The 72,089-nt window shown below is 43.1% G+C and overlaps 1 protein-coding gene across 1 annotated transcript; it reads right to left on the bottom strand.

Moving 5' to 3' along the window:
• Positions 1-15,047: 15,047 nt before the first annotated feature.
• On the bottom strand, positions 15,048-52,140 carry cskl (c-src tyrosine kinase-like). Its single transcript, XM_080729784.1, has 12 exons — positions 52,050-52,140; positions 46,654-46,767; positions 45,680-45,792; positions 33,973-34,192; positions 24,071-24,164; positions 22,680-22,745; positions 22,033-22,132; positions 21,351-21,441; positions 20,496-20,569; positions 19,973-20,168; positions 18,000-18,086; positions 15,048-16,777 (listed from the first exon to the last, which is right to left on the bottom strand). Exons 1-12 carry the CDS (start codon positions 52,062-52,064, stop codon positions 16,595-16,597), a joined length of 1,353 nt encoding a protein of 450 aa, XP_080585910.1. The 5' UTR covers positions 52,065-52,140; the 3' UTR covers positions 15,048-16,594.
• Between the last annotated feature and the right edge of the window lie 19,949 nt (positions 52,141-72,089).

The following is a 72,089-nucleotide window of genomic DNA, read 5'->3' as shown; positions in this document are numbered from 1 at the left end:
CTGCAATCTCAGAAGCCACTCATGGCCCAAGATATCTTTTCGAATATTCTAGTAATCCAGGAAATACAGGCCTAGTGACTTGACATATGGTTGCATGTTGGGGTTTGGAGGATTAGACCATGCAAAGCCCTATGCATGTTTTATCATGTACTGTAGGCTATATTTTATGTTGAGCTATATTGCTGCAGCAGGATGCAGCATCCTCAAGAGTAGAACCATATGTCAAACTGTACTGTCATCTCCGTATGCAGGAAATGGTTTACTAATGACGTGAGTGGTTCCTAAACCCTGATTCAAGATGTCTCTGACATATGGGAGTCGCAAAATAATTCTCTCAGTCCTTATATGCATGGCAACGTCAAATAGATCTACTTTGACACGTAAAGTAAGTATTATGGGCTGTGGGAATGAATGATAGACATTTACTGACGACAGATCGGGCTCTAACTAGATAGGATTTAGGAGGGTCACCTCTATTGCAATGGTTCTCACCACATATTGTTGGGGGTCCCCAGATGAAAGTACGAGTAAAGAGGCAATTTAAGACCTTTTTGATACAAGAAAAAAGAAAAAAGAAATGAAATGGAAAAAAGACTACACTGAATCAAAGGTAATAATATAATATAAGAGGAAAACATTCTGAAAATAGCTGATCTGCAAGCTCTCAATGCCTCGCAACGAGGCGTTATGAGCTTGTAGATCTGCTATTTTCACATTATTTATCTGTGGAACCGAGTCAAATTAAAATGTCATGCCTCATGCATAATCAAGGAAGGACATTACTTTTACAACCAGCTAAGCAGCCGAGCAGAACAGAAATGTTTAGTATAAAGGACGTCTTCACACATGTTCAACTTGTCTTCATATAATTGGTCCTCCTCACTAATGCAAATGCTAAATATGGTACCAGTTTTGCCTACTCAGGCTGTGGGCAGTTCATGAACCTGCCTACCAGTGACTTCATTGATAGGCGGGTATGGTCATTTCAAACACTTTTTGTTTGTATTAATGCAAGAACAATGGCTTCTATTATAGCATGCTAACTTTCCAGGAATAGAAAGCCTGTGGTTTCTATTACTGGTGTGCAGGTTTGTGAACTGTCCATAGCCCTCCTCTGAGGCACGGACTAAGTAGACAAAAATGGAAACATACTATAATGATCATTAGTGACAGTGAGGACCAATTACAGGAAGACGGGGGAAAATGGTTAAGTTTCTTTTAAGTTAGAGAAACATTGCATCAGTGTTGTTAGACCTCTCAGCATTGGTAACATGTTCCACATTGTCCCACACAATAGCTGACTCTTTGTCCTACACTTGGTTTGTTCTGCATCTGATGTGATCCAGAAGATGTGACTGGTGATTTTCGAAAGAACAACAATGTAGGAGTGAGTAGTGACACACATCTGCATGGTGCAACACACTGAACACACTTTTTAAAATGAAATAATACTTTAAAATCCCCATGGATCCGATAAGAATTCTGAAGGGGTTTTCCCCCCTAAGAGGTGATGGGCATTTGAGAGCAGCTCTAATTGAACATGCATAGCCAATGGCCACAAGAGCCAAACAGATCTCCCGAGAAAAATATGTACTTTTGTGTCTCAGAAGTATAGCTACAAAAAACTAAAAAACAAAAAGAAAAACTAGAAAAGGGCGCACCTCAGATCTCCACCAGGCCGGGTTGTCTACCCAGGGCTGTGTCAGTCATAATAGTTTGTGCGACACGGTGGTACAACTGTTCGTGTTTAATTGTGAAGCTGACTATGGGCAGAAGTGAAAGCACTTTTGGAGGTGCACTCTATAGAGGCCCCCAGATATGCAAATCCAATTTGTGTGTCACACAGATCATGTGTGCAGAGCGGAGTGGGAGCGAAGTGGCGAGATTGGGTTTTAAAATGGGTCAGAGCGGCTTCTGAGTGAGGACCACCTGGTGATTAATCATCAACCCACAGGATTTAATATTGTCAGCCTTATAAAAAAAAGACTTGGATGGCGTCTTTTGCAACATAGCATGCCTAGCTGTCCATGGCTCATGGAAACGCATGTGTGCCAAAATAGTAAGTGTTTCGGACACGCAGGTATTTTATTTTTTTGCTGCTGAGCGATGGGTCTGAGGAGCGGAGCACAGAGCTACCGGTGCGCGAACCAAGGTGAGCGACGGAGCGGGGGTGAGCGGAGTTGGGGGGATCAACATGAGCAAATAGTGAGCGTGACAACGGCCCCCTGGAGCGAGGAGTGGCATTTCCACCCACTCCTCCCCGCTCACATGCTTTGGTGTCACATAAATCACAAGATCATTTGAGTCTAATTTGGTGGGGGAAAGATTATGATTATCACAAGGACTCCACAGATAATCAATACCGGATTTGTGATTTTGTCTTTTTGTGAGTAGTAGTGTATACTGTAGTAGTAGTAACAAAATGTGTTCAGATGAAACCACAAAAGGGTGGAAGGGGCAAAAATATAATCCTGGACAGAGAGAGAGGGCACTCGCTATCTGCTTGCTGACCTCCCGTGACAGTCTGGAACCACTACACGGAGTACACGCCCCCCCCCTCTCCCAGTGGCGACGGCAATGCATAGCAGGCTGAGGGTGCTGAGGGGGTCCTCTCCTCTACGGCAGGCCGAGCTTGTGTTTGTTTAGCAGGATGGTAAATTGGACTTGGAGTGATGATGGGTCCTGACAGTGGCACAGTCCTGTGGCCATGAGCACAAGACTGCCTGGCTTACATAACCATCCCATTGTTACGTGCCTGTCACCGCCATAAAAAAATCATAGGAACTGCATGAAGTCATGCACCGCAGCAACCGCCGGCTCTGGCGGTGGATGCATGGGTGTCTTTGCCAGGGACCGAAGCGAGAGTTTGACACATGAGGAGACAAAAATAGTTCAAAATATACAAATAATCCAGTGAAAATGGACATTTCAAGCACCAAACGGTGACACGATGGTGAACAGAGAAAGAAAGCCCTCTGTGTACAGTAGTTAACAAATGCAGCAAGTCAGCCGTGCAGTTAGAACATCACTGAAGGCCCCACCAGGGCCAGGGGTGAGGGAGAAGATGCACGGCAGCGATTCACACCTTGAAGAATGTGCTATAGCACCTCGGCTAAATCTGTACGCCAACACAGTGACATTACTGAAAGTTTTAGACCATGTTACATCATGTGACTGTGAGGATTTAAATACAGCTATAAAATCCTGTCTTGAATTAACTCTCGGGAAGACTAAAATGGAAGCTTGTCGAAATTTCGACATAATTTGTTCTACGTCCCAGTATTTCGACACGGGTGAATGATAACCTGGTGAAATGATAACCTGCCGACGCTGGTGAATGTTAACCTCTATGCCGAAACCTAACCCAAAACCCTAACCCTAACCTCAGTAACCCTGAAGCTGGTGAGTAGCTAACCTGCCGACGCCCGTAGTCTAAATAATGGGACGTAGAAATAGCAAGATTTCCCAGACTAAAATGACTATAAACTGGTCAAACCACTGGGCTACTGGTAACCTGCTTCTTAGAGCTTTATAGATTAACAACCCTTGAATGTTGATCTGTAAACTCTTAAGTAATCTACTGTACTTAACATGGTACAGAGTCTGATTATAGAATCCTATTGTACATACCAATGTCTCACAACACAAAACAAATGTATTTTAGCTCATGAGTGATGTTTGAGGATCTCGCAGTCTTGAATAGACAGATGATTGGATAGCTCCTACAATAGCCCAGCAGCATCTAAATTCATTTTTTGGGCTTGGACGGCCGGCGAAGGTGACCGGTGTCGTTGATAAAGTTAAACCCACTGTTTTTATTTTCTAAAGGACATGCCTTTCACCACACTGACTGAATGCCCCTGCCCAGATTAGGAAGGACAACCACAACCCTCCTAATTGCATTGGTTCTGCAATGCCGTTTTTTTTTTCTTCTTTTTTTTTATCTCTCAATTGTTGCCACCAACCTCTAGTCTGGCTACGTGAACCTACAAAGTGAGCAGCTAAAAAGCAACACTATTGTTTTTTGCCCGAATAGCTTGAGAACTTCTAGTGAGGGAAAGTTAGCCGAGTGTTGGACCAATCTGGGAACTAAATGCTTTCCAAAAGCTTTCTTCACAGTTGTGTTCATAAAGGTGTCTACTATCACCTCTGAACTTTGTCAAACCCAATGGACGACTACCGGCTCCGCCCCCTCCAAAAGCTGCCTCCGCCACTATCACAGCGCGCCGCTATTGGCTTCATTCACTTCAATGGGAAATACGGCGGATTGTACACACATTTTACACATTAAATATTAATTCCGTTTTGGACCCAGAGCTTCGAAATCTCTTCCAATCCATCAACAAGGCCTGGATCTGCATTGGAAAAAATATTTAGACCTTTACACTTTTAAAACAATACGACATAGGAATATATAAGGTCGCAGCAGAGGAATAAGGAACATGCCCATGGTTGCTGGACCACAGAAAGCCGTTTCAAACCAATTTAAATATGAATGGACTGTATTGGCCTAAATGACAATAACCCATGACTACAAACACCTTATTTGTTATGTTAAATAGCAACTGATATGTAATGTACGTCTGTGAATGTCTGAATGAACAGGGGTAGCGACGCGAAGTGTTGTATTTCAACTCTGCTTTCGACTGCAGGCTGTGGGTAGGGGCGTCACAAGGGGGGGAAAAGTGGGACTGACTTACCAGGGCCCACGGTGGAAGGGCCTTAATTATTTTAGACTTTATCGATTGAAAAATAGCAGATATACAAGCTCATAGCGCGGCACTGAGTGCCACGCTGCGAGCTTGTAGATTTGCTATTTTTGAAATCCCACGATGAAGAACATTCATGTGGGCCCACACCGAATCCTTGTACCCAGGGCCCAGAATTTGATGCGACACCCTCTCCCTCTGCGGCTCGGCAGCTAAACTTGTCAGGAATCGCGAACATTTCACGCCAGAGATATCAAATGTTATAGATAAGATTTATAAGCAATCGGCATGATAAGAAACATGTAGCCTACATTTGAAGCAGTTTATTCTGGTTGGTTGTTTGTGTAATGGAGAGTAATAGCCTCTAAACTAATCAGTGAAAAGTGAAAACGGCTCTGTATAGGTCCAGCAGACAGGCGATTTCCTCATTCTGCTGTTGCGTCCTTATATATTCCTTTGTCGTATTGTTTTAAAAGTTTAAAGGTCTATATATTTTTCCAGTGCATATCCAGGCCTTTGTTGACGGATTGGACGAGATTTCGAAGCTCTGGGTCCAAAACGGAATTAATATTTAATGTGTAAAATCCGCTGTATATCCATTCAAGTGAATGGTGCGGCTGTGATTCTCGTCGGAGGTCTCGGCGGAGAGGTGGGGGCGGAGCTCCCGGTAGTCATGAATTAACTCCCTTGACAAACTTTGTGGAAGCCAATCCAAGTTGGGGGTATCCCTTGATCAGTTAAAATGACTCCTTGGCCATAAAATAGGCCTAATTGGCTAAGGCTTAGCCAATCATGTCATTCGAGTTCACCTGTGTCCTGTTAGTCCCTATGATTATGGGTCCTAATGTTGTGCAGAGTCAAGGCATCACTTGTTGGCGGCAATGTATCAGTATTGGCTTTCAGTTTTCAAAACTGCATGAATTGATTTGCTGGTTAATTTTGAGTGTGCATACAAACTGCCAATGAGAGAGTAGCGGTACTTCATCCTCACCAAAGTTGTGGAAAAGTTGAGGGCTGGAACAATTTCCAGGCTCTCTTTTTTCCTATAGTGAACTGGCAATGAGAGCATTAAATGCTGACAGATCATTTAGTATCTCACTTGACATTTTGATATCTTGAACTTTTTCATGTATCCACATTTCTTGTCTATAGTGTAAGAATTAACACCAGCACATCTGTGTCTCTGCAGAGAATGATGAGCCTCTGATAGCCTTGGTTGTTGCATCAGCTGAATGTAGAAGTACAGTATGCGAGTAACAGCTTTTTTTGAGTGGTGGTCACAACGCTCCTATACGTGGCCGTGTGTGTGGGTCTGTCTGTCTGTCTGTTTGTCTGTCTGTCTGTCTGTCTCCGTGTCCGTAGCCTGCCCTGCAGTAACCTTTTCTGACCACACATGTTAAGGGAGGGGCGCTGTTGCACACACACACACACACACACACACACACACACACACACACACACACACACACATGTTTGTTAACATCGATTATGGGGACCTGCGCGGGTTTGCATCGATTATGGGGACACCACTTTCCTGTGGTCCCACAGGCCTGAAAAACTGACTTGAAGCCAACGTCATTGTATGCAAATATCGGACCTGTGATTGGCTAGTAGTGTGTGAATCTCTCATTCTCCCATTCTCTCACACACTCACACAAAAACTGCAGGAAAAAAAAATATTTTTGGGGGGGGTCCCCACTGTGTTAACACACCTGTCATATGACATGAAAACGTGAATTGAGGGACTTGCTTAAAAAAAGCACCAGACACTCAGCAACACTGCCCCCTATCTCCGTGAATGATAATAATTATGGGGACCTACGATTTTGTCCCCACTGTGTCAGACGTCCCCAGCATGTGAGTGTGTGAACATGCGTATGGTCCCCATAAGTATAGCTAGACAAACGCACACACACACACACACACACACACACACACACCACCGCTCAGTTCACACGAGTGTGATTTTTTATAATAGCTGCATATGTCTCAATATCAGTTTCGGCCCCCAGACTAACTTCTACTCCACTACATTTGTTAAATAGTGAGCTACCCCAATCATCAATGAATTATTTTATTACCTTACGGGTAACTAACTAACCATTACTCTTAAGTAGTTAAAGGTGCTGTAATTTATATTATTTGATTAAAACAAATACATGTATTTATTAAAAGTTAAAGCTCTTCTGATCATTCCTATATGTTTGTTCAATAACAGTATCCCCTGTTTAATAAACAATTTCATCCGATCAGGAAAGAAAACCCATTCATCAGCTTCGATGTTACTGTTCAAATTCTAGCACTTCCAATTCCACTTGTTTGTCCTTTATCCGGCGGGTATTCAACAGGGGTCTGCAACCCCTAGGGGGTCCTCAGTCATTGCAGGGGGGCCGCCAAGTTATTGTTTGATGGTAACAATTTCTTATTTTTTATGAGACAGTTTTGAAGAGCTAGGTAGGGAAGCTGAGAGGGATGGCATATTGGAGGAGCACTTATAAGTTATAACCAAGTATTATTATCTTCAATGCCAGCTCTGTGCCTTTTGTCATCTTTCTTTTTCAAGTGCCCTCTAAAGGCTTTGAACCTTCCAAAGCAATCATGAAAACCAGAGGTAGAGAGATGCTTTTAAACATTTCCATAAAACACACCAAAAAACAGGCCCTCCTCATCTTTGCTCTTTATAAATTACCCTTTCTTGATGTTGAACTTTTCCTTGGTACGGACCAACAGTGTACTCGCCCACCGTCCAAATGTGCCAGTGTTAAATTGTATTTTTTTTATTTTGGGGAGCCTACCACCTATGCCTAAAAACACTCCTGCACACTATTCTCTATAAAATTGTGCAGAGGTGGCTGAAGTTTTTTGTTTTCTCTTGGAGAGCCTGTATTCTCTTGGAGAGGCTTCATTGTGACCAGTTGGTTCCCAACAAATTCAGTGATCATTTTCAGAGACACTAGATCATAAACATCCTCCTATTGGAAGATGTGATATCTATGGAACTGTTCAACAAAGATGCATGGCATCAGTATGATCTCTTTTGATTCTTCATCATCATGTGTGCATAAAATGATCAGGTATCCTCTGCCAAGGTTGCACATTCATTGTAGGTGATGGACCAACGGTTTATAGCTGTCTCATGTCTGTGATCATAAGCCGCAAACCAGGTCATCATGCTCTTGAAATAATAATATTCATCATTACTCTTGCCAGCATCTTCTAATGTTAGCTTTGCTACCTGCATGTTCATTACATTACCACATTAGTAGTACATTTAATTATGCAACATTGCTCAACATTATTGCAGCAAATTAAAAATAACTTGTCATTACTGATTTGTGAGATTACAACCAGGTGTGAATGCCGACACAGAATCAGCCATATCCTCCATCCCACCCCCCAAAAAAGATATTAAACACTTTAGCCAGCATCAACAAATATTAACTTTGCTACCTGTATTTTCATTACATTACCACATTAGCAGTATAATTACATTTGCAAATCTGCTCAATATTATAGCAGCAAAATCCGATTTTACCACTTTTAAGTATTTAGTGATAAAATGACCTAAAAATTATTTTCAGAGATGCCAACCAGGCTAGAACCCATCACGAGGGGTTAAAGATTAGTTCTGAATAGGTTGGCAACTTCTACCCCGAGATAGCTGCCCCCAGACTACAGTAATACCCCCAACTTTGCTCCCACAAAGTTTGTCAAGGGAGTTGGGTTTGACAAAGTTCAGAGGTGATAGTAGACACCTTTATGAACACATTTGTGAAGAAAGCTATTGGAAAGCATTTAGTTCCCAGATTGGTCCACCACTCGGCTAAGTTTCCCTCACTATTCTGAGAAGAGGATATTGCTTGTTTTTGTTAAATGAACAAGGCAGACTGCAAGTGACCGCACCGAGCAGCCGGTGGCATTGAGTTGGCAAGCCGTGGTGGATGGAATTGTTTATTACGTGAAGTAAAAGTAGAGCTCCCTTATTACAGGCCGGTTGTAGCACGGCTAAAGCCGAAATCAAAGGTGTCAAAAACTCCATGATGGTGAAGAATTTTACCTAATCAATGTCTACGTACTAGAGTGTCTGAGCAAATATCGTTGCTTTCTGTTGTCTGTTCTTAATTATGTGTGTGTGTGTGTGTGTGTGTGTGTGTGTGTGTGTGTGTGTGTGTGTGTGTGTGTGTGTATGTGTGTGTGTGTGTGTGTGTGTGTGTGTGTGTGTGCGTGCGCGCTCGCGCGCGCGCGCGCGCGTGTGTGTGTGTGTGTGTGTGTGTGTGTGTGTGTGTGTGTGTGTGTGTGTGTGCGCGCGCTGTGTAGTTGTATTGATTTTACAGGGGTCGGCTGCTTCAAATCACCTATCTATGAAGAAGTGGGGCCTGACAGACAGCGCAGCATGCGAGTGTGGGGAGCTTGAGCAGACTGCCGACCACATAATCAACGCCTGTCCCCTGTACCTTCTTCAGAGGAGGGCCTCTAGTGGAACCAGAGACGAGGGCATGGCTGCACCACAACACTTGAGTTGGACATTTGATGATGATACATGAAAGAAGAAGGAGAAGTGTTTATGTTGTATTGGTGTTGTGTAGAAGGTGTTATTTAGAACCAGACAATTCTGCTTCTTGTAAACTGTAAACTTGCTATTACTGATTTAAAAAAAGAAATGACTTGCAGTGCATCACTGTACAAACATCCAAACTCTACAGAGATGAAGGATGTCTTCTGAAGACAGGAGACGTCCTCTGAAGTAAAATCATGTGACAATAAGGACAATAAGAACCAAAGAATAACAATTTTCCTGCAACTGAATATTTGTAATCAAGTATTTGCAATTCACATTTAAATTCACACTACAACGTGCCGTTGCAACACCGCCATTAGATCTCTGTCTGCATATTCTCCAGTGGATGCTGAGTTGCATCCGGACACCACCGATGTCCAGAAATACTTGACATCTAGTGTCACTCACCGGTGCCACCAACATTGTTGTGGATGAAGCAGATCTTATGACACTGGAATAGTTGATGGTATCTATCTACTCCTCATCAAACTACTCAGCAACATTCTGCGACTCAGCATCCACGGAACAAAATGCAGACTGAGATCTGATGGCAGTTTTGCATATACTGTACTACATGCCTCAACGGTAGAAAGCCCCCCGTCTTCTGCCAGGCTAACCTTAATCCTTTTTACACCTCAAAAGTACAAGCAACAATATGTTTCAATATCCTAAACTACAGTACATGCACTCTTCTAGTGCATGTTAATTTGTTTTCAGACGTTTTGCTGAATCTCTGATCCAACAACTACTACGTCAAAGCCCAAAACCTCTAGCTTGAACTTAAAAGGAAATAGCGAACTCACACATAAGATAATTGAAGAGCCACATATAGCCGGTATACTGTACCATGTCACAACTCAATACCTTCAACAGCAGAACAACACCACATACACACTGTAGATTCACATCAGCAGTTCCAGAGCCAGAAACATACAGTCGCTGAACATGTTAGTTTAACCACATTAGTGCCAGTAAGACTCCCTAATCGGGAGATAAGCGACCGTCAGGTCGCAGCGTGATTTTAGGTCCAAAAATGTGTTAAAGAGGGGCATGTGAGAAAAGAGGAGATCCATGTTGATGAGATGTGTGTGTGTAGACATCTCTTTGTCTGTGGAATGGTGGAGGTTGTGGATTGGCAGACAAGGATTGTGTGTGGAAAATTTCACATGGATAGGGGCAACGATGTCATTTCTTAGTTTTTTAGCTTTTTGGCGGGGGTCCCTGGAGCTGCGGGGGTCGCTGGAAGGGTGGAGGTTGTGGATTCACTGGATTGGCAGAAAATGAGTATGTGTGGAAAGTTTCACATGGATAGGGGCAACGATGGCGGAGATATGAGTAGGGTAAAAGTGTGACGTGAAGTGACGTGACAGACAGACTGACTGACTGACTGACGGACAGACAGACAGGCGGTGGAGGTTTTGATAGTAACTGCGACCTGACGGTTGCAATAAACACAGCATACAACACAAGCAGCAGCAACAAAGAAAAGGTTCCTACCTTGAGCTGTCTTCTTCTTGACTTGACTGTTAGTGTAAGTGATGTCCAGGGTCAAACTTTGGAACTCGTCATAGCCTCCCTCTATCTAGTTCGTCCTCGGACAAGACCTCCAGCGGCATCTCCAGTCATCTCCTTATCTGTCTAGCTTCACCAGTACTTTCCTCCCCTGTTGGAAGCTCCCAGTCTCAATGGCAGTGACCGACCTGCCTTTTTGGACAAAATCTGTAGGAGTACTGTACAAAAATGTGTTTTGCACAAATTGTCTTCCTTCCTGGTGGCATTTGGGGCAGAGGTTCTGCTCTGGCACCAGGGGAGTGTGTGTGCACAGTTTCGCTGCCATTGTGCCATGCCAACGGTGCCAGAGATTAGCTGTCCACAGACGGAAGGCCAGACTTGGCCATGCCTTTTGGCCTGTAGGAGTAAACTCCCTGACTCTGAAGTGCGTCAGAGACGTGGACAGGAACGAGCTGTCTGCTCTACAACATGTTAATTTAACTCTAGAGTGTGAAAAGGGACAAGGCGAGAGAAAGTCATTAATTTCCAATGAGCGCTGCATGGGAGAAGAGGAGAGACAGAGAACGCAACTAGAAGCAGTGCTCTTCCGAGCACAGGTCTCTGCCGCGTTATTGGAAATGACACCCGAGCTCCAGGGAAACCCCGCCCACCGAAGCTTTTGATTGGCTGAAGCGGAGCTAGGGAGCGCTCAATTGTAGTCGCTTGTACAGGGCGTTTATCGTGCGCTTGCCCAGGCCTTACGGCCTGGGCATAAATATAACGATTGCATTCACCACGGCTTCGTAACTCGCGCGCGGCCCTGGCCCGCTCTTCGCAGCCACTCGCGCCTGCGGCGCTCGGGGGCGAAGAGCAGGACCAAGGTCCGCTGGCCTTCGCGCCGCTTGCAGTGTCGTGGACAATCGAGTGGCTCCGCCCTGGAGCTCGGGTGTCATTTCCAATAACGCGTCTCTGCCAGGTCAGGCAGGTTATTGTGGCCTCCTGGTAGCGCTATCCGCTATAATAGGCCAATGAGAAAACGGTGCCATGTCTTCTTCTGCCTTTCACGGCAATCGGACGCTGTTAATGATTGCGTTTTGCAAAGGTCGACCTGCTGGTGATGCCAGGCCAATGTGAAAAGGCCAAAGGGTGACATTTGTTCCTCGACCGAGTGGGAATGCACATGCAAAATGTCTCGGAAATCGCATGCTGTATATGATTTGAGGAATTTTGATAAAAACTGACCAATCCTGCAAACCCCTGCAAATATTAGCCAATTACGATGGAATATGAAATAGGTATCGGACAGATCCGTCTTGATCACATGACAAATGTACCGATTTGCGTGATTTTTGTATGAAATCTGAAGGAGTAAACTTCTTATTTTATTTTTGTTACATCGTCGGCCTCCTGGTGGTGCTATAAAAGGCAGATGTGCAGGGCAAAGGTCTTTCTTTGGTCACTAGGGAGTGCACATACAAAGTCTTACACTGATAAGGGTTTAAGTTGTAGGTAAAAACATGAATCTGCCTGTTATAGTGCCACCATGAGAGGCTGATTTGAACAAATGTAAGCGGCATTTCTTCCTCCCTAGTCCCTAGTGGGAATGTGCGTGCACAATTTCACCAAAATTGCACGCTGCGTTCATGATTTGAGGCATTTTGTTCAAAACAGACCAATCCTCCAAATTTTGGAAGCCAATATTTGCCAATCAGGCAATCAGGATGGAATATGGAAAATCGGACAGATCCACGTTGGTCACATGACTAAAGATATACCGTCTACCGATTTGCATAATTTTTGGACAAAATCTGTAGGAGTAGGCTACTGTAAAAAAAGTGCTTAGCTAAAATCTGCCACATGGTGGCGCTAGAACGGGCTCGAACGACACACACACACACACACACACACACACAGCTTAACTATGTTAGCATCAAACAGCTCAATTCAACATACACACATTCACTTCATCTCATACAAAAATGTATCCTTTTATCTTTAATAGTTTATACCAAGTAAAATATTAAAAGTGAAATTACACATATTCAGCTCTATATTTCATGTAAATGTTAATGCTAAGTAGGCAAGCAGCAAACTGTAGATAGCTAACTCACCTGGAGAATCCAATTAGTTGGTTGGAAAGAAATCTCCCTGCAGTTGGCCATGATGATAATTAACCTCTGTTTCATCTGTAACAGATGTCTTTTAACAGTTTTAAGTCCCTGGCAATACTGACAACTCAAATCAACTTCCATGTGGTGGAATGTTGCATAACAGAACAGGTTGTTTCTTTCCACTCCTTTTCTCTGTTTGTGTCAAACACCTGACCTGGAAACGTGTCTAAAAAGTAGCCTGCACTCATGGAGTGTCTATACGCCTAGGGTCTTTTTTTAATGCTATATTTATAATAAATAACAACTAGAAAGATACTTTGTTTTAACTCAACAAGATTTCCCATAGTAAATACTCCATTCATGACAACTACATACTACAGAGGGTTTTCAGTAGGCCTACTTGGGTGTCAAGATTACCCCCGATGTTGGAGAAATAATTCCAGGCAAATTATAGGCCTTTGCTGGATAAAACAACTGGAACACTCTTATCAACACTTGAGAATTATGTTAAACTCAGAGGGGAGAGGTTGCAATTGCATATATCTGTATGTTACAATCTGTTAGTTGAATATAGTGTTGAGTTGACAACAAATTAAATGCTTGGAAATCCAAGAAGATATTGATGACAAATTGGAAACAGACATGTTTAAAAGCATAAAAACAGACAATAAACACAAGATTTAAATTACTCCAATATAAATGGTTAATGAGAATGTACATAACTCCTGTCAAACTACATCATATGTCCGCTAATATTCCAGATGTCTGCACTAAATGTTTAATCGAGATAGGTACTCTTTTCTGTCAGAAATCTTTAAAATTACAGTTCCTCTAAGTGCTAAACTTTGTATAGCCTACTTGGAATATATCCAAAGAACTTTACCCAGAGAGTAAACCAAACTAAAAAGGTAAGGACTAAAATGTATAACAATTTTTGAAGTGTAGGCCTATGTTCTTCTTGTATTTGGGTTGTAACAAACTGGTTTTGAGAGCCACTGTTGCAGACTAAGCAGGACTAATAGGCTCTAGTATAAAGTCTGTGCATTTAGGTTTTATTGACGAGCAATGGTTACTTGGATGACATTGCATACTTTTGAACTAAACTACCTACCACAGTTTCTTTTGAATCATTTACTGAGTACAATCAATCCATGATATTTGTAAAACAGCACCGCCCTCTGGATTCAACGCAGAAGTGCACTTGATAAACTGTACATAAATTGATAAGCCTGTACACATTCACTTCGGAGACTCAGGGTTTAGTTCTCGACCTCAGATGTGTTCACAGTTCACACAGGAGGCGAAGATACTATACTTCTCGTCTCTGGGTCTATTCGTGTTCACCTACTTGCCTATTCACACATGCTGACAATCACTGTACACATAATTTCAACTTGTGATGATTCTAAATTAGCCTCCGAGGCGAATTTACTTTGTATGTATTTGTATTTGTTTGTATTACTTTGTATGGATGACAAAATCATCTTTGCCTCCGGATTGAACACACCTTCAGCCTTTTCATGTACAGAACCTCTTATAGCTGCTGCTGTGACACCTTCATCTCATTCTGGGGATCAATAAGGGTTTGATACCAGTGTATCGATGCTGTCGGGCAGAAACCTCTTATCTCCATATTTTAACTTTATTCTTTTTAGTATTTTTGTAAAGTAATGCTTCAGTGGTTCTCAAAGTGGATTCGAGGGACTCGGTGGGTTCCTTTAGGGGGGGGGTCTAAATTGACCCATACTAGTCTGTAACTCTGACAGTGTACAAATGGAACCAAATTAACCCGTTAGGGTTCATTTGGTTCCATGTGTACACTGTCAGAGTTAAGGGGAGACCTTGACATTTTAAAGTTTGAGAAACACTGGCCTACTGATGCATACTACAGCGACACACAAAAAAAAATCATCAAAGTGTTTTGAGCTTCGATCTGCTACTTTTACTATTATTGAATTAGAATCTTTTTGGACATACTGTACGGTTTTCACTTGAATATCACTGTTGAGATGTCGATTTCCACGCTGATCAGATGGAATGATTTATTCATAATCATGGTAGCATAATAAAACAATGAACATTTAAAGCACTGACAGTTAAACCCCAAAAGGCCTCTCCCAGCATGCACCAGCCCAACCCCCCCCCCCCCCCATGGTCATTGACAACGACCACGTTCTCATCCAATAGCAGTCTTTTCATCTTGACTATCTTTCTTTTGTCCCCCAAACCCCAGTCACTTCCTTTTCCTTGTTTTTTTTTTATTTATTTTTTAAATCCTTTAAATATATTTTAATATAAAACAAGCCCACATATGATGAATTCGACCATGTTTTGTGTGTGTGTGTGTGTGTGTGTGTGTGTGTGTGTGTGTGTGTGTGTGTGTGTGTGTGTGTGTGTGTATGCTGTGAGTTAACCGCCCCAATCCCGCCCTCTCTCTCTCTCCTCCTGCTGTGTCCTTGAAGATGATGGCGGCAGCCAATCGGTAGGTACGAGGAGGAGTCACACGGCTGAGGTTGGAGGGTGCTTACGTTTACTGTCTCTGCCTCCTCTGTTCTCGATCACACTCTCCTTATGAACACATCAAGATCCCCGCCCCCCATAAATCCAGGAGAGAGCGCGAGTGTGTGTGTGTGTGTGTGTGTGTGTGTGTGTGTGAGAGAGAGGGGGTGGGTGGGGAGATGTAGACAGCACTAAGACAAATACACCACCCCTTGGAACAGAAAAGAAGTAGAGAAAAAAAAGACATATATTAAAAAAAAAGAATCAAAAGACAATAGTTTGACTGGAGGAGTTTTGGAAGCTTGGCAGGGGGTGGGGGCAGGGGGGGTAAATCTGGAGCGCTGTTGACTGGAGGCACTTTGGCACAGAACGAAGGCCCCACACGGATACACACGGGGGGGGGGGTTGGATGAGAAGGCTGGGATGTGATGGAAGAATAGTATCAGGGATATGGAGGGGGGGGGGGTGTTAATGAAAGCATGCAGAGCCACTCGACAACACAGAGATCCAGGATTGAAGGGCTCAGAGAGAGAGAGAGAGATAGAGAGAGAGAGAGAGAGAGAGAGAGAGAGAGAGAGAGAGAGAGAGAGAGAGAGAGAGAGAGAGGAGAAATGGAGGGAAGAGTGATAGATAGATATATAGATAGAGCACCTGACAAATACGTGGAGGAAAAGGCCAGCCCCCCCCCCCACCAATTATTGTCATGTCCAGGAGAGGAGGAGGAAAACAAGATATTGATCTCAGAGTGGCAGAAGAGGAGTGAGTATCTTGGGCCGAGAGAAAGTTAGAGAGAGTGCAGCGCCAATGTGAAAGATGAGAAATACAGTCATGGACCACAGAGGGGGGAAAGAGAGAGAGAGAGAGAGAGAGAGAGAGAGAGAGAGAGAGAGAGAGAGAGAGAGAGAGAGAGAGAGAGAGAGAGAGAGAGAGAGATGCGAACAGTCCAGCAAAAGCTATACAACACATACAGGAAACCGTCCTTTAATGGAAGCAGAGGAGGCTTGATGGACAGCAGACGGGAGGTGAGGAGAGGTGGGGGTGGGGGCAGTATTGCAGTCCCACAGATCAACAACTTGGTCAGGTGGAGGTGTTGGTAGTGGTGGTAGTGGTCCAGAGGTGGGGGACAGGTGGACAGACAGCCTCCACCCTCCTCTTCCTCATACTTTCTGGGCCATCTATGGCTGCGTTTGTCCTCCTCCTCTTCACCCCCTCCCCCCCCCTCCTCTTCACAGGTAGAGCTCCTTGGCTCTGATATGCTGCAGCTTCTCCCTCAGCATGCGGAAGGAGGGCCGGACCACACAGTCCAGGGTCCAGCACTGCTTCATCAGGTCGTAGACCACCGGCGGGCAGCCATCCGGGGCGTCCATTTTGTAGCCCTTCTCCACCCGCGGCACCACCTCTTTCAGGGGCTGTGGGAGGAAGAGAACAAGGTGATTCTTCTTTAAATTTTTTTAGTTTGGGAACAACTGATTTAAGCAAAGCTCCCACAAACAATGACACCTTGTAAGATTTTTTTTTTTTTTTAAGTGACATTGCAGCTCAATAACTTGAAGCTATACAATATGTCACTGGTAGGGTAGGACCACAAGTGGTTCATAAGTGGTACTGCCTGAGGGTCAAAATTCAATTTCTCCCCTCAGCGAGCAGGCATGCTCTGATAGCTCAGTGGTAAATAGTGTGTGTATGTATATATATATATACAGTATACTGTATATATATACACACACATATATATACGCATGCGCATGTGTTGTTTGATGAGAGACAAAAAAGAAACAGACACGCGCACAGCCGCACGCACACACACACACACACACACACACACACACACACACACACACACACACACACTAAAGAAAAGAAAGGCGGACACCAGGGTCAGTGTGGTGAGGGATCTAACTGATGCTCTCGGCTCACTTTCAATGAGTGCAACAGTAGAACAAGCTACAGTTTTATCATTATTAAGATGAAAGGAAAAGAAAAGTGAGGAATGTGGGGTAAGCAGCTACTGTACAGTCACATGTCAAGATTCCTGTGATCTTAAGAGATCTTGTGTAAGAGAAAAGCAAGAAGAATTATAGGAGATGAGAACAGAGTGGACATTTTTTCTCGCCCTTCAAGATGAGGGAACGTCAAGAGTGAGTTGTGGAGGGATATGTGTCTGATTCTATCAACATGGGAGGTCTTCCAGAGAAGACAACTAATATACTCATTGCTTGCTTGGAATCACCCTTGCACTGCATTTCTACAATGAAGCCTGCCCTCTGCTGGTGTTGTGAGGTCACAGTTCACGGACAGTTATATACCATAGTCACATTTGGACCACTTTCGAATTTGTTGCGGACCACCACCTTCTTTACTTTACTAAGTGTTGAACCAAAGTGCTGTTTTGTCAGGAACAAAAATATACTAAAATCCCAAGAGAAAAAGTGCAATACAAAATAAACAGGACAACATTATTCTTCCATATTCTTTCATTGTGCAAATGAGCCAAAAGTGAACGGAGGTGAAAGTGTATTTCGCCAGCACGCCAAAAGGCACAGTTGATCACAGGATATTACAATGATATTACGTCATTAGTTTCCACTGTAGCGTATATGTTGTTAGTGAGCCACAGGTAAGATTACTTACAATTCTAGGATAAGGCACACGCCCAAAAGAGTAGATCTCCCAAAGCAGGATTCCGTAGCTCCACACGTCAGACTTGGTGGAGAACCTCTGTGGGATAGGAAAAGAAAATACAAATTCTCACTGGGGGAAGACTATCTTCTTTTGTCAAATAGATGGTCATCTAACTGCATCAAATCCATCAAACAGCATTTGCAAATTACTGACTGTAATATGTTTTAGTATCCAAGAGTTTACCACACAGGATAATACAATGAGTCAAAGACGGTTCATACTGTAGTTAGGGGTGTCTTCTAAAAATCGACGAATCGACGCGTCGTTTTAAGCCCCGGGAATCGACGCCAATTGTTTGAGTCGAAGCGAAAATATATATTTTTTTATATCACCAGTTAGCCTACTACTGCCAGTACTGCGGTGCACTGCTGGACTGGTGTGGTGTCATGTACTTCCAATGAGAAGTAGCAATTGGCGAACAGTTATTTATTGTCTCGCACCAGCGTCGGGTTGAAAGTGAGACGGAACGGCCAGAACGGTTCAGACCGCCGCTTCGTTAAAACATTCAGAGCCGGGAAGGTGTTCCGTTAAGAGGAGGAAGCACGCTGTCAAAATCCCATATTAAATAACCTGCCACAGCACAAACGCGCGTCCACGAAGTAGTAAACAATCTTCTAAAGTCAAATTAACATACACAAGTGTAGGCTACAAGTTACATTTTCTAATTAAAGTGCTTCTGAATTGTTCCAGTGTTGTAATCCATGATGAATGATTTTGTTTCGCTGTGTTTGCGTCCATGACATGTCCACACTGCTGGCTCAAGCGGGAGCTGTGCCTCCACCTGTTTATGATCCTTTTCTGAAATGAATCCGTTCTCGACACTGACTCATTACTCTGTCAGTGCTCTGTGTCCCGCGACTGCGGACTGGATGCCATCGTTCATCGTTCAAGAGAGCGGAATTGTTCGCGAATGTCTCATCTATAGGCTACTGCACGCTGCCGAGAGACGGGGCAGAGTTGAAACAGCGGAGATGTTTTATTTGTTTTAACGGTGTGTTATAACTCTATGGTTGTACACTGCTATGCAGATAACATTTGTGCTTGCGCACCGATATCACCGAAAACGTGTATTCAATTCATCTCTTAATGTATTATTCTATTATGTTGACGTGGTTTAAAGCAACACTTTTTTTTTTTTTTTACACAAAGTAGACTATAAAACGATTCGTCGACGCGTCGGATTAACCCCCGCGACTCGAGTCGACTTCATAAATCCTGTGTCGAAGACAGCCCTAACTGTAGTAGCGCTTTTATTCCAAAGCGCTTAACATAGATTGTACATTACATTCACCCTTTCACACACACATTCATACATCGATGGTGGAGGAAACCCTGCAAGGCACCAACCAGCACATCAGGAGCAATTAGGGGTTCAACGTCTTGCTCAAGGACACTTCGTCACTAACTCTGGGTGAGCCCAGGATCGAACTGGGAACCTTCTCCACCCGGCCGCTCTGCCCAGAGCCGCTGCTAGGCACATGTATGTACAGTATGGTTCCGAAGGCCTAAATAATCACAGCATGCATGCGTGATGCCAGATGCATTCTCTACTTGCGTGCCGATTTTTAACACGGTGCCCTGCTCACTGTGCTCACTGTGCTCACTGTGCTGAAGCGGCCTCTCCCCTCTCCCGGCCCCGTCTGGCAGTGAGTGAGTAACGTGTATGGTTGCTGTTACAGCGTGCAGAAGCAATCTGTAATCTGTGTCTAATATCCTAATGTTTAACTGAGTTAGAATCACACGAAGACATCTGACCCAACCCGAAAACAAGCATGCGAGGGTTTTAAGTGGGTAACTTGGCCTGGTGCTATGCGGTATTGAATCCCACCCATCTAGTACCCCAGGAATGTTAAAGCAAACCGAAACAATGATCAATAACCCCTGTCAAGTACCCAGGTCAATCAAGAACCTTCTCCTCTCACCTTCTCTCTGAGGGCTTCGGGTGAAGTCCACTTGACGGGCAGTTTGGCAGTGTCCTGTACAGAAGAGGCCTCCTTGGTCAGGCCAAAGTCGCTGACCTTGGCAATGTTGTCATCGGATACAAGCACGTTGCGAGCCGCCAGGTCCCTGTGGACAAAGTTGTTGACCTCCAGGTACTCCATGGCCTCACACACGTCACTGAAACACACATGGAATCCACCGTGCATCAGTAACATGTGAATGTTTACTTTCAGAAGGTGGCTAAAAGTGATATAAGGGCAGCACTAGAACACATACAAATGAAATGGAGAAGACACAGCCAAAAAAACACATTCAATATTTAGAAGCGCTAGAATTACAGCATCGATGTTGTATGCCGCCGCCAACCAGTTGCCGCATACAGTTTGGGTTTTATAATGCACGTCAAGTATCTCGGTGTCCTTCTTAAAACTCAATTGAAAACCTAATGAGATTTAGCATGATTTTGTTTATGCTAAATGTACTTAACTGGCGAAGGACACTTACAGAGAGAACTTCAGTAGGCAGTCGCCACCCAGCACGGTTCGTCCTCGGGAACGGAGGTAGTCAACTAGACTGCCCTGTGGAGGGGACAGGGACACAACAACTTTAACACAGAATCTGACGTAACATTTAGGTTGAAAACTGTGGAGAGAAACCTGGCTAGATGTTAGACGAAAGAGGAGGGTAAGATGACAGAAAATAATAATACAACTAGTAAGCAAGAGAAAACAATATACTCTGGTATGCTAATGATGCATTGGAAATGTAAATTTACATAAAAACATTTAAACATTGGCTCTTAATGCACACATACATGGCAAATATATCAACTTCAATTTGAACCAGAGGAAAAACTAGTGGGGCTTGGAGGGTGGGAGACTCTGGTTCAGATACAGACAACAGCACACTGGGACAGGGCTCTCAGCAGGGTGCCTACAACACATTTAAACCACAACCAGTGGTTCTTAAAGGACAACTTTGTTTCTTTTTTACAAAAGGGGTTTATGTTTTTTTTCATTTACTGCTTTCTATCGTTTTAGAGATTTTTATTTGAGTGGGAGGGATGCGTACAAGTGGATAATTGCAGTATGTCTTTTTAGACATAATGGCCCTCATTTATTAAGACACACATTACCTACAAGCTCACAGCATGTCACTTTGTGCCACGCTGCTAGCTTGTACATGTGCTATTTTTGAACATTTTTAAAACATCTTGAAAGTGCTGATTTCGAAGGCATTTGTAGAATCGGCCTCAGGTCTTAATGGGTTAATAATACTGTAGCTTTGTAAATTAACAGATCTACTAAGAGCTACCAACTGGAACAGGTGGAGGAGTGTACGATGGAGAAGTGGTCAGACCTTGGCCATGTATTCTGTGACAATGTAGAGGCTGCCTCTCTCCTCCACGATCACCCCCAGTAACTGGACCAGGTTGTTGTGCCTCAGTTGCCTGTGGGTGGGGCAGACAGACAGCATTGAGGGGGGGGGGGATCACAATAGCACTGTATGGATGCTTGTTTAGCAACAGTAAACAAAGAAATATATTTACATATCTCAGGGGATAACTGTAAACAGGGAGTAGGCCTAATCACAGGATACAAAGTGACATTTCACACAAACCATCTCTTAAATGCTTTTATACGTATGTACAGTACACAACATGGCTCAGCAACAGACATGCGCACATACATGTGCTCATGCATGCACATGGCAAAAGATGTATTAATGCAATTAACTCCTTGAACACCTTAGTAGTAGAATCCTCTGACCCCCGCCGCTACTTTCTCTGTAAGTATTACCGTATGCCTCTATTGAGCTTAATTCCAATATGTTTTGTATTGTGTTTGTATTGTGTATGTATTAGATGCATCACTGATGCATTGTGTACCATGGACCACAATGAAAACAAGCCCCTGGAGCTTTTTGTGTTATCCTTTTAGCATAAACTTTGAACACGATTGTAAAGAGTAAAGGTTGTACAGTCAATCAATCAATTAATGCAACAGAAATGCATGCCCAGCGTCACTCATCAAAAGCTTACGTCATGACAGAAGCCTCAGCGATGAATGCCTGAGCGGTAGCATCGTTCTTGATGCATTTCACTGCCACCTTGGTCCCTCTGTAGTCCCCTACCATCACATCTGACAGGAACACAAACACACACAAGATTTGTTTATCGGGAATGCAGTTATCCGTGTGCCTAGAGAGCAAATCAGATTCATTGAATGGGTGAACAATATTCGACCAATAGACTGATTCTCAATGTGTTCGTATATAAAACATTGCTAGTCTATTAGTCGCCATTACACGATCTGATTACAGTATAATGGATGTAGCTGTTACGGCGTGTCATTGCAGGAGGCAAGCCATTTATTATAAGGTCTGTTTGTCTAGCCAGTGTTAATCTTGCAAACTGATCAACGCCACATTTCTTAATTCTATTATTTATTTGTATGCCATTTATCTTTTATTAATCTTATGGAAATCAAAGGGGCTCAGATCAGGCTGGATCCTTACCCAATTATTGTAACATTTGTCACAGATACATCATAGACGATCACAGGATGGCCACATTAAGTTCCACAAGTATGCACACTGTTCCCATGGGATCTCAAGATCCCCCATTAAATGTTTTCTTTTACAGTGGAATATTGTAAAACATGTCAAGCATGACACGCAGCTCCTCACCTCCAAACTCTCCTTTACCGATGGTCTGCAGTAGTTTGAGCTCTTTTCTGTTGAGAGCCCAGCCACCTGGAGACACAAGAAAAAACAAGCAATAAAAAACAGATAGATGTCTGTGCAACAAGTCAACTAGAGGCAATACCACATAGCGTAACCATGGTGGTGTGCATGTTTTCTCTACTTCTCAAGTATGAGACATTTCCATTTTCACTATTAATTTCCCTTGATTGAATTTAGAAGAAATTATATAAAAAAAATCACACCCGTGTGAACTGAGCGGTGGTTTACGTATTACCTTACTGTACTTTACTGTACTGTATACTGTACCTAACTGTACTGTATACTGTACTCTACTGTACCTAACTGTACTGTACTGTACATATTCTGTGTTCTATATCTATGAATTCGATGTGTTCTAGATCTATGAATTCTGTAACCTCCCCCCCCCCCCCCAGGCTAGTCTCAACAGCACCCTCTTACCCACCAACCCCTCCCCCCTTCCCCCCTGTGTGTGTGTGTGTGTGTGTGTGTGTGTGTGTGCGTGTGTGTGTGTGCCTGGCCTGGCCTGGCCTGAAAACAGCGCCCCTCCCTTAACATGTGTGGTCATAAAAGGTACTACACCACAGGCTTGAGGCTACATACAGACCCACCCACATACACGGATACATACACGGATACACACACGGCCACTCTATGGAGACGGTGTGACCACCGCTCAAAAATAGTGAGGAATGAAGAGACCTCGTGAGTGACCTCAGTTATGCTTTGAACGTTGCACTGTGTGTATCAGAATGTTTTGAGTCTGTGGTAATGGAGCTTCTTCATCTTCTCAACTAATGCAACATTTTACGAAGCATCTGCGACCGCTGATTATTTCAAAGGTACACAACACTCATATTTTTGTAATTTTTACCAAACTTTTCTCGTAAGGCACGTTGTTTGACACTTGTCGCACAAAGCATAAATTGAGTGTGTTTCAAACATGGATCATTCCAGATGTGCAAACCAACCAACTCATCTCAAGGTGCATTCAAACCGGAATTACTATTATGTGTTCAGAGTTGTTCAATGACAAAGCAAAATCGTGGGTGATCTGATTGTTATTGACCAACACTAGAGCACATAATTCAGGTCAATTTGGTCACATGTCAGGCCATTTGTAAAAGGGGACCTTTGATGTTGAGGGCTAGCTAAGCTAGGTCTGGTGTCTGCTGGGGTTGATCTGTCCCCAGACAGTCAGCACAGCAGTCTCTCTGAGTGAGATTAATAACCCTTAGCCTACTCGTGCTAGGACAATAGCACAGCATTACAGAGGACGAGTGAGAGTGTGTATGTATGTGTCTGTGTGTGTGCCCATGTGCTGCATGGGGTGATCTTGGTATGCATGTCCTTACTCCTGGAGAACTCATCCTGTGCCGCCACTGTTCCCTCCATCAGCTTAGGTTTAATCAGCCTCGTGCACAGCCCATCAGCATCTTTGGTGTAATGCTGGAGAGAGAGAGAGAGAAAGACTGCTTTTATGGCAAGATTGGTTGCATCGATTAATTTTTTTGATACCTCCTCAACACATCATTCAACATGACATTTGCTGACCAAATCAATATTATTTGAGGATAAAACATAAATGTAAAGTAAAAAAAAAGCCGACCTGACATTTTCCCAACCAGAAATGTGGATCTCTAATAGAAATATAATAAATACGTTATTTGTCAGGGGAAATCTCGCTTCTGCGAACGCCCATCATTTCGACCGGAGGGTTAGCGACTCACTCCACGGAGGTTAAGGTTAGGGTGAGGGTTAGAGTCGGGTGTCGAAAAGATGACATGTAGTAACAGCGACACGCCCCCGATAGTATTTCAAAATAGTTTTACTTCTACCCCACTACATCTCAGAGGAAAACGCTCCCGATAATGTTTCTGCAATTTGTGCATTTATTTAGAGGAGTGGATGGTCCAGTCTAGCTTTTGCTAATCTGAAGAAGAACAGATAGATACTCTGATCGGTCTAAAGCAAATGAAAAGGAACAAAGCAGAGAGGGCGCTGTTTTCCCTTTTCTTTGACGATGGTTAGCCAGATTGAGCTTCTGCTGAGGTGCAGGTTTCTTACCACCTACTGCACACATTGTCAACTGGAACCCTATAAGCAGTATACACACAAAAACATATTGGACAATACGAACAGAAGTGGAGGGGAAAAAAAGTCACGCCTGGGGGTGCAATATGAACAATGGTGTCTCAGAGACGGAGACAGAGGAAGAGAGAGAACCAGATAAACAGCCAAACTCAGCAGTACGCAGTGCGCACCCAACAAACAAACATAACCACATGAACCCTGCTGTCCCTAATTTAGGCACATAATTTTTTATTTTAATATCAATATGTCTCAACATTTTTATTTGTCGTACAGCAAAGTATCTACTGTAGGGCTTAAGTGCTTAAATAAGACATTCCATAACAAGATGGAATCACAAGGTGATTGCTCTTTCATTCCATTCACCAGACCACAGCTCGTCTCCACACGCTGCTGCAGAGAGGAGAGGTGGTGGGGGATGATGATGAGGATGAGAGCTGAATGTGGGAACCAGTAGGAGAGGAGTGCTGTGTGGGTGTGGGAGAGATCGCGGACGCTGACCTTTGACCCCCCAGACACACAGCAACAAACAAAAGCTGCGGTCAATAGAAGCTCATCTCCCCAGTCAGCAGGAGTCAAGTGCAATCCTCCACGCTGCCTTTTGTCAAACTTTATTGACACTCAGTCTTTTCACATGCCCTTCCTACAACAGGCGGTCACCGGCTCACCGCCAAGTAATAGCACCCCCTCCCCCTTTCACCCAGGGGAGGTGGGCTTTCAGTGTCTTACCCAAGGACACGGCAGCGTGGCTGACCCCATGGTGGCTGTATTTATCACATACAGCCAGTGGTGTAAAATAATGTACTAAAGTACTGTACTTACTTACTGTATTTTTACTTTCTTCAGTATTTACAATTTTCAATACTTTTACTTCTAGCCCACTACATCTCAGAGGAAAATGTACTGAAAACTTTAGTTGCTAGTTCCTTTCCATTAAGTAAAACTTGTGAGCACTTCTTTCACCAGTTTATCAAACACAGCAGGTCTAAAATGTCTGACCTCCTAGTGATATTGATTCTTTACCTCCTCTGCAGGGAGATGAGAAAGCACACAGAGTAGTTACGTACACTTGTAAAAATGTTGAGTGCTAATTTAACTAAAATACACAGAAATGGATCCATTGCTGCGTAGTGGTTCAGGAGGCGTCCTTCCTCAAAGACACACTTGAGACAGGGGACCAAATACTTGGGACGTTCACATTTGAGTCGTTTAGCTGATGCTCTGACCCAAGGTGACACAGAGATGGATTTAGATATAAGTCTAGCTCCAGGACACTGGGACGGGACAGATGGGCACAGTGGGGATCCAGTTTAGGACTGTTTCCGTTCCTGCGGCAGTCGAGTCTATCCACCGGATGAGGCAGGCAGCTGAGCTCACTGGGGATCCAACCTCTACAACTGCTAAATGGCGGTAAAACGTTGTGTAACTGAACTGGCCATTAACCACTTTAAGTCCTACAGTATATATACAGTATATATATATATATACTTTGTCACATGATGAATAGCACAAATAGCCATTCTACAAGCTTTTAGAACGGCAATTTTAGAAAAAACTCGACTATAATGGTTATGTTCAAAAATACCATCACAACAAAAGAGTTGAAAGTAATTAATCAATGGATCAGGAATCAGGAATGCTCGGGTGGAACAGTGCTTAAGTGCCTGGCCACCACTGCAGAGGTTGTGGGTTTGAATCCACCGTGGTGCACCTGGCTTTGTCGAGCGAACACAATTGCCCCATGTTCAGGGGAGGGAAGCGGGGCGGGGAGGGTTGAAATGGGCACTTTTTGGCATGTAATCCTACGGGCTTGGGCGCCACCTGTCATCAGGGAGAGTTGGGGTTGGAGGAGTAGGACGAAGGCTTTACGTCCTCCCGGTGGGGGCTCCTCACTGGTATGTGAGTCAGTAGGATGCATGATACAACAGCAGTGACAACACAGAAATGTGTGTGGGCCGGAATCAATTGGCATAAAGACTAAATTGGGGAGAAAAAGCAGGTAAGAGGCTAAAGGAAAAATCTTCCCTTTTGTCAACACAAAAGGCAGGGCAAATGTACATGCACAAGACATTACACTACAACTCCCCCATGCTGCCTATTTACTGCTCCTGTAAGCTGGTGTCTGATACTTATTTGGGAGTGTCATTTTTCTACCTTTCTTTTCTTTTGAATTGTACGTTAATTGGATGTTTTGTGTGCAAATTCACCCTCAAGGACCATGCTATTTGTATATCTCATCAGTAGTGGACTAGACCAGGTACCATGATGAGGTACTACAGTGCTCACCAGCAGAGGGCAGCAGAGTGAAAGAAGTGCTGGAGAGTGGGAAACAGCAACAGCTCAAGAGACAGTCATGTCAGCACATGAACAAAAACAACCTTCTCTGACTGTTCCAGTGCATTCTTCACAGCTCCAGTCATTTCGCCCTGTCATTAAATAGTTTCACGGGACATTCGAGAACAACTACATACATTTTGTGCACAACATATTGGGAAGCACTCTCTCTTAACTTCCACAACTCTGCAATGTCTTGAGGCTTATGAATCCTTCTTGAACACCACACCTCTTTATCAGAGCTCAGTTTATAAAATATTAAGACTATTTGGACAATATTGAATTATCCTGTCTCAACTGCTTCAAGGCTTAAAAAAACCTTCTTTGATCTGTCTGCTGTAGCGCTTCATGGCGGAAACCAAAATCTTGTCCAAGCAATATCTTATATTAGCTTCTCACTGTATTCTTTTTAAAATATTATTTCTTCTCTTACTTAATATATTATTACATTTAGGACAACAACATTTTGGTGATTTTATTTATATAAGTTAGTGACAAATAAAACGTTCTTGATTCTTGATCTTGAAGAAAACTGCACAAGTACGTTAAGTCATCATGTAATTAAAGTGTGTACATGAGCCACATGAAGTCAAGTCCCTTTTCTGCAAAAGAATCTGCAGAAATAGCAGATCTACAAGCTTACATCATGTTGTGAGCTTGTTTATCCCCTATGTTTGGCAAAGAGACCCAGTCAAAGTAAGGTTTGTCGCAGATAGTATGTGAACGGTCACAGCTTGACCGTATCTCTGTCTGTCTGTCTGTCTATAACGCCTGACACTTTGGTTCCCCTGACACATCACTGTGACGTCACTGTGATGTCAGGGGAACCACTCTAACAGAATGAGTTTGTTGCTCTGACATCACACTCTGACTTCACTGTGATCAGGGAATCCCTTTTATGCCCATATATGGAGATCCCTGAAGTCATCAACCTTAAAGGGCGAGGTCGCATGTCGCCATGAGGTGTCTTACTAGTATTTACAGTAGCTGTGTGTGTGTGTGTGTGTGTGTGTGTGTGTGTGTGTGTGTGTGTGTGTGTGTGTGTGTGTGTGTGTGTGTGTTAGATGAGCAATGTAATGAACAAAGGACACAATGCTTTTGGATTCTATAAAAGTTCCTAAACAGTATGGAACCACTGGAATATCTGAATTTCATGCAACCATTTAGTGTAGTTTATTGTGTGTATATTATGCCCCTGAGTCTCTCTACAACCATTTACTGTAGTTTAACGTGTGTATATTATGGCCCTGAGTCTCTCTACTAACAAAGCAGACAACCCCCAAAATATTGCTTACAAAATAACAACCTATAGCTATGATGAGAAGTTGAAAAATTATGTTATGAAAAATTGCTGACCGTCTTCCACTGCTAATTTGGCCTTTAGAATGTTTTAGACTAGAGCATTGGTTCTCAAAGTAGCATCAGGTACCAGTGGGTAGTTAATATAGCGTCACAATAATAACGTGATAATAATAATCATAAAATGAACACCATATTTTATTTATACATTGGCTTTTTAAAAATAGCCGATATAGAAGCTCATAGCGAGTCATTCATGCCGCGCTTGTAGATAATGTTTTTCTTTTAAATCTTGAAAGTTTGTGCAAATCTTTGATATATATTTTGTTCAAATTGTTGCAAATTGTCCCAGAACCAAACATTTTCAGATGGGGGAGATCCGCAGCCGAATATATATCATTTTGGGCATAAAAAGGTGTGAGAAACACTGTTTTACAGAGTACATAATGTAGGCAGTACACAGGCGATCAGATCTCAGATTTGAGCACAGCCTCTTTCATCTCCCTGTGCTGTCGACACATTTACCATAAAGTGCTCATAGAAAAACATCTTGCGTATCTCTATGAAAGTACTACGGTACTTTGGAGATAATGTTGCGTAATCAGACAGAGGTCTGCCTATGCGAGATAACAATCTGGCTGCCAACAGAGCAGACACTGCACAGTGCACACACACCACAAAGAGCATAAAACACTTACTAACAACTGTTTCTTCCTCCTACACATTAAGCATACAGTTGTTGTTGCTGTTCTGACATCTATATAAAGCTACGGTTGTGGTGGCTGGTGTGTGCCAGTGGCAGCCAGGCATGCAGATAAGCCCATATATGGACCGGGCTGATAACATGGCACTTCATATGCGCAGATCAGCATATGGTATGCCATATATGGACTGGAATGATAACATGGTGCGTTATAAGCCCAAATATGGATATGCCTGATGCAGATCAACATAATGATGCCCATATGTGGACAGGACATTCCCAACGTAGCGCTGATTGGTGCACTACCCTACGTCACGTGAAGCTTGGCCAATCCCTTCTGGATGTCAATTTGTAACCCAATTTCGGCCATTCAAACCGTCGATATGACACATTTGTGAACCCCACACGTGTGACATTCCGTTTATAACGCTCACATTCCAATTTTAATATATAGGATAGGATATGATATGGACTAGACACACCAACATGTTCATGGTAGGAAATGTAGTATCATTTGACTTACATGCTGTGTGTGTGTGTGTGTGTGTGTGTGTGTGTGTGTGTGTGTGTGTGTGTGTGTGTGTGTGTGTGTGTGTGTGAGAGAAGCATATTGAATTGCCTTGTTGAAATGTGCTATACAAATAAAATTGCCTTGCCTGTGTGTGCGTGTGCACTGTGTGTGTGGAGCCTGTTGGGACAGGCCAATGGAGCAGTGCAACACAGAACATGAAGGGAAAATACACAAGAATGTAAAGAATCCCCTCATCAGCTAAATAGAGAGAGAGAGAGAGAGAGAGAGAGAGAGAGAGAGAGAGAGAGAGAGAGAGAGAGAGAGAGAGAGAAAGGAAATAGGATCGAATGAGCGAGACAGATAATGTAAACACACACGCACGCACACACACACACACACACACACACACACACACACACACACACACACACACACACACACACACACACACACACACACACACACACACACACACACACACACACACACACACACACACACACACACACACACACACACACACACACACACACACAGAGAGAGAGAGTGGGATAAGAAACAAGCCTGCAGAATGTGAAGGATGGAGAGACAGAGACAAGAGGAGAAAGGAAGGAGAGAGGGATGTTGAAGGACTGATACAGAATACCCAGCAGACACTTTGTCTCCATGTCTCAGTGTAGCTCCCTCTCCCTCTACCTACCAACTCATCCATCTGTTATTCAGGGGTGCACATAACCTTTTGGGGCTAGATCTCAGGAGCAACTGGAGATGTTGCTTGGTACGCAGTACGCACCCTAAAATGTAAGGTCATCATGACCAAATAGGAGGCTGCAATGCAAGCGTTTCAGTGCTGCACATAACATAGTTATGTAAAACCGAGCCATATCCCATATGAATATTTTTGGCGCATATAAAAGCAATGAATAAATAGAACACGGCAGACAACTTTTTTTAATTGACGAAAATCAATCAGACTGCAGACTGTGTGTGGCAGGACTACTGTTCTGAGTGAGAGCAACGCTACTACTGTAACAAATAGATGTGCTGTGCACATCCATTAGTCACTTAGACAAAATAAATGATAGTAAAGAGAATAGTGAAAAGACGGCAGAAATACTGCATAATTGCAAACTAAGCGTTATCTGAGCTACAGCTTTTACCACAACGTTAGATTACGCATGGTCATTCCAAAGTGTGTACAGTACATTAAAGATGCATGGTTTTCATATCATCATAAACATGAACTTTGGCTTAAATCATGTGTTTAATCCATGTGGGTTCTTGTTTACTTTTTCTAACAGCATGTCGGCATCATTACAACTTGTCATGGCAGTTTGGTAGCTCTGTTCCGAGAGCATAGCAAACAGACTTACTCTAAAAACGTTTCACAATAAGATTCCCTTGTAATGATTAGTCAACACTAGTTTTATTTCTAAGTCTACTCACAGGAAGTACGTGCATTACATGACGCCAGAGACTGAGCTAGTGTCTGATGCTGTAAAAAAGCAGCCAGTACTGCTAACCAACAGTGAGAAACGCCTCACGGAAAATAGCAGATCTATGCGATCTACAACGCACTGTGTGCAAGAGCGCTTCATTTCATTTGATCAGCCACGCAACATTTATATTGACCACGCATGCACACTTGCACACCAGTTATGTGCACCCCTGGTTATGATTATAGGACCTGACATTTATTTGCTTGACCCAGTACATACTGTACATGTGTTGAATCACACTCATTTGCATAAGCACATACTGATACCATGACCATCAACTACTTGACTATCAGGTAGACTGATGTCTGTTCACAGTGATACATGAGGCATGTTCTATTCCTACTCATTCTGTTCTTCACCATGTCCCATATATCTTCAGGCCACGTCATGTGTCCAGTACTGTATTATATTGTGAGTAAAGTAAATTAAAAGGCTTGAGAATCACTGTGCTGAATGGAACAGAGCCTCCATAACAATCATTGGCAACACATGTGAAGAGCGTTCTCTGTCTCTCCTCCCCTACCAGTGCTGATTGGAAATTAATGACTCCTGGTGTCCTGGTCGCTTTGTTGTCACCAGAGTAATACAGGGGAGGCGTCACGCTTTGATCTCGCTTTGATCTCGCCGCAGACCGGAAGTCACGTCGCTGGAACCTGGTGACATTCCTACAGCTCTTCAGCCCCGTCCACCTCCATTGTAACCGAGACATTTTCACTCGCTGCTAAGTAGACTAAATCACGTCTTTTACACCCTTTTAACGCATTCACGGGCCTCTCCAAGTTAGGCAACATTATTATTTCACGTAATGTTTAATGGAAGAAATTGACTTTATTGACTTTTAAATTATTTACTTTACTGTCTCCACCAGCCGAAGGCATGGGGGAGAGTATGTTTTCCCCTCCGTCCGTCCGTGCGTCTGTGCATCCATGCGTCCGTGGCGTGCGTCCGTGTGTGTGTCCGTGCGTGCGTCCTCGCAGTTTGTTACCACCTAATCTCAGTCGCAGTTGGCCCGGTCGCTGCCAAAATGAGCACACACAGTCCCTGGATGCCAATTCAGAACCTCTGACCCACATTTTTCAAATGGGCCTGTTCTAGCGCCACCATGAGGCCGATGTTCGCAAAACACATTTCTGTACACTACTCTTACAGATTTTGTCAAAAAATCCTACAAATCGGTAGGCAGTATCTCGACAGTCATGTGATCGACATGGATCTTTCCGATTTTGCATATTCCATCCTGATTGGCTAAGATTGGCTTCCAAAGTTTGTAGGATTGAGCCTTTTGAACAAAATGCCTCAAATCACAAACGCAAAGTGCAATTATCATGAAATCGCACACACACATTCCCACTAGGCCGAGGAAGAAATGCCACTTAATGTTTTTTAAATCAGCCTCATGGTGGCGCTATAACAGGCCGATTTGTGGTTTTACCTATAACTCCACCTCCACCGATCAGTGTCAAACTTTGTACACGCACTCCCTAGAGGCCAAGGAAAAACCTTTTCACTGCATTTTTCACATCAGCCTTTTATAGCGCCACCTTTGTGCAGACTTATGGAAAACCCATTTTTGGATATTACTCCTTCAGATTTTCTCCAAAAATAACACAAATCAGTACACAGTATCTCTATAGTCATGTGATCAAGTCTGATCCGTCTGATATTTCATATTCCATCCTGATTGGCTAATATTAGCTTCCAAAGTTTGCAGGATTGCTCAGTATTTGAACAAAATGCCTCAAATCATCAACGCAGCTTGCGATTACCGTGAAATCTGCCACACATATTCCCACTATGTCAAGGAACAAATGCTACCCTTTTCACATTGGCCTGTTATAGCGCCACCAGCAGGTAGACTTTAGCAAAACACATTTTTGGAACACAATGCAGTGTCCGATTGCCATGAAAGGTCTAAGGTGAAGAACATATGCCACCCTTTTTACATTGGCCTATTATACAGTAGCACCACCAGGACGCCTGGTCTGGTGGAGACCTGTGCTCGGAAGAGCACTGCTTCTAGTTGACTTTAAAATGGGACTTAATTTAACTTGGAGAGGCCCGTGAATGTGTTAAAAGGGGGAAAAGACGTGATTTAGTCTACTTTCCAGCGAGTGAAAATGCCTCGGTCTCTTGCCCTCATCTCTTTCCCTTCTCACGTCCCCCCTAGTTTTCCTTTCCATCTCCAAGCACCTCTCCCCCTCCTTTCTACCTGTCCTGCATCCCGCAGCGTTCATTCCCCTCTCATTCTGTCTCTCCCTGTGCCTTTCTCTACCCCTCGTCTTCAGTTGTCTGTCTTCGGTAGCTCTCCCACCCCCACCCCCCTCTCTCCTCTCCTGCACTTTGATGTATTCTCTCGGTCTCCAACACTTCCCCTCCCCTCCTGTCCATCTCTTTTCCTCTCATGTACTCTTTCCTGCTGTCTACATTCTCCCCTCAGTCTGAACTAGTGACTCAGTGACTACAGATAACAGAGAGGTGTATCTTTGAAGGACATGGCTGTTTTGCAACAAGGTTATTAACCCACGGCTGTCTAAGTTCTGTCGGACTAACCAGACACTTTGGCAGGTAAACCAGCAATTTCTTAAAAGATCCTCTTCGATTTTCAAAAATGGGATTTGACGTTAAGTGATTCAGTGCTTTGCTCACAGATAATTTGACAGGACACAGCAGGGATTTGAACCCTGTGCAGACGCATTGAGAGATTGGCTATTTTCACTGCGGAACATGCTTCCATAGAAGACCCGCTGTACTTCTAGAACCCAAATGACTCAAAATCAGTTGTGACGACTGAGAACTTTAATCCATGCACTTCCGCCTCACCTCCACCAGCTGCATGAGGTTTTCAAAGTACTCCTCCTCGTCTATGGTGAGCTTGCCGTTGTGATAGATAATGCGGTAGTGCTCCACCTTGCCGTCACAGCTCACACACAGGGTGTAGTCCCCGGGGTAGTTGGTGCTCTCCCTCACCAGGAACAGGCCCGTCTCAGGGGGGTAGAGGAGCCGCTCCGCCTGCTCCCTGGTTATCTTCCCATGGAACCATCTGCCAGGGAGGTGAAGAGGGAGACATAGAGATGGGTAAACAAACAGAACAAGAACGCACATCCACTCTAAAGTGCCAGATGGAGGACAGAAGTCGCACTAACTATAAAGCCCAAAGTGCCACTCGGGCTCGAAACGCCACATACGACGGTGGAAAAACACGGTGGAAAAACACATTTAACATTTTTTGGGGCATGGTCCAGGCTGCAGATTCCATTTTTACTTTATAGAAATAGAAATGGGGGCATTAAGAGAGTCAGATGGCAAGTTTGGCCCCGCAAGGGGGAAACTAAAACTAGAAACTAAAACTAGAAAGGTGCAATTCTGGGGAAATGCACAAACGCGGCACACACAAGCACGTGTACTAGCACGCACACAGTACATACTGTAAGATGATGCCACGATGTATTGCCTGGCTGTTAGAAATTATCCCCAAAAGTTCAACAGATCACTTAACTTTCTACATTCATCTCCTCCTCCTCCTTCTGCATTGTTCAAATGACCAGCACTATGGATTATAATAATATGTAACCAGTATTTAGCATATTATATATTAGTGCTTCAATTCAGGGCCTAGCCAAGTCTCCTGGTGTACCATTGTATGTATGCATCGATGTGTTAACCATTTAAACCCTCTATTCTTAGTCAAACGGACATGAGTTACAACAGTACTTTGAACAGCTTTCTTCCGACTACACCAAATCTTTTCACTATTTCATGACACGTCCCTGTTAGATCTGCTATTTCCGGCAAATATTCCATCAGGAACAGGCGTTCAAGTGGTTCAGTGCATTCAACTGGAGTGCCAGGTCTAAATAGTTGATTAATATGGCTGAAGTGACAACCAGCTGCCCACTCAGTGTATAGAACAAGTGACCAAATGGTCCTTCACTGTGTGTCGCTCTGTGGCTCGGTGTCAATCCATCAGAATACAGGGAGCAGGTTTCACAGCAGCATTAAGTCAGAATTAAGCCTCTGGCCAGCTGCTCAACACTGTAGAAGGGAGGGCAGTCACGCCTTGTCTCAAAGAACCAGAGAGAAAATACCTGGTTCCAACAACAGGAAACATGTCTCACACACATGAGGGCGTGCGCAGCCAGGGATAGAGTCGGAAACTGACGCACAGTCACTGCAATAACAGGAAAATACTAAGCATCCGAGGGAAGATGCAGGGACCGCCTGCCTGCCCCTCCCTCTCTCTCTCTCTCGCTCTCCCTCTCTCTCTCTCTCTCTTCATTGCCATGGAGGTGAGAGTCAGAGAGAGGGCAGAGACCAGTGGAGTCTGCTGCTCACCACACGGTACAGTCAGTGAACCCTGGCCTTAACTGACCGCAAGCCAGGCTCGGGTCAAGCCGGGCAGGCAGCACTGGGAGCTCCACTAGCTCTACCCCACTCTGCAGGATAAATATAGCTCATGATTTAGAGCAGGGGTCTTCAACAGGGGGTCCGCGACCCCTAGGGGGTCCGTGGGGTTACTGCAAGGGGTCCCCAAAATTGTGGGAGGGGTTAGGGTTAGGGTTAGGGTAAAAAACCCTAAAAAAAAAATCTTTAAATATAAAAAACATGGTTCTGTCTCTTTTGAATATAGCTATGCATGATTATTGTGCAATGACAGATTGTTAGTGATAGATTGATAGTAGTAACATTGTCTCGGTTAATGAGGTATGTTTATAAATGGCAGTGGTACAGCCACTTGGACATGTTTAGAATAAAAGCATGAATATATTATTTTAACAGCACAGTATTGAATGCACAATAACATGGTATGTTTAAACACAATTGTATACATAAATATAAAATATATGTCGTAGCCCCACCCCCACCCTACGAGGTAGGGGGTCCCTGCTCCATCTCCCCATCTGTTTGGGGGTCCCTGGCCTGAAAATGTTGAAGACCCCTGATTTAGAGTGTAGTCTTTGGGCCATACTGTTTTAACTATGCCTTACCATATGGCACCATTGTTGCATATCATCACTGTCAGACAGAAACCTTTTATCGCCGCTTTTTCTTATTTTAATCTTTTTTATTTTATTTTACTTTGTTGTGTGTGACCTTACCATGCACAAGCGGCGGAAACAGCCGCTCTACAAGAAATCTATGGTCTTTCGAGACTGTGATGCCGATGACAAGCTCACAGCGCCCCGCGATGCATTGAGCAAAACGTTGTCAGCTTATAGACCTTGTATCGTCTTTACTGTATTTGCGAAAGGAAATCTTCGCCTATAATAACAAGCCCAAAGTGGGGCTGCTAGGTTAATTCTTCCTGTAGGTTGGGTTTTATAAATGTTTAACCAATGAAAAGTATTAACAAGAGCTTGTGACTGAATAATAACTTGTTATATCCACGGGAACAGAGTTTTTTTTTACCCATGTCTTGAAAAGTAAACAGTTTTGGGCATACAATTCAATTCAAAGGAGCTTTATTGGCATGAGAATAATTACAAGGTATACACGCCTTACAAGGTTTCCGCCTGACAGCGATGATATATATAGGCTAGTAGTAATGGATGGATTTGCCCCCCCAACCAACCCTGTACCTGAGCAAGACACTTAACTCCTAACTACTCCCATAGCGCTGTATTAATAGCTCCCACTGCTCCTAATAGTTAGGATGGGTAAATGCAGAGGACAACCTCCACATACTGTATGTGCAACTGTAGTGACAATCATTACCTCAAAGGAGTAGTATGGACTAAAAAAAGTCCCTACATGTCAGTAGTGTATTTAATTAACAGACACCTTCAACTAAAGGCAGGAGAAGAAGAAGCCAAGTCGACGCATCAGACACAACCAAATAAAACATACTGTATATCGTTGCTGTCAGGCAGAAACCTCCTCTCCACACTTTGTGTTTTCCATAAATCAACGCCCTACTTGATCATACTACAGCGTCACACAAAAGTATCAAAAGTAGCAGATAGCTGTAGATGCACAAGCTTGATAACACAGTATTATGGTTCACAACACCATGGCTTACCTTCGCTACAACTTTCATAACGCTCAAGGCCTCTCGGTCAACCTTGACATGAAGTTCAGACAATCTAAAGTTTTATAAAAGATAGTCTTTTTTTATCAAGGACTGTGCACAGTGTGCAGGTTGTATTCCTCAGGTTTCTAGCTAGAGGACGATGACTAAGCAATGCTCTACCAGCGAGATAAAAAGCTCTCTGAAAAACTAGGACGAACTGAGAATGCGGGAAGGTCTTTGCCCACGTTGCATATATAAACTATAAACAAACAACATCGTACCATTGACAGCCATTGATACGCATCATCTTTTTAGAGCCGTTGAGAGCTTTCTTTTGGCTCTTAAAGTTATACCATGTAACTTTTTTTATAAAACAAATCTTAAAATGGTCCTAACTGTTAAATCGCTAAAGTTTTAGAACCCCCACTCCGTTATTTTCAGCTTCAAAAGCCTTCTCTTTATATGTTTTCTATGAGCCTTGAGGGGGGGAGAATTTTGCGGCAAAATGACGTCATCATACTACCGGCCAATCACAGCGAGGGTTATACACTGCCGGCCAATCACAGCGCATCTTGGAGTGGGGTCGCTAGGGTGGCCATATTTGTAGTCTCCCGTGTGTCTCTATACTCGGGTGCACGGTGAAGAATGGGTGAAGGAGTGTATCTCCGGAATGGCTAAACGCACAGGAACCAGGGACCCCTCAAAAGATAGATCTCGGTGAGGTGGAGGCAGACACGGGGGTGTGAGAACCGAAAAACGGCCGAAAGACGCGGACGCGACCGAGGTTTGCTATAGAGCTACTGACCACAAGTTGAGCAACTTACACAGTATAGCTTTAACACATGGGATGCCTAAAATGATAACGATCCCCCCGTGAAGTGCCGCGGCCCCCGTTATCAAGTTCACATACGCGTTAACTGGTTAGTTACCATGGTAACCACGGCCGGGAGTGAGCGAAAAAACTCAGTTTCCCATGATGCCTCGTGGAACACTACATCCGGTGACTTCCGGTACCCATTGTATTGTATTCATCCTGGCTGCAGAAACATGGATATGTCTCCGCTTCTTTTCCCATATCGCGCGTTTGGTCAAAACGGCCCGTTTTCTATGGACCATAGCTTACACACGGATCATCGCGGTTGCATTTTTTCTTCTCCACGTGAAAGAAAAGACTTTGAACGGCCGTGAACGGGAGCCGCCACGTGCACGGAGCCATCAAAAATCAAGTAAATAAAATAGGAAAAAGCCTTGGCAGTTAATCTACATTAGTTATGGCAAAACTATGGCAGTCTAAGTGTTAAGTGGATACACTAGATAGATACCTTTATTATCCCAAGGGGGAAATTCAGTAACTACTGCTTGATGCTGTCGTGACAGCCAGGCATCCACGTACCGTCCCCATCTGCTAACTATTAATTTATGGAATGTCTGTCTGTCCGCCGTCTGTCGTATGTCTGCATGCTGACATCACTGATACTAAACAGTGTCGCCACCATGGTTTTTGATTGATTGAAGAATTTATTAGAAGGTTGCATAGGAAAATGTACAGTTTCATGACGGTACAAATCACTTTTAGTCTGGCAGTGTGTACTCACAGTATGTCAGTGACGCTGCATGACATGCCGGAGATAAGCTGTTCACAGAATGACTGACTGACGGACGGACGGACGGACAGGGGTGAAAACATAAGTCTCCGGCCGTCCGGCCTGACGGAGACAACCATGTCAAATGTAAACTGTGAAGCCCAGCAGCAGCGGCCAGGCCCTCAGGACAACAGGAGGATAACAAATGGATTCCCATCAGACTGCCTGTGTGAGACGGACTGTGTTTAAAGACCCATCAGTAGCAGCTAAAGGGTGATTTGTTCCTAGCGGCGAACCGGTGTCGCGCAACCGAAAATACAGCTCTCCACCACCATGGAGCACAACCAAAGTATAAATCAGACTTGAGCCCTCAGGGTGTGTGTGAGTGGACGCTAATCAGTGGGCCTAATTGATTCACCCCGTTTTGGTCCTTCCCACCCTCCAACTCCTCTTCTACCTGCACCTCCTCCAGCTCAGATGGAGCAGAGAGTGGACTCCTTGTGGCAAAGCAGCTTAATGTGACCAGAGGCTTGATTAGATCAGCAGAGACCGCAGGACGGCAGCTCCCTAACTCCCATTAATCTGAGAGGAGGCATCAGGCAAAGCTCAGTCCTGAGCCTGACGCCAGCCACGCACGCACGCACGCGCACGCACACGCACACGCACGAGCGTGCGAGAGCCAAAAGGACAAAGACACAGCCTCTCAGTGCTCCCCACATTGGCTGTTCTGTCCTCTGAAATCAACCAGAGGGTTGTTGTCCTGTGCATTACGTCACTCAGAAATGTGATGTTTGTGAGGATTTTTGTCATTTCTTCAACAATTCAATCAAATGCCAGAAAATGTGGTAAACAACCAGCGAATGAGAGGAGAAATTCGAGGAGGCACGGAGGAGAGGAGAGGAGAGGAGAGGAGAGGAGAGGAGAGGAGAGGAGAGAATGCAGGATATGTGCTCCTGGACAGGCTGGTTTAGGGTGGTGCTGTTGGGGCTCTGTGTCCCCTGACCCAGCACAACAGAGCACATGTCTGCCACATGGGGGCAGTAGAGAGAGAGAGAGAGAGAGAGAGAGAGAGAGAGAGAGAGAGAGAGAGAAAGAGATTCCAAAGAGAAAGAGACTCTAGAGAGAGGGAGGTGGGGAAGACAGATATTTGTATTACTTTAATACTATGTATTACTATTTGTAATTACTATTTTTGTATTATGATCTGAGACATAATATTATGTTTATAAACATGAGCCCGCCACCCCTCCTTCTTGGACGGCGCCGTTGTTTTTTTTTTTATCCCCCGGTCGTTTGCTCACCATGAATATCTGGATCTCCATTCGCATAGAGTGGCGGTTTTGGCAGAGGCGTCTTCTCCCCGTGCGTTTCGCGTGCGCGATCCGTGCGCATATAATCCAAGCATATGGTCCAGGTATGACTGAACGGTCGATGTGAGCATTTTGGCTAGCTTAGCCCTTAGCACTCCAGCTATGCTAATGTTATCGTCTAAACAGTAAATGGGTGGCTGCTGGGAAGCCTCTGCAGGGAAAGGACCTGACGTCACTTCCGGTTCATGTCAGAGCAGCCATGAGCTATCGATGGACGAGCGGTGACTAGGGAAGGTTAGACGATCGCCGATTTTCGGATAAAAATCTTTTATTTCGTTTTTAATGACCCAGTACGGTAAAAGACGGTGCGGCTGAGACATCCTTGCTCAGATGTCCGGTATATTCCGGTTTGAATATTAAGGGGCTCCCTGTGGCTTGCAAAGTGTTAATGTGCAACATTGTTTTCTCTCTCAACAGTAAACAAAACAAATTTTTAATAAACTGACAAATTAAACATTGTCCAAATTGTCAAATATTAGAGGCAGAAATTGTGAAAATAGCCGATCTACATTATCACAACGCCTCGCAACACGAGGCGTTGTGAGCATGTAGATCTGCTATTTTCACAATAGAACCATGTTATTAAAATGTAATGCCTCGGGTCCCCAGTTAAAATATGATTATTTTGGGGGTTGTGTCCTGAAAATGTTTGAGAAGCACTGCATTAGAGCACAGTGGAAATGTTAGAGAGTATTGTAGTGCGGCATTGGGCCTGAGACAGCTAGGAGGCCCAGGAGACAGAAGGAGCACAGCTGAGCTCTTCAGTCAGCTAGTGCAGAGTGAGAGGTCCCATAAACACATCTGTTAGAGCTTCAACAACAACAAGCAGCAGGCTAACAGGACCCTCAGGACCCCTCGGCAAGGACCGGCAACACATCCTCCTCAGCAGGGCTGTCACCATCATGAAACTTTAGTTAACCTGAAAGTACGCCACCAAATACCAGAGGACACAAGTTCACATTAACACCACAATGCAATTGAAAGGGGGAGATCACAGCCAGTAGAACCACATGTGAAACCTCAGAGAAAGCTGTGCTGCTTGAGGAAGAAGCTAAAAACAGAGCCCATCACCACCAGGCCTGTCTTTCCACTATTTTGAAACAAAGTTTGAGTATACACTTATTAAATATGGCCCATTGTGGCCACAGCACAGAATTACGTTTTGATTATTTGTATGGGTCATTGTTAGTCATTTATTTGTATATTATGTGTATATATTATAATAATAACATAATCTTTGTTTAAAAAAAAAACTAAAAAAGCCAAACAGAAAATGGAAAATGTATGTTCAAATGTTCAAAGGAAAATAATTAAGTCGTTAATCGCAATTATTTGTATGACAATTAACTCATTGACTGCCAAGGCCCGAGTTTCCCGAGTTATTACAGTAGTCCCAGGCTGCCAGAGCCCGAGTTTCCCGAGTTGGAAGCCATTTTGAAAAAAAAAAAAAAAAAAAAAAAAAAATTCAAAGTTTTTTTTTATAAAAAAAATTCTAAAAATGCCTCAAATGTATTAGGCATGATCGCAATTGTGAAATTGCATGTGTAGCCCCATAACAAACAAACACATCTTTCAAAATGTCAAAAATGGCTGTTTTGTCTGACTTTGAAGGCTTGTAACTCATGAATGCCTGAACAGCAGATTTTTTTGTTTGAAAGCTGTTAAAAAGTACTACACATATGATGCATATATGGTGCATGGGCGTGCACGATCCGTGCACTAAAAATTGATCCGTGCACTAGAAATCTAGGATAGTGGCAGTCTGGTACTTGGGGGCCATCTTGAAATGGCATTCAATGAGTTAACTGTCAAGTAAAATGTCATGATCGTTAACAGCCGTACAGTATCACACAACAACTGTAATCATCCTAATACGGTGTCATCAGGAACCTGGCCTCACACCTCTCTCTCATGGGGCATGCATGCCATGCTAATCCCTGTAATCCTCCATTTGTTTACCGACTTTGCACACAAACGCTGCAAGGAAAACCTGCTCAAAATTGTTCCCACGTTCGTATGGGATTAAAGCAGAAATTGTGAACTGTGCCAAAATCTGCCCCAGTAGGGAGATATTCCATTATATTAAGAAGGTACTCTCAGTTAGTTGTATGTACAACTTGGATAAAGAAATATGGTGACATCATAGGGGCTGAATCGTATTGTTTCTCTGCCCTCTTTTCCCTCTGTCGTTGTACTCTAATAAAGCAGCAATGATGTAAAAACAAAGTGCAACATGTAGTTGCATCCCCTAGTAGGCAGCCTAACGTTTGTATGTGTAGACAGACAGCCCAGTATAAAATCTGCGGTGGAAAGGTCTTCTCTTCTCCTCAAACAAGCACCAGACATGTCTCCCTGAGGCCTTCAGATCAACAGTCCACCTCACAGGATAAACAGGGAGTTTAAATACTTGTTTTCTCTGGATTTTCTGGGTCTCTGCGCTCCAACAACATCTCCTCCCAGCTACCGTGAACCAGCGATGGCACTGTAGCGACTCCATGCACTCTCTCTCCCCTCTGACTTTGTTATTTGCATAAGTCTCTCATTATATTTTCCTCTTCTGAAATAGCTGTCGTTTCAAACGAGAGCGCCGATTCAAATCTGGCTCCGCCGACAGGCGGGTCCTGCCCCCAGCGGCAGCCACCCAGAGAGAAGAGACGACACACGCAGTGGGAAGAAAAGGCAACATCAAACAAGCCAAGTGACTGTTAGGTGGTGGAGGTTGGGCTTTGAAGCCTTGCATAACATTTAAAATGCATGCTACGTTCTCTCTTGCGACGGGTAACAGAAGGTAAGGCAGGTACACACTGTACAACAACAACTGCTGAATAAACACACTTGAGAGTGTACAAAGATATTTGTACATTGAAAGGACTGAAATGTGTAATGAAATGAGCTTCCGTAAATAATCTTTCAATACAAAGAGCAGAGGAGTCAACATGGGTCTCGAGACAAATTTGATGATTTTGCATGATGTTGTGATCATTTGGCATGACACGTGTACAATACCAATGAACCCACATGAACCCTGGCATCCCTAGTTCCTAATGTCATAATAGGTGACTATTAGCCGGAAATAAAATAATAAAATAGCAGATCTACAATCTTTATAACGCATCGCAACGTATTGTGAGCTTGTAGAGTTGATATTTGCAGAGATTTGGCGTAGGCTAGGGTTTCATATTTTCCCGGAATTAGCTCATTTTAAATCCCGGGAATTTTCTGACCTAATCTCGGGCTCCCCGGGATGTCCCGTTAATATATATATATATATATTTAAAAAAAGAACAGTGCAAAACGGTCTCCTATGCCTCTCAGCCTGGCGGAGACAAAAAGTGCCCACTATGTCTATCTGATCACCGGTCCGCGGGGCGGGGGCTCGCTGTCATCAGATCTTCAGTTCAGGACTCTAGAAAGATATGATCACTGGTCCGCGGGGACTCGCTGTCATCAGAACTTCAGGACTGCTGTTGGACCTTTATATCCGATCGGACATTAGGCTACAGATCAAATTCACATCATCCACCACAGAGTCTCTGTGGCTGTGCAATTCACGGGACTGTCAAACGCAGCAATGGATGTCCTTATTCGTTTTCCTTCCACTTCCACATACAGTGAGTAGGCTATCTCTGTGAAAATACGTTTTCTGCGCCCACTTTTATAAAAACAAAATATCACGACTTAGCAGAGCGAAGATGATCTTTGTGTTGCACTTGCAGTGAGCAACATTGTGCCCAGAAAAGCGCTTCTCTGTTCAAGCAAACAAGCGCAAGTACGCAACCATCCCACTCATTTTGAAAGGTAGGCCTACGCCAATACAATTCATAAACTGTCACAAAGTGCTCAGTTGTTTTAATTCTGGTTAAAATATATTGTGTGGAAATGCAAACCAACAGAGTAGGCTATTTCATATTTAGAGTGGCCATTTGTGAGTCCAATTGACTGAGTGGAGTGGACACATCAATAATGCATGTGTTATTGGTGGTTACAGTTATACATCTTGGCAATTTATGGCAAATCTAGCGTTTCATAATTATAGAATAGCAGAAATACAAGCTCACAGGGCACGACACCGCACCGCAGCTTCTCGCGAACGGTGTGCGTCCACTTCATTTAGCTGATTGTAGAAGGCTATTTTTTTTCCTCTTTTTTTGCTGGAGAGTTTCTCATGTAAAAACATTTGGAGCATAATTAATGCAGCAATATCTCTCAATGTTTTCTCCTCATCACTTTAAGAAGTAGCCTAGCCTAGTGCACACGCGCCCCGGTGAGTTCCATTAACCCTATGATGGCATCCTATGTGTTAATACAATAGAACTAACACAAAAGCGTGGTTGTAGTCGGTCTACTTGCTCTTCTACATCTAAATCCTGTGGCAGGGTAGGACCACTACTGGTTGACAAGTGGTACTGCATGAAGGGGAATTTTGTATTAGCTCCGTTTTTTTCTCATTTTGTCGACTGAAAATATGACCAAAAATGCTCGTCGACTACCTTTTTTCACTGCCGAAAACTAAATAATAACTAAGCTATTATGAAATTAATGAAATAAAAAATGTGACTAAATATACTGACAGTTTTGTCAACAAATAAAAACTAGTAGAAAAGAGATCCAGTAAGATTTAAGAAAAGTTATTTTATGCTTGCCTGCGCGTGGGTCTCACGCTCCGAAAACAAGAGGATCCACAAGACATGTTGTGAGCTTGTAGATCAGTCGACTAAAAATCAACAATAGCTGACAATTTAGCTGACTAAAATCTTATAACATTTTGTAAAACTAGACCAAAACAAAAACATTTCAGATGACAAAATTATTACTTTCTTTTTTTCTAAATTAACACTGATTAGCTCAGCAGTAGAAAGGTCCATTCACACAGAGGACCCAGGTAGGACATTAACTCTTTTACCGCTTCAGACGTTCCCGTTCGCCCTAATTTTGACCCCAGCTCGTTGCCAATACGAATGCTCATTCTTTTACCTTGTCTGATGACTGTAAGCTGATGAGGGGTCGCGCGGGTGTGTACAGTAAAAACATCTCCCGTAATGCCGCTTTCAAATCTCCACCACACGTAAACATCAATGATGTCCAATTCACTTCCTGGCTGTTCTCTGTGGACCTGATCTAGATTATGCATTTCAATGCTCTGAACGACGGCAAGCGGAGCGGCCCAATTCACATCCATTCTTTGCATAAGGCTGCCCTCTGCCGCCAGCTTGGCTAAAGTACACATCTAATAGGTCCAATAAAAGAAAATCATTTGGAAATAATGAATAAATCTTTTTCTATAACATCGCAAAGGTAAGCTGCTTTTTGCTGACACCAGCCCCAATAAATACATAATAAATCTGGCAGTAGAACTATTACATTCAGGGATAGAAACTTGATGCTCTAACATTACACACACACACACACACACACACACACACACACACACACACACACACACACACACACACACACACACACACACACACACACACACACACACACACACACACACACACACACACACACACACACACACACACACACACACACAAAATAGCCTTGTAAAAAAAAATGTAACTTACGGCATAAGACTGAGTTTCCCTCCTGATTTGACCCCTTCTCTTTTCTGGACATAGTTGGCAGGGATGGTTCCTTCTCTGCCCACCGTGTTCTTCGCTCTGTACCAGTTAGGATCCTGAAGACACATGGACAGCCATTAAGCTTGTTTAGTAATAGGCTTTACGTATGCACAGCAACCATATTGGAAAGATATTGGGCCTCTTTCCTTACTGAACCCTGGCAGTGTTCTTTTCACTTACTGTAACTCAGGCAGTTAATATCAAGTAATATAGTCAAAATGATATACTAATAATACCTTCTTTATTAGTAACAACATTAGTATCAACATTTCCTTTAGAAAAATAACATTTGATAGGAGATGCAAAGTGATACAGTATTGTGTAAATGTTAGGAACCATGTAATTTCATAAATCACTGGCACTAATTTCATAAACCACTGACACTCATAATCATGAATTACAAACTAATAACGATACTTAATGATTGATCACAATATGTGCCACTGAAATGGGTAGTATCATTTTTGCCACAGTAGCGCACATGGCACACCTTGCTATTGTTACAACCCTATTACAGAGGGTACACAGCAAGTCAGGATTTTACCTCACCACGCTAAAGATCACATGTGCGCCCGTCATGCACACTGATGTTCGCGAGCACAACGCACATGCACGCGCGCCGGTAAGTTTAATGCATTTAATATTGGCGTCCAATGTGTTCAAATAAAAGTTTAGTAAATAATAAAAGGGGCACTGTTAAGTGTTAGTTCCATTCCTTGTGTAACTAACTAATGCTTATAATGTATACTGTGATCCATCGCACAATGGTTTGACGTGCCTGAAAACAGCTGAGACACAAGCTCACAATGCGTCGCAAGCTTATACAGTAGATCTGCTATTAGGCTGCGAGACAACGCCAAACGACAGTGAGTACAAATCAGGCTAGAGCCAGGTAAGATGGATTTAGTCTTTCTTACTCGGGTGACTCCGATGATGGTCAAGACATCTCCTTTACAGAAGGGAAGGTCCTGTTCGTTTTTGGTCTGAAAGTTGTATTTGGCCACACACTCTGCGCCAGTCGCCCAGGGTGCCTGCAACATACACACACATCCACAGTAAGGAACCTCTTATAGACACCTTTAAAGGCAGGGCATTGCACCATCGCATCGCATTCAAAGGGAACAGATCATATTAAAGGCAGGGCATTGCACCATCGCATCGCATTCAAAGGGAACAGATCATATTAAAGAAAGGGCATTGCACCATCGCATCGCATTCAAAGGGAGGGCAACAGATCATATTAAATAATGGATATTCTAATAATGTGAAGACATTTTTATGTTATAATGACTAAATGACTAAATATGCCAAGCCCCCTACATTAAAGCGGCACTATTTAAATACAAATATATATATATGAATACATTTTAAATTTGTCTAATCTGTATGGTAGAGTTATGTTAATACAATATAACTTATACAATTGGGGTGGTTGTATTTTCTCTGACACAAATTTTGGAAACCGAGTTCAGGAAAGTTACATGGTGCAGCTTTAAGCTGAGCAGTTTTGTGATGTCACAAGTGAAATGGGTCCAACCTTGTAACCTCCCTATAAACTAATACAAAGATACTTATCTCATCAATATACATTTAATGTAGGTTTTTGCAGTATAGAGGCTGCCAGAGCATTGAAACTATGTTCATTTATAGACCAATGTTATCAGCAGTGGAAGTACAAATTATTTTTTTAATTTTTGTAAAAGTAAATAATTCAAAGTAAAAGTATCAATACTATAATGTAGAAATACTCTGTCACAAATAAAAATCGGGCATTCAAAAAAACATATATTAAAAAACTAGCCACTTTCAACCTGTGGCATCCCTTTTTGTAGCCTGGCGCTGCCAGCCTCTTTCACACACTTTGTTCTGGAACACCAGGCAACCCTTTTTGGGCATGTCATAGGCAAAAACTATTTCAATATTAAGAAAATTGCCAATCTACAACACACAATGCATGAGCTTGTAGATTGTCTATTTTCAATATTCGTCGTATGACTGTATAAAGGGCTTAACCACTTAAACCCCAGCATCCGTATTGTGGGGAAGACTTTCGCAGAAAATAGCCGATCGACAGTTCACAACGCTATGTGTTGTGAGCTCAGTTTGTCGAAATGCTATTTTCAGCTAAAGCTTTCCCCACAATTACACAAACACAGAAAAGACCATAGAGCCCTGAGTGGCTCCGGTCAACCATTATGGGGTTTAAGTGGTAAGTAGTTAAAGCTGTAGAATCAACGGTCCAAAACAAACAGGCAACAACTGGAGACATACAGTAGGTTCCTTTCTTATATCTGCTCCCAAAACAGTGTAAACATTAGAACACTAACCCTTGAACTCTTTACTAATGACAAGTTGACAACCCGTGATGGTGGTGATCTCGGATAGTGGTTCTCAAAGTGGGGGTCCTTGAGGGGGTTCCAGGAGATCCACAACCAAATGATTGACAGTTATGAACCAAATGGACCCTTAAGGGTCTGTAACTCTTGAGCTGGTTGCACACTGCCGCGTTTTTTCATTGCGGTTTGGAAATCCAAAATCTGCAAAAACGTTTTTCAGGCCAAAGAGAGAGAGGGAGAGCAAGGGACCCAGTGGCAACAGTTGCAAAAAAAAAGAAAGAAAGCCGTAACGGTTCTATTTGGATCAATTTGCAGTTTGAGTTAGATCAACACAGATGATACTACAGTGTAGATTCGGGGGTCCCAGAGATCAAAATGGTATCAACGGGGGTCTGTGGTCTAATGCATATCAGACTGGGGGGGGTCCTTGAAATTAAAATGTTTGAGAAAAAATCTTCTCTTAAGGGGTTCTCTGGCATATCTTTTCAAACAGGGGTCTGTGGGGTAACGGTAATACAGTACGTACGTCTGAATTTGGGGGTCCTTGACATGAAAATGTTTGTAGAACCTTTTGTAGATCTTGGAATTCATTATGTAACGGAGCGCTATGGAGTCGCCTATGGATAAGAGAAGAGCAGCAGCATCTAAATATTCTAAACTGTCCCATGTAAATGAGTGCGCTTGCAGGGCTGCGTGTAGCCAGCTGTACAGTAGAGCCTTTTAAAAAGACTGGTTGCTGCTTTAGTCTGATGAGATCAAAGGGAATAGAAAGTGGCAACAGTCTTTTTTTCCTCCCTTCTTGCGAGTGAAGGGGCTTGTCCTTGTATAACCCGCCCCGCGTTGCACAGCTGATGGGTGGAGATAGATGCTGCTGCAGCCGGAGCTGAGAGCACATGCCTGAGGCATTACTTCATGACAGGATGACCACGCCAGGGACACACGCTTCACATGGTCGTCCATGATAAGGCTCGTGAAACAGAACCAAATAGTAAAATCCCATGACTGAAAATGTAACGATGTAATGATGCTGTTCAGGACAGGTATTATCATTCTAAACCTACGCTGCTGCTGTTCTACAATACAGCCAACCAGTTGAAGAAAATACAGATTGAGGCTTTTTAACCTTTGCTTTTATGACATTTCTGAGGCCATTTGTGTTTATGGAGGATGCTTCTGAACACGTATTCTCTATTGTTCGTTTGACCACTTCAAATACTCTTTAATCTTAACATAACTGATAACCGAAATAGATGGTCTACAAGCTCACATTACGTTGCAGAGCAACGTGTTGTGAGCTTGTAGATCTATTTTCGGTGCACACATGCTTCCATAGAAGATATGCTGGTTTCTATAGAATCAGTCTTGACGACTGAGAACTTAAATCCATGAAGGCTAAGAGTTGTTTTCACATTTCCTTTCACGTTTTAGGCCAGTGGTTTTCTCAAACTTTTTTTTAATTTCAAGGACGCCCATAACTTTTAAGAGTTACAGACCTACACGTATAAGCAGTTGTAGTGGTTATTTTTTAACTGGTGGGACGCTATGTTAATGAGATCACGCGCATTCATTTTACTTTAATGACGTGTGATTCATTTTAGTTAGGTTTACTAGTGCATAAAAAGTAGGACGTCACCTCTGTAATTTAGTAAATGAATCCATCAGCCAGTTATCCAAACGTTCTCTTTGCACTGCTTCAGAAAATCTGATATAGTATTCCTACACCTACAGTACTTAGCAGGTCAATATTGATATGCAGCCAGGCCAGGGACATTCCTATGTTCATTTACGCTGTTGACACTCGGTAGCTTTTGCAAGCTTTGGAAAGAAGTGTGAATGGCTGGTTTTGATCGATATGTGCCTCTGCTCAAAAGACTGGCGGGACGCTGTGGTACCGTGTGTGCAATGAGCACTGCACCACTGATTATAAGGGTCCATTTGGAACCCCCACACGGAACCCAGAAGGTCCCTCCCGGGACCCCACTTTGAGAACCACTGTTTGTGGAATTTGCCGAAGGTTCTTCTTCTCATCAGTGGGTGAACGAGTACAGGATGACGCTTAAATGACTACAACATTCATATGAGCAACAATCAGCAGAATGCAGAGCGAGAGTCAGAGCCATGATTAAAATAAAGTAATCTTTGTCCACTGGGATCATGAAACCTCAGTTAAAACCCAGACACCTCCTAAAAATAAGAAGAACGCAAAAATAAGTACATGATCATCAATTTGCAGACAAGGCTGTTTTTTTCTTTTGCTGAAAGGAACACGTTATTTTGTTTTTAACAAGGCAGAAGGGAGACAACTCGGGTTCCTAATCAGCAGAGTAGTTTTCATGACTCTCTAGTGTCTGTGGAATACACAAAAGAAATTCAACAACAACAAAACCCTCGTCTATTTGAAAACAGGTCTTATTTATTTTGTTTAATTTTTTCCAAAGAAAAGAAGACTTTCTGAAGATACATGGTTCTCACCAAACAGCTAGTTGTTACTGCGCTGACAGAGAGAGAAATCATAACACAGATCAATAGGGTAATGTGGAGGGGAGATGGTAAGATGGCAACCCTATGCTGAAACTGCTACATGAGAGTCATTATTAGTTCAGCCACCAAAGACAGCCCAGGATATATGAGACAAATATTAAAACAAGGCTGAGCATTTTGATGAATGTGTGTGTCCAACAGCTAGCTATGTGCATTAGCACCAGGGCAGCCCCTGGGTGAGCGCTGTTTGGGAAAAGAGCCAAAAAAATCTCCTCTTCTGGCGTTTATTGTTCATTATAAACGCCATAAAACTCATAGTAGTCGTAACTATGACTTTGGAATTTCTTTTACTTGTGAAATGTAACTAGAACATGTGGAGCTCATGTATAATTCTAATTTTGCTTTAGAGAAAAGGCACTTGTGTCCCCAAAATGCTGTGTGACATCTAAAGCCTGATATTATTCGGGTTGCACAACGGTTGGTGTGGCGTGCCAAAAATAGCCAATCTCTAAGCGCACAACGCATTGCAGAGCGATACGTTGTGAGCTTGGACATCGGCTATTTTCAGTGTGCTGCACAGAATTATAAGTTGAGCACAAGTGAGAAAGGGTAGGCCTACAAGCAGGGGCGTCACACCAAATTCTGGGCCCTGGGTACAAGGATTCACTGCGGGCCCCCCATGAATGTTAACTATCGAAAAATAGCAGATATACAAGCTCACAGCGCGGCACCGAGTGCCGCGCTGCGAGCTTGTAGATCTGCTATTTTTGAAAAATCGTGAAAATGTGTGCAAGAAACCTATGTCAAGGACCCCCAAGATGATATGTATTTGGCCACGGACCCCGATCTCAAAATAGCAAAATTTGAGTTAGAAATGTTCGCTTATAAAATACATATATTCAAAGATTTTCACACATTTTCACAACTTTTCAAAAATAGCAGATCTACAAGCTCGCAGCGCTCAGCGCTGTGAGCTTGTATATCTGCTATTTTTCAATAGATAAAGTTATTAGGGCCCCTCCACCTTGGGCACCAGTAACTGACTACAAGCCTGTGCTTGTGCTGGAAGGCTGATGGGGATGACTGCAGGTAACTGCAGGGATGCGAACCAGGGTGATCCTCCCTGCATGAATAACAGGTTGAAAATCAAGCTTTGTTCCCAGGCCTGTCTCAGGCCTGTCTCAATTATTACATAATCGCCTAATCAGAATTATAATCATCAATCAATCTCAATTCCCCCAAAATGTGTTGCATCGGTGTTTCCACTAATTTTGAAACACATTTTGGGTATACAATGATTAAATATGACCCATTGTGGCCACAGTGCATTATTTATTTTGACTATTGGTGTTCATTGTTAGTCATTTCTTTGTGTACTTCAGTAGGTCCAGTGCATTTTTTTGCTTAATACAAAAACTGAAAAGCCAAACAGAAAATGTTAATTTGATTTACATTTTTTCCAATGTTCAAAAGGTAATTATATGCTCTACACTCACCTGGACCCCAGACATGATGATGGGAGTGGGGCAGCAGGCGTCCTCAGGGCAGGGCAGCTCCTCACTGTTCAGCAGCTACCATCAGAGCTGTGGACACACACATTCAACATACCATTTACAATGGATTCATTTCACCTAAATCTTTGGTGTGTTCATGTTAAAGTGATCCCTGACTAATACGACAAATATGCCTTAATACATTATAATTGTCCTCTATAACTACAATGTAAAATTAAAAACACCTTAAATATTTTATTTCTTCTATAAATAGCTAATCTTTCACACAATAGGGGACCTGCCCGTCGCACGTTGATGATGTCATAAATGTCATGTGTGATCTATCCCTATGGAATTTATGGCATGCATGTGCAAAAAACACATTTGAAATATTGATGTGATGCTCATATTAAACATAGGAAGTATTAAGTTTGTTTTTATTTTCACATGCATGCCATAAATTCCATAGGGATAGATTACACATGACATTTATGACATCATCAACGTGCGACGGGCAGGTCCCCTATTGAGTGAAAGATTAGCTATTTATAGAAGAAATAAAATATTTAAGGTGTTTTTAATTTTACATTGTAGTTATAGAGGACAATTATAATGTATTAAGGCATATTTGTCGTATTAGTCAGGGATCACTTTAAGGCAATATATCGAAAATGTATCGATATCGAGGTATCAACATGCGAGGTATACATATCGACAACGAAGATGGCTTGAAATGAGGTATTGTTGTATGTGCCAAATTAATTAACAGACACACTGCCTGCACGTAGCAGTAGCACATGCAAAAAAGCAGTCCATCTGTAACCAGGTGTGGTTATTTCAATAAAACCTACCTAACCCATCTATGTGTACTGTGCAATGTGCATGCATGGATATGATATTCATTATTTGGGTTAGGCATGCACTGGACCTAAAGCAGAAAAAACATTAAAGACAATATAATGCAATTGTTTTGACTAATATCGTGAGTAATATCGATATCGAGGTATTCAACAACGTTATCGAATATCGAAGGTTTTCCTAATATCACCCAGCCTTAGTTCATGTAACGCCCGGGAATCGAATCCAGGTCTCACAATAATGTAATAATGTACAATATGTATATACAATAATATGAGCAATCTAATATATACAATACCTAAGTGACCAATGTCACTTTCAAACTGGTCTGGGAAATATTTCACTAGATAAACTTTTCTGATATTGTTCACACCGCTCACACTTGTGCTGACTTTATTGCGACCGTAGGTTGCAGTTTACTATGATAATTTATACGATTTTATTTCGACCATAGGTCGCAATTAGCATGAAAATGTCGAGGTCGCTTCTCGCCCTTAGGGTGTCTTACTAGTTATTATTATTTTGGCAATCATGTCAAGTCAAATTCCAAGACTTATGCTTTGACATTTTAAGTCAAAGCATAAATGCAATTCACTCAGTGTTTATAATCATTAAACCAGTTTTGGAATTTTACAATTTAAATTATTATTTTGCAGTCATGTAACTGTACAAACACAGAGCATGGAAATGGTCTTCAATATATCATAATTACAAGGTAAACAAAGTCGTGGGTCAACTGTTTCCACAGGGGGCGCCATACTGCAGTCAGAGCCTTTTAACTTAACACATGCTTGGGCTTGTAATTAAAACAAAAGTCAGACTGGAAACGAACACACGCATCCCGTACATTCACACTGTGCAGGTCAAAACAAAACTGACCCAACCACATCCTGTGGGCCAGTGAGCAACAAAGAAAGAGACAAATGAGTCAGTATGATTGCTTGAACTGTATGGTTTATCCCCTTTATACTTTGACATACAACACACAGCAACATTGGCAAAAAAGCATTACACTTTGTAACACTTTATGAGCTTGTAGATATGCCATTTCTGAATTTTGAAGATGCCAGGGTTAATGTGGTTAAGCCAATAAGCCTAATTGATATGCCACATCACACAACGTTGCTTGTTGAAAAGAACAGCATTGTTATGTGCCGTGTTGGTTGCTTGGAAATCTATTCTACAGTTCAAGCTTTATTCAACATTAGCACTGTTGAATACCTAAAACAAAGCAGCTCCTTTGTGACCCACACCAAATAGGTCATTGACAAATAAAAAAGGAGGTGAACAAGTAGAATAGAATCCTGGCAAAACCTGGTAATTTTTTATTTTTCTTAAACTTTTATCCCACAATTTTTGTAACCCATTTTTTCACCCAGTGTCAATTGTCTAATGTAATCCTGGGCATTACACTCCCTCTGCCAACCTGGGGAGAGCAACGGACTGACCTCATGCATGCTTCCTTCAATGCAGGAGTTTGTCTGAGACAGCTTGCCTGTAGTGGCAGTTGGGTCAAAACCGGCTATGGCTGTCGGGCAGAAACCTCTTATCTATCTCCATATTCTAATTGGTTGTGTTTTTTCATAAATTAACGCTCTACTTGAACATACTACAGCGTCACACAAAAAGCACCAAAAGTAGCAGATCCACAAGTGAAACCGTGCAATACTTCAAGCTTATCGATCAGCTACTTTTGCTATTTTTTGCATATGAACAGTTTCGGACATACTGTAAGAGGTTTTCCACCCGACAAACGATATAGGGTTTAAGCATTTATAGTAAGAGCGAGTACATTCTCCGGCACCGGCGTCACCTGTAACAGCAAACGGCAGCCGCATAGTGTTGCCGGCAGGGGACCGACAGTGGGTCGGGGGTGCCAGCAGTGGGCCGGTGTTGCTGGTAACTGCCGACAACAGCCACGGCAGTTACCGCCACACAGACCGGCAGCCGCGGCACGACGGCAGGCACCGCCACACGGACCAGCAGTCAAGCGAACTTGAGCCACGCGAGGCTTTGCCGATGTAGCTAAATCGACTGAGTCACCGGGCCGAGCATTGTGAAGTTCGCTTGAGCCGACTCAATGCCGCACGAGTTTCATCCTGATAGGAACAAAATAGTAAATATTGTTGTGGGGACTACTTTTTTCTCAAATGCCACTCAAAGTGACTACTGGGTTGGGCTGCTAAGTCTGCTGCAGAGGTGTCACAGATTGATTGCCGGCAGTTGCCACTCACTCTCCCTCAGCATTTAGGCATAATATATTAACATAGCAGACCTGTAACCTCACATCTTCTCTCCGATTATCTTATGAACACCCCTGGCCCTCACTGGTACGTTAACCCAGGTTGACAACCAACCAACACTCAAAATAAACCCAGCACAAAGTGGGTGAGATTTCACTACTATCTGATCATCCGGCGCTGCATGCATGCCTGCCTGCTGCTACTGTTTGGGTGGTTGGTGGGCTCAGGGTGACCTTGGTATATAGAATTACAGGCAGGGGAGTTAATCCTTCCCTGGAGAGGAGACGAGAAAGACAGAAGAGGAGGAGGGGGATAGAAAGATAGACTCTCTCTCTGTGTGTGTGTGTGTGTGTGTGTGTGTGTGTGTGTGTGTGTGTGTGTGTGTGTGTGTGTGTGTGTGTGTGTGTGTGTGTGAGAGAGAGAGAGAGAGATAGAGAGAGAGAGAGAGAGTAAGAGAGAAAGGAAGAAAAGAGTGAGAGGACAGGACAGTCAGACAACGAGTGAAATGATAAGGAGGGAGAGAAGAGAGAGATGTATATATAGTGTGAGAGAGAGAGAGAGAGAGTAGGGATGTCACCGAATAATCGATTTTCGAATATTCGTTCGATTAATCAATATTCGATTTTAATATTTCATAATCGAAATCGAAAAAATATTAATCTTTTTTTTTTCTTTTTTTTTAATACTATTTTTTGGCTTAGTTAGTTAGTTTCAACCAAAATATAGAATATAGGCTAACAATAGTATTAATGATAATAGTAAATGGCCATTGATTTATTATTCACACCAGCACCAACTGTAAACTGTGTAGACAGAGTGAAGGAGCACAGCAGAGTGGCAGCTGCCTGCTACACACTCCCCTCCCCCCCTGTCTCAGACACAGGTGTGATTGATTCAGGCTTGATTGTTTGGTACTTGGTGGCCATCATCAAAGAAAAGGGAAAACAGCGTCCTCTGTATTGTAAAGCATCACAGAATCTGTTCTTGAGAGATTAGGTGAACAGTACACTGGCACACTAAAAAGAAAGATGAAGAGTAGTAGTTAGGCTACCAATTACCTGAAGAGCCATGTTGTACATATGTAAATGTGCATTGAAATCCAGTAAAAAAAAAAGAAAAACAGAAGAAAAAAAAATGTTTTTTTTTTTTTTTTTTTCCTTTTTAATAAAATAATAATAATAATAATTAATTATCGATTTTCGAATAATATTCGATTATTGCTATAGAATAATCGATTTTGATAAAGGTCCATTTTTGACATCCCTAAGAGAGAGAGAGAGAGAGATATACTATACATCCAACCATGTATTTATATGTAAAAAAGGTTTACTGTACTCTACTGTACCTAACTGTACTGTACTGTACATATTCTGTGTTCTATATCTATGAATTCTATGTGTTCTAGATCTATGAATTCTGTGCCCCCCCCCCCCCCCCCCCCAGGCTAGTCTCAACAGCACCCTCTTCACCCCCCCCCCCCCCCCCCCCCCCCCCCCCCGGCTAGTCTCAACAGCACTAGGGATGTTCCTAGCGACTAATTTCACTGACGTGTACACGACAATTTTGTAAACGAATACTCGACTAGTCGAAAATTCATTGTTATTTTTTTTTTATTGTAATTTCACACAGAAAATAGCCAAAACTGAGCACTTCGATCTATTAGGGCAAACCTTGTTTGAAAAAAGTATCAAGAGTATATAAAAGCCTTTTAAAATGTTATATAATATTGAAATCTTGCTCAAATTGATCAATTACGTCATTGCGTGAATCTGGGTCAGATCAATAATTAGCGGATCAGTCTCAGCTTGGTCGCTTCAACAGCTGATGTCTGTCTGACTGGAGTCGCTATAGTAACTGAGCAACAGCTCTGTTCTCTTCAAAGTTAGCTACATAATGGTATTCCATACTCAGCCAATGTATGATTAAGCATTCTCCTTGGCTTGTTCTCACCTCAAAATATGGATTAATTCATGGACCGGATCACAGATGCAGCGTGCAGGCGAGTGATTCACATCCAGTATCTTTAAGATACACGTCGCTTAATTGCCATTAATTTACTTGCGCAGCGGACAGCCTGCCTGGTGTGTGGCTGCGTGCAGCCATGCACACTCACTGCAGGTCAGCGCGACCACTGCAGCGCGCAACAGTCAGTCAGACTGTGACACAGACAGTCATGCTCCGCAAATCAACCAAGGGATTGCTTAATTTGCTTGTTAAAAAGTAACATTTTATTAAGACAAGACAGTAATATGGGCGCAGAGTTTAAATGTTTAATAAAGTTAATATCTCAATAATTAAAAATATAAAAATATATTTAATAGAATAATCGAATTGTATTTTCAAAACGAATAGTGGTTTACAAACCGTGTACACGGATAACCGAATACACGCGCACATCCCTAAACAGCACCCTCTTACCCCCCCCCCCCCCCCCACACCCCCCTTCCCCCCTGTGTGTGTGTGCGTGTGCCTGGCCTGGCCTGGCCTGAAAACAGCGCCCCTCCCTTAACATGTGTGGTCATAAAAGGTACTGTAGGGCAGGCTACATACAGACAGACAGACAGACAGACACGGACGGACGGACGGAGACAGACATACCCACACACACGGCCACGTATAGGAGCGTTGTGACCACCGCTCAAAAGAGAGGGAGACAGAGAGAAGGGGAGAGAAAGAGAGAGAAAAGTGTGAGACAGAGTCAGACAGCGAGAGGGAGAGGGAGAGAAAAGAGAGATAGACTATCCATATATCGAGAGATCTATCTATCTATCTATCTATCTATCTATCTATCTATCTATCTCTATCTATCTATCTATCTATCTATCTATCTATCGAAAGACCGAGAGAGAGAAAATACAGTCAAGTGTCTGTGGTTGGAGCAAATGGCTCCACTCTCCTGCACTGCACTCTGGGTAAAACAGAGCTCCAGGGCTTACTAGACACGCAGGTACTATGCTGGAAGAGGTGTGTGAGTCCTCAGGAGTTGTCATGTGGAACTTGAACATGTTGTGTGTGTGTGTGCCTGAGATAGTGTGTGTTTCAATGTTTACCTCAGAGGCCATGTGTCTGTATGTGTTTGTATATACTAGACTAGAGCCTTCGTATTATTGTGCACATGCCTTAAAAGCTTGTGTATGTCCATGTGGATATGTTTTTTTTTCTTCATGAGAATGCACACTCTCAGATATAGTGTGTGTGTGTGTGTGTGTGTGTGTGTGTGTGTGTGTGTGTGTGTGTGTGTGTGTGTGTGTGTGTGTGTGTGTGTGTGTGTGTGTGTGTGTGTGTGTTGTGTGTGCCACAGAATGCGTGTTTTCCTGAGGAAAAGAACACATATGTATGCATGTGTGATTGACAGACTGTAATGTAGACCTGTGTGTGTGCTTGATGGAGGGTGCACATATAAGTGCTCAGTGTGTGTGTGTGTGTGTGTGTGTGTGTGTGTGTGTGTGTGTGTGTGTGTGTGTGTGTGTGTGTGTGTGTGTGCGCAGTGTTCTCGCCCCACTGAAGAGAGGCAGCAGAGTCCAAAAAGGCCGGCGGCCAACAGCATGGCTGCCCGGCTCAGCCGGCATCACACTGGGACGGGCACAGAGACAGACAGACACACGCCGGCACAGAGGAACAATGTGCCATCCACTGTTTGCCAGGGCAGAGAGAGAGACACACAGAGAGAGAGACAGAGAGAGATACAAGGAAGGGAAAGCTCGCTCCTGACTGATTTCTGTTCAGAATCACTGGCTTAAACACAGACAGGAATGGAGAGATATACAGACAAACAGACAGACAGTCAGTCAGGCCCATTTCAACTCATTCCGGATGAAGTAACACAGAAATAACATGACCTGAGCTAGCCGGCAGAGGTTAGAATAACTCTGTGCGTGCATGTGCGCTACTATACTTCTGGTGGCCAAATGTCCCCGCAATTATAGTATAATTTCAGAAATAGACAAATTAAACAAGAGTTGTTGTTTTATAGTTTAAATTAGTGATGTTGCTACAGTATATACAGATGTGCCGTTTCAGGTCTTCGGGCTTTACTGCTCTTTTCCTGATCTCATTGTGAGCTTGTAGCTTGGCTGTTTTCAGTGCATGACACCAGCAAATAACCCTGGATTTAGTGTTAAGAGTTAAAAATGGCAAAATATGGTAAAAAGGCAATTTATAAAATTGCCATCTTATCATTTCTTTGTGTGAGAGTGTGTGTGTGTGTGTGTGTGTGTGTGTGTGTGTGTGTGTGTGTGTGTGTGTGTGTGTGTGTGTGTGTGTGTGTGGTCTGTAACTGTAATGGCTCCCACATGTACTGCAACTCACTTTGGAAGAACCGGGGAGAACAGGAAGTTGAGAAAAAAAAAATGTTGAAGCGGGAAGTAGCTGACGCATATTTTCCGATTTGTGTGAGAGGAGGAGGGAGGGAGGGAGGGAGGGCCATGGAGTGGCTTGTAGACAACTTCCTTCATAACAATGCTTGGTAATGCAAAGGGAGAGTTCAACATAAGGGCGATCAAGCCCTGATCGCTGCCTGGTCCCAAGACAGAGCAGACATGACAAGTCAAAAACAGCCTCACGTTCAGGACAGGACAAGAAGTCACAGTACACAAAATAAATCGCGATCTACGATTTTATCACGATAATCAAAATCCATTATCCTGGGGCGAACATTTGCCAAAAAATAGCAGATCTACAAGCACGCAACACACCACGACATGTTGGGAGCTTGTAGATCGGCTATTTTTTGGCAAAGACCGATTGAGTGAAAAAAAGACTGTATCAACTACGTATATTATAAGTGCCTTTTACCAATTATAGTGGGTACCAGATATGCAGCTCGGCAAATAAAAGGTGAATCGATCCCAGTGCATGACAGAGGATATCACGATAAATTATTATCTTGAGTGTTTATTATCGCAATAAACGATAATATCGCTTATCGTCCCATCTCTAGTCACAGCAAGACATCACACTGTACAGTAAGAGATAGAGCAGTCTTGCTTTAGTGGACAATAGGCTTTATGCATAGCAGCCATATTGGAAAGAACTAATTAAGGCTCTGTTCAATTTAGTGTAGCACAGTGTGTTTTAATTTCAAGGACCCCCATAACTCTGAGTGCACAAATGGAACCAAATGGTCCCTTATGGTCCCTTACGGACAAACGTAAGGGGCCATTCCCTCAAGGGACCATGAGGGTGCCTGGACCACATTTTGAGACCCAGGCCACAGGTGTAGTAGTGTTTTCAGTGAGCCAACATGCACAATATCAGCACCCTGACTCAGAATGGAACAGAGCCTTACTTAGGTTTCATTGGTGGTAGGACATGAGAAGTACCGGTAAGTAAGGAAGAGGCCCAATTTCTTCAAAATATGGCTGCTGTGTAAAGAGCCTATTTCTGTGCTTCTTGCATCTATACTCGAGTTGTTGGTCACTGGAGTAAAAAAAAACATCCGAACACCTCCCTCCCCGGAAAGCCAGATTCATCATTCAGCATCACACTTGCGTCATTCACACTTGCATCATGCATACGACACAGAGATTCGTTGAAAATATGTTATTTTTAGTCACACATTGCATGACACCTCTGCAGAGTGTCATTCCAATGGCAAACCATGTCTCGCTTTGCCTAAAAGGCAACACAAGCTGTTTTGACAGCTTGTGCTCACGTCACCATCCACAAAAGACTTACCACAGAGGAGTCTCCACAAGTCACCACGTTCAAAGGAGCGAGCCATGATGGCACTGTATAGACAGTCTATAATATATAGAAGAACACCTGCCCTGTTGGCTTCACGGATGAGATGACGTTCCCAAAACCTGTATATTTAGTTCGGACTATGGCCCTCCTTTCTTCTCCGAGTTCTGCACCAACAGTAAAGCCACAACGGAATGTTAGAAGCAATAAACAATGCATTATGCCTCTAGCAAGGGACTAGTAGTATCCAATGGACTGGACCCTCACAGCATGACACACACACACACACACACACACACACACACACACACACACACACACACACACACACACACACACACACACACACACACACACACACACACACACACACACACACACACACACACACACACACACACACACACACACACACACACACACACACACAGCATCAATGGCTTCACTTCACAACACCACTGCTCATATCCTGTGTTGAAACAGGAAGCAGCCTAATTGCAGACTGCAGCAGATTTGTATGCAGACTGACAGAGCCAAATATAGCCGTGGTCCAGGCAGCTCTGGTATAGGCAGACTGCACCCACTGCTCTCTCTCTCTCTCTCGCCCATTCTTTAGGTTGAGCAGGAGCAGACCGCTTCATCAAGCCCACAGCCCAGACTGCTAAGCTGGCCAATGAGGGAGTGACAAGTGAGCGCTATTCTTATCAACTCTCTCCAGTGCCCAGGAATGCCTTGGAGGCATCTGAGAGCTTTGGCTACACTACAATGGTTGCACTTCTCTCCTTAACTTAAGACAAGTGGTGTGTGTGTGTGTGTGTGTGTGTGTGTGTGTGTGTGTGTGTGTGTGTGTGTGTGTGTGTGTGTGTGTGTGTGTGTGTGTGTGTGTGACTGTGTGTGTGCGCGCACGCATGCGTGTTAAAGTGAGAAGTTCAGTCTAAAGCGTTTTAGAGCAAACTGGTCCTTCTTTGTAGGAGAAACATCTCCTACATCCTGTCAGGATTAGGGGTTCCATTACTTGTGTTGCTCAAAGGCTGAGTGTGGCACTGACAAGGCTGGAGTTAGGGATCTGATTTAGAGCCCGGTTTTAGAGGACTGTTTTCTTAGTCCCGCTCCCAATGGATTTCTAACCATTCCCGCCCCGCTCCCGCAATGCTTTCATCCCATACATACTTTCATCCCATACCGGCCGCAGTTTATTTGGGACTGCGTGATCATCCTGCCCGCAGCCACGTTTTAAGTACTGTCTGCTCCTGCAATGTTTTCATTGGGAACCAAAATACAAACAGAAACACAGACTGAAAGAGAGATCATGGCCATTACAGCACCATGGACAGTGACACACAGTGGGTGGGCTTTACTGCTCGTCAGTTACTGTAGTTAATAAATAAATAGATGCATCTATATAACGTTTCAAAAGTATGTTCTCCTCCTCCAGTTTCATACATATACATATATACATCTACATATTGCACATTCTGTAATCAAGTTCAATAAAGTAATAATAAATAATAGGACCATTCTGTATAAACAATTAACATCTATGAAATAGGTAAGTCACTCACTTATTGCTCAGGAGTAGCTTATTGCACAGCAGCTCACTGACTGACTGACTGACTGACTGACTGCTTGGTGGTCTGTTGCTTCACCTGACGCGATACTCGAATCGCCTCCAGCTTTTTTTGCTCTCTCTCTCCGCTACAGGAGGAGTGCTTGGCAACAGCACCACCATGGCAACCTGGGCGAGTGACGTTAGTGCGTCTCCATCCTCCCAACTCTGCCAAATGACAGTGATGAGGGGCGCCTCTCTGCTCCACCGTTAACATCAGAAGACAGAATACAGGGAGCTGCTACAGAACGAATGGCATCACTGCATGCCTGGCTGACATCTCACAGTGGATGCCTCTTTCCACCACCTCCAGCTCAATAAGCCTGAGCTTCTCGTTTCCCTGGAAAGTCTTGCCTCCTTGCAGATAATATTTCCATTTCCGACAACTGCTCAAATAGGCTCTACGCACAGCAGCCATATTAGAATGAAATTGGGCAGTCATTGTTACCAATGATACTAATGAAGGCTTTGTTCCATTCATGTTGGCTTACTGGAAATACTCTGCTACACTAGTGGGTCTCACATTGGGGTCCCGGGATCCTAATGGTTCCTTGAGGGGGTTCCAAATAGCCACTTTACGGGTGTGTAACTCCGAGAGTGCACAAATGGAACCAAATGGACCTGTATTTCTATTTGTACAAGAGTTATAGGAGGTGCTTGAAATTAAAAGGTTTCAGAACCACTGTGCTACAAATGGAACAGAGAGCCTGGAGGTCCCAAGAAATAAGGCAGAAGCCCAATTTCTTTCCGATATGGCTGCTGTACATAGAGCCTGTTGACAAGAATGACCCAGGACAGTCAGCGGTCCTTCAAGGCAAACATTGCTGTAATCACTTAGTCCCGTATGTTACAGCATTTGGAGGCTAAGGAAAGGTCCTCACCAAGGAATTTAGTACCCAGCGCTCCTTATACAAGCCTCAGTCATTTCCAAGCTTCACTTGACTGCCGCCTTGCTGATCTCCCTGCCCTCTCTCAAAACCCTTACAACTAATTCAGATGACACACCTGCTCTTCAACCTACCTAAATATGCACGTCTGATCCAAATGCACCTTCCACAGGCTTGCTGTCGCTGCCCCCACATTTCAAAACACTGGTGATGACCTACAAGGCAACCAAGGGCATTGAACCCCCCCCCCCCACCTCCAGGATACGATCAGCCCTTCACACTCCCCCATTTTCAGATGAAGTCTGAAAGCTCACCTCTTAAGATTGGTCTTCACTCCTAGCACTCCTCATTCCCTGTATCACTCCCGTTGCTTATTTTGATGGATGCTAGTTCTACGTTTAAGTACTGTATGTCATTTCGATAAGCATGTTATTGCTAGGTTTAACGAGTATCCTCTCCTATTTCTTTGAAGCACTAATGATTTATTTTCACTCGATTTAACCATTTACCAGTTGTTTGTTGACCAGGGTTCATGCCAATGTTCTCTAATCTTGTCCTTTATCAAGTCACTTTGGATAAGCGCATCTGCTAAATAACGAAATTGGTATTTTGTTTTATTTTATATATTGAACAAAGACAATCATACATTATACATTCTTGCCTGATTCATCACACTAAACCAGTTAAATTACTAAACTTAAATTGTATACAATTTCTGTTCATTCATTTCATTATTTGATTGATTGTTTTTCATCCCTATACTCGCAGTAAAAGACTGCTCCAGTACTTTCTGATCCTGCTGCCAAGCTTGAGCTGGTCACAGTAATTCACCTAAACATGGACTATTTTTAGATTGCAGTTTATTGATCCCACAGGGGGGATATTCAGTCATTAGCAGTCAGGGTAAAAGAGGGTGCTGCTGATGTATGTTATGAGGACTGTGTTTAAAGACAGAGTGAGGTAGAGAGACAGAGAGAGAGACATAGTGAGAGTGAGAGAAAAGGAGAATGTGAAGTATTACTTTAGAATCACTTCCAGATGCTTATCACAAACACCATTTGAAGAGGGACAGGACTGATGGGGAGAGGGAAGGCAACAAGAAAAACAGAGAGGGGGAAAGCAGTAAGAGGTAGAACAGTTCATTATGCACGCCCCGAGGCAAGTCTTTTGAATTATTTCTGGTCTTATGTGTTTTTATCACTCTCACAATGTTATTAATTATGGTGCAAAATAACCAAAACGATTCAGCTATAAGGAGGTCCTAGTCTTTCCTATTTTCTCTACACCTTCCAACATGTTTTATATGTCTGTTAACTGAAATAAGATTCCTGAACAATGCAAGATTAAATGCTAGAAAAATGTACTCCTCCGAGCACAGGTCTCCGCCAGGCAGGGTTGCCTACCCAGGGCACGCAAAATCATAGCCAATGGGAATGGAATATGACAAATATACATCTTGATCGCATGACTCCAGAGATAAAGGGTAGCGATTTGCATTCGTTTAGGATAAGATTTGTAAGAGTGAGAAAGTGTGTTTTTAAATGTAAAATGGCAGAGAATTCACTCTGGGACAAACAAACGTTTATTTCAAATGTATAGAAATGTAATCAGAAGCAGAACCACCGAGGAAAGGGAACTCTCAGAGGCCAGAAGCCCATCTTTAATGTTGTCTTAATGTATGCTCGGTAATTCACCACTGTAGATAACAATTTGCTGTTAAGAAGACATCTGTCATATCGTCTCTGTCGGGTGGAAAAAACAAAAACTCCAAGACTGTTACCTTTCAGGATTCAAATTACAAGCAAGAAATGAATCGCTTCACACTGTGTTTGGAGCTTGTGGATCTGCTACTTTGTATGCTTGTGTGTGACGCTGCATTACGAAAAAAACGATTGATTTTTAACAAAATTTCAGTCACAATAAATTTAAACTAAACTAAACTAAGACACCACTTGCCCAATCACCAGTCGGGAAAGTTTGGTTCAGTCTAACCACCACGGCTTCTGACTCACTTCTGCCTGCAGGCTGTTGTGAGCTAACAGCCACTAAACAGAGTGGCGTCTCTTCAGCACAACTATATCGTCGCTGTCGGGCAGAAACCTCTTATCTCCATATTCTAACCTTTTGTGCTTTTTTGTAGATTAACGCCCTACTTGATCTTACTGCAGCGTCACACAAAAGTAGCAGATCAGGAAGCTCGAAACGCGGCCCGAAGCGACTAGATCTGCTACTTTTGCCACTATTGAACTTGAAACCTGAAAAACGGTTTTGGACATTATGAGGTTTCCACCCGACAGAGACGATATGACACAGATACTACATAGAGTGTTATGTGTCGTACTGCCCCTTTTGTAGTTTGTACTGTGCAAATTTACTCATGCAATACTTGCATTTATCCTGCCAGGTTGGTCTTACTGGAAAGATCATATATGTATGCAGCATATTATGCCTCTAGTTAGGCCTAATTCTTCACAAACATATATTATAAACAACAATAACATAACACTGTATATCTCCCAGACAGTCCCTAGCAGACTCTCCTTCAGGCCAACAATAACAGGCTTAGCTCTCAGTCACGCCTCCCCTCCAGAAAGAAACTACCACATTATAATGTTTTCTGCTGGAGTGACAGATTGGAGAGGGGTAGGTGTGTGTATGCATGGATTGGTTTTGTCAGGCCAAGTCCCAATCTCTGATTTGTGAAACAGCGTGAAAGGCTGTTTTAAAGTTTTTTAATACCCTTTGATAGCTCCAAAAGTTTATACCGATGCAAAAAGTGGTTGAGTGCACACATGCAGTACTGTGTATATCAGACTCAGAGGTTCAATAAAGGCTGACTGATGCAAAGTGAATGTGTGTGGACAAGCAGTCTGCCTGGAGCATGAAGAGAGACTACGCAGGGCTTGGGGGAAGGCTTCACAGGTGCGGTGGTTTGGATTTGGCCGGTGAGCCCCAGACTCCAGGCTGTACAAAGTTGGTATTGTGGAGTTTACTGGCAGTAAACGAAACGGGCAGGAGTGAAATATGGAAATGTGACCTACTGGGTATGCAAATAACAGCATTGGTGCACAACACACACACACACACACACACACACACACACACACACACACACACACACACACACACACACACACACACACACACACACACACACACACACACACACACACACACACACACACACACACACACACACACACACACACACACACACACACACACAGGGGGCTGGATGGAAACAACAAACGTGGAACTGTCAACATCAAGATGACTGGTGGCTGTATCACATTTCCCCATATGTAAAATTCTGGACAGAAAAAAAGAAATCCACCGCTGTACGGGATGAATAGGCTCTATATGCACAGAAGCCATAATTGGAGAGAAATTGGGCCGCTTCCTTAATACTTCTTTCACAGGTGTCACCAATGATGCTATTGCTATTAAAGGCGAATTTCGTCCCACAAAGCAATCTTACCTCTAAAAGTACTTATTGGGTCCCCTAAAAGATGGTCCACGACTTGTTCTTTCTTCAAAAGATGCAATATATTCCATTTTGCGTCCATCTGTCCGACCCGACCAGGGCTTCAGATAGGACTGAGTGGTTATGGTTAATCCGCGTATTTATCTCGCTCGAAAGTCAATTTCTTCACTACATGCCTGTGGCAGATAATGCCTCGAGTCAGTATGCATTGTTTATTTCCACCCAGCTCCGACTTTATTGACGTAAATCCGTGAACTGAAATCTTGTGTCTCGCGCTGCTTCCGGGAGCCCGTTCACTTGCATTGCAAGTTGCAACAGAAGTCGCGAGACACAAGATTTTAACGGGAGCTGTCAATGCAATCCATAGAGGCATTGTAAAATACCGTTTACTTCTGAGGCTGTAGCAAATTTTTGGTTCTAATTAAGTGTCCCATTTGTTTGATTTGTTATTTTTAATGTGACATAACTAATGTTGCAATGTACTGTACAACCCACAATATAATATAATGTATTCTCTTAGAATACATTATATTATGTGTTAGGTGTTTCCAAAAATCTTAGTTTGAGTGGCCACTGGCCACATGGCATACGTGTATACGCCATGGACACATCCCTTGAGGTTTTTAATACATTTGCGTCCTTTGTTCGTTTTTATTTTATCGGCTATTTATTTTCAATAATTATTGCATCTTGCTTCTTCCAAACGCTGTCTTGCAAGACTTATTTTGGATTAATACTAACCTGGGATATGTCATTCCTGGCTATTTAGTCGAGTCATTTCCCCAACTACATCAGATCAGGCAAGTTAATACAACAAAAGTAACCCCACAAGTTTCTCATGTACCGTCGGAGCTCCGCAGCAGGTAGAAAATGTATATAAAGCCACATGTTCAAAATAGAGACATGAACAAAGTCAATCTGGATGGTCAGGATATAGACTTGAGAATTCTCCTCTTCAAAGTGGGCGCTCGTAAAGACAGTGATGAGACTGAAATTACTTGTCTGTCTGTCGGCTCCCCTCTGCTCTGTTAACATTATGGGTAACCCATTCAAGTGGCAAATTGAGAAAACAAGACGATATTTTGAAAATGACATGCCCTACATTTGGAAACATATTTTTATTCAAAACAATATCGGCAAAATTACAATTGAATTCAGTGGCTTCTATGGGCTGGCCTGCAATTGTGGGCAGGAAATTGTAGGCGCAGCGCCCGTGTGTCTCTATTCACATGATGAGGCATGTGGCGTCTACCGGCGATGGCACTCATAATATTCCATCAGGCGTCTCTGTGGCAAACACAGGTGACTGTAATCTAACAGCAGGTGATCATCGTTAGGCTAAATGACAAACCACGGACAATGAGCTGAGGCAGTGGGACCAGAATGTGTGGCAAAACGCATCACCAGAGTATGTGAACAGGCTGACAAAACAACATGTCCCTGGTTGGCTGGCCGGGAGGAGGAGGGGATGCAAATGACAGACAGCATAAATGAGGTAATCAGTTAGTGTTTGTGTACTGTGGTGTGTGACATTAACCACATAGACCTGAGGCCCATTTTACAAATGCCTTCTAAACAAGTAGTTCTTTAAGTTAAAATGTCCAAAAATAGCAGATGTACAAGCTTGCTCTTGTATATCTGCTATTATTGAGAACCAATGTTCTAAATCCTAAGAGCCAAGAGTTCTCTGAAAAATGTATGTTTCTACATATATATATACTGTATATCGTCGTTGTCTGGTGAAAATGTCCAAAACCGTTCGTTTCGCATTTTTCATTTTAAAAATGATTTAAAGGACAACTTTGTTTTTTTTACAATAAGGGTTCATATTTTAGATTGCAATTAGAGAAAAGAAAAAGTGAGGGTTAAAATGTTTACATGTGCTTCGTTCTATTGTTTTATCGTGTTTACCGTGCTAAAATGTGGGGCATGCGTACGCATGGGGGCATGCGTACAAGTGGCTAAATATGTCTTTTTAGACACAATAAGCCAGCAGTTTCTTTACTGCTATTTACAGTAACACTTCTATCCCCCATAAGTCACATCCAACCATTAAAGGTTGCGTTGTATCTTGGGAATGGGCTTATTCTGTGTAAAATGACATATTTAGCCACTCGTATGCATGCCCACAAACACTGAAATAAGAATCCCTAAAACAATATAAAGAAGTAAATTAAATAATTTTAACACTCGTCTTTTATATTCTTTAATCACAATCTAAAATATGAACCCTTGTTGTAAAAAACTAAAGTTGTCCTTTAAACTAGTGAAAACAGCCGATCTACAAGCACACAACGCCTCGCACTGCGAGGCGTTGTGTGCTTGTAGATCTGCTGTTTTCACTACTTTTGTGGGCCACTTTTGTGGGCCACTACTTTTGTGGGCTAGGGTTAATGTGGGACATTAACCCTAGCATCCCTATTTTGGGCATGTTGTTGTCATAAATCTCGGCCTATAGGCCTAAACGCTTGATTCACACGTCATACAGCGCTGCAAAAATAGCTGTTCTACAAGTTTGGCTATTTGCGTTTTGTGTGGTGTCAGGCTTTAAGTGGTTGACTACAATTTGGATGTGCCACTTTACATTTGACATTTCAGACATTTAGCCGACGCTATCATCCGTGGCTAGAGTGACTGAACATAGCTGTCTGTGTGTCTGTGTGTGTGTGTGTGTGTGTGTGTGTGTGAGTGTGAGAAGAGAGAGTGAGTGCATGTGAAGGCTGAAGCAGGCTTGTCCTTCCTTGCTTTAGCCAGCCTCTGGCTGTAGCGTGGGTTGAACCTGTGGCCTTCTGGCTAACGGGACTGTCCCTTTGACCAACTAATTTTGATCCCTCCGCTGCCCACAAAGTAAATGCTGCTCTCAACCAAGAAAGAGGAACAAGTCTCCACTGTACACAACACACGCCGAGATGTAGATCAGTTGACTGACAGCCACTGTGTTGTTAACTGGCTGTCTACAACAGACCTACAGTACAAGCCAACAACATTGGTGTGAGCTTGTAGACAAGCTATATACTTGTTTTACCCATTAAAGACCTGAGGCCAAAAATCAGGAGATCTAACACTTTCAAGATTTAAAATAAAATATTTTAAAATAGCAGATGTATAGCTTTGCAGCGTGGCACAAAGAGACATGATGTGAGCTTGTTCATCCGCTATTTATAAAGTTGATTGAGGTAAAGTTTGAAATAATCGTGTTAATGATTTGAAGTCATATCACCACAGTGTGTGTGTGTGTACATATATTTATTTGTGAATGTTTGTCCCCCTCTGCTCTGCGTGTCTGTCACCTTCTTCCTGACAGTAGGAAGCAGGAAGTAGGCTCCAATTAGTGGCCTCATATGGCGCAGACATGATGTGCCCCTGAGATAGAAGCAGCCTCTAATAAGCCACAGTGTCCTTTTCATGTGGCTGCGTGACCCCGTGCCTGGGTCACACACCCTGCTGTGACACGGCTGCACATGATTCAGCCTTCACATGGCACTCACTCACACGCGGCGCGCGCACTCACACACAGTAAAATTCTCTGTGCTTATATACTGTGACTCCAAGAGCGTACATGTCATGAAACCAAATGACCTGTTGGTTACATTTGTACACTCATTTATAGACTAACATACTGTAACTCGGAGTGTTGTACCATTAATATAATAAAAATAAAGTAAATCTATAAATGTGTTTGACAAATTGCACGAGGGGTTGTCTACAAATATCACTTCTCCCTCTAGCTCCATTTCCTTTATAAAGCTTGTAGACCTGCTTTATTTATTTGAAACCTTTTCAAAATATTCGCTTATAATGACAAAATAGAGAGACCAGGGTGAAAAGGGTAAAAAAGCAGGGACATATCGGCTGCATAGTTTGAAGACACCAATGTCGTCTAATAATGGCCAACATATCAGTTCGACCATACCCTCATACAGTATATCAGTCTGGCCCTAGCACATCAAGTTACACACATTCACACCAGGGAGCTACCCAGTAAAACCACGGTGCAAACCCCCGCCCGTTTGCCTCTGAGCAGCAACTCTGCCTTGCTCAAAGGCACAGGAGAGATTGTCACTCATGCATCCCTGTCCAGGCTTTCACACAGCGCCACTGTAGGGCTTTGAACCAACAACCTTAAGGCCAACGAGCTAGCATCGTAAGTCAAGATTATACTCAAGAAAACGTGTCCATATGGGTCCAAATTAGGTCCATTTTTACACTCCCTCTTCATTTAAATGAACACTAAGGATATTTATTTTCTTCCTGAGTGCTGTAGTGCTGCAGCTGAGCCAGTGCTTCTATCCTTATGACAGCCTTTCCTCTGGGAGGACAAAATGAGGCCAGTCTCTCTCTCTCTCTCTCTCTCTCTCTCTCTCTCTCTCTCTCTCTCTTCTCTCATCTCTCTCTCCTCCTCTCTCTCTCTCTCTCTCTCTCTCTCTCTCTCTCTCTCTCTCTCTCTCTCTCTCTCTCTCTCTCTCTCTCTCTCTCTCTCTCTCTCCTCTCTCTCTCTCTCTCTCTCTCTCTCTCTCTCTCTCTCTCTCTCTCTCTCTCTCAGCAGCCTGCTGCTTGGGGGGCTCCACCACACCACCTCCACTCAGCTCACAGCCCTTACATCACTGAAGAGACAGCCAGGGGGTTGACCTACTCTCAGTGCGTCTCCTACATCCATCATGTGTCACCTACCGGGGATGTCACCGGGCGGGAAGGCGCTGGGAACACACTACAGACTAGCTTCCCCTCCCTGTGAGAAATGACTGTCACACATACTGTAGGGCTGTCACAAGCATGTTGATGATGTTGCTCAAAGAATTGCGATTAACGATTTCATTCGTGTTTCTGTCGTTGAAACGCTGGATTATGAATAAAAATTACGTTTTGTTTGGACTTATAGGCTTCGTAAACAAAATGCTGCACAGGGCAGATATGACAAATAACTTACATTATTTTATAATTGTATACTTTAAAAAAATACATGAATAGTGGAAATAACTGATCTACAATCTCAAACCTTGTAAATCTGCTATTCCCACGATCATATAATAATTGTGACAGGCCTAGTAGTCAAACAGAAAAAACAATCCAGATGGGCAGATTAATTATTGAGCACTAATGATCTCATATGCCAATTTCAGTTCCGGCACATCATATATTATACAAAATATTGGTATAATTGCCACTATATTGATGTTTTCTTTTGTAAATTATCTCTTTATACCATGGCTCCCTTGTCTACTCTCTACTGCTAGAAGTTTCAGATATTTATATTTTCTTTTAGAAAAAGATCTCTTCTCTCTA

The sequence above is a fragment of the Nannobrachium achirus genome, assembly GCF_963921795.1.
Source record: "Nannobrachium achirus genome assembly, chromosome: 7".
Classification (NCBI taxonomy): Eukaryota; Metazoa; Chordata; class Actinopteri; order Myctophiformes; family Myctophidae; genus Nannobrachium; species Nannobrachium achirus.
The sequence above is the reverse complement of the archived record's forward strand: the minus strand, read 5'-3'. Positions and strand labels throughout refer to the sequence as shown.

Excerpts from the sequence above, each read along its gene's own strand:
- cskl (XM_080729784.1), bottom strand. Across the intron at positions 34,193-45,679 it reads GGGAAACTCAGTCTTATGCC|ATGGTTCCATGGGAAGATAA; the intron begins GTAAGTTACATT and ends CCTCCCTGGCAG. Across the intron at positions 18,087-19,972 it reads CCGAAGCCCTCAGAGAGAAG|AGGTTCTCCACCAAGTCTGA; the intron begins GTGAGAGGAGAA and ends CCTATCCCACAG.